At 42.1% G+C, this 72,089-nt stretch overlaps 1 protein-coding gene across 1 annotated transcript; it reads left to right on the top strand.

The window, feature by feature from the left end:
- Positions 1-17,682: 17,682 nt before the first annotated feature.
- LOC308095461 (protein NLRC3-like) lies at positions 17,683-31,687 on the top strand (the record flags this gene model as incomplete). The annotated part of the gene is made up of 11 exons (XM_080442519.1): positions 17,683-17,746; positions 18,763-18,836; positions 21,803-21,848; positions 22,045-22,287; positions 22,518-24,249; positions 24,342-24,515; positions 24,607-24,780; positions 24,872-25,045; positions 25,139-25,312; positions 28,767-28,812; positions 31,625-31,687. 11 exons carry the CDS (start codon positions 17,683-17,685, stop codon positions 31,685-31,687), a joined length of 2,964 nt encoding a protein of 987 aa, XP_080298645.1.
- Between the last annotated feature and the right edge of the window lie 40,402 nt (positions 31,688-72,089).

Genomic DNA, 72,089 nt, shown 5'->3' with positions numbered 1-72,089 from the left:
CTTGTAGATCTGTTAGATCTGGGGGGGGGGGGGCATTTCTGTATCAGCTGTGGAGCTGTGTATCTTTTTTGTGAAACATTGAAGCGTTGATTTAACCATGTATGCAATGTGCTATAGAGTTTAAATAAAATGTACTTGACATGCAGACCAGTGAAGACGAGACAAATGCTTTCCAAGACTGAGCGTTTCAGCATTCATTTTATTTAATTGTTTAATGTAAAAAGGAAGGTTGTTTTCACTTTGTGAAAGGATACAGCATTAGTGGTTCACATCTTAAAAGTGATTTTTATTAACTAGAGCAGGAGTCTTCAACAGGGGGTCCGGGACCCCTAGGGGGTCCTCAAAGCTACTCCGCCAAATCTTTGTGTGATATGATTTTTCTTTTTTACCATAAACACATAAACCCTAGCATCCCTTTTCTGAGGAGAACTTTAGCCAAAAATAGCAGATCTACAAGCTCACAACGCCTCGCGCTGCGAGGCGTTCTGGGCTTGTAGATCGGCTATTTTTGGCAAAGAAGTAGAAGTGTAGAGGGAAAAAAGAGCAGACCAAGTAAAAAAAAAAAGAATTATAATCTGAAACACAATTTTATATAATATAGAGGGGGTCCCTGCTTCATCTCTCTCTCAGCTAGGGGGTCCTTGGCCTGAAAACGTTGAAGACCCCTGAACTAGAGGTTCGGGCCGCTATGCAGCCCTCACATCTAAAGACGCACCGCAGATCCGACTGACATGTCTGAGTAGTGTCGGGGGCTTTGACAGAGTACCCGGCTGTCTTTGTCCCTTTTATGCCCATATATGGAGATCTCTGATGTCATCAGTATATGCCCATATATATTCCTATGTATGTTTGTTTATGGTTATGTCTGAGTCATAGTGATATGCCTATGGGCGTATCAGGTTTGTTTATGGCTATGTCTTAGTCACTGCCTAGACATGGGCGTACCAGGTTTGTTTATGGTTATGTCTGAGTCATACTGCCGTGGCCGTGGTCCGCCCGCCGGGCGGCCCTCCCTCCCATAAGCCAATGTTAGGATAACCCAGTTAATGTAAATGCTGCAGGTGTCATGGATTTGTGATTCGTTAAATCTTAGATGTAATTATAAAATCGATGCAATCAATAAATGCTTTACAGCATTACATCTAAGTTAACCTGAAAACCACAGACAATTTGATAAAAACATGTTTTCCCAGAACAATATGTGGTTAGTAGATAATCATAACAGATATAATTTCTTTCAAAATTTATGAATTTGACATTTTCAACAACAAAAGAGTAGACAATTACAGACCATGATTGAATGTACTGCACTTGTTGAAGACTGTGGTCTGAAAGACACCATTTCATAAGGTTCAACTAACAATTATCTTCTAGTTGTCATGTCAAAGGGCATATCAGAGAGAGAGAGAGAGAGAGAGAGAGAGAGAGAGAGAGAGAGAGAGAGAGAGAGAGAGAGAGAGAGAGAGAGAGAGAGAGAGAGTCTGGGGCACTTGCCAATCAAGAACTTGAGAAATGGGATAAACACCAAATTGAGACTCTGATGCCGAATTCTGCAAATACTCTCTCGGCATCCAACGTATTCGGACGATACCCACTAAATATCCAAATCAAAAAAGAAAACATTGACATTTTAGCCTGCCTGCCTGTTTTAATAATAAAAAAAATTAAATAAAAAAAAGACCATTACTGCATCAAAAGTAATCAACAAACTATACCATAACAACTGGTCAAACATTGGCCAAATAAATAGTCAAATAATATAAGAAAAAAAATTGCAGATCTACAAGCTCACAACGCCTCGCAACGATCTGCTATTTTCACAATTTGTATCTGTGGAACCGAGTCAAACAAAATAATGCCTCAACTCCTGCATTTCCAAGTGCTTGTCAGACTGGGGGGTCCCCAGTTCAAATATGATTATGTTGGGGGGTCAGTGCCTGAAAAAGTTTAGAACCACTGATCTAGAGTAAGATTGATAATTATTTTCTTTTATATATATTTATTTGGATTTAAATACAGCAGTGTTTCAATGTACAATCTAAAAAACAAGCCTCTATCTATTGATATGAGTCTGTCTGTCTGTCTGTCTGTCTGTCTGTCTGTCTGTCTGTCTGTCTGTCTGCCTGCCTGCCTGCCTGCCTGCCTGCCTGCCTGCCTGCCTGCCTGCCTGCCTGCCTGCCTGCCTGCCTGCCTGCCTGCCTGCCTGTCTGCCTGTCTGTCTGTCTGTCTGTCTGTCTGTCTGTCTGTCTGTCTGCCTGTCTGTCTGTCTGTCTGTCTGTCTGTCTGTCTGTCTGTCTGTCTGTCTGTCTGTCTGTCTGTCTGTCTGCCTGTCTGTCTGCCTGTCTGTCCCGCAGGTTGGGTCAAGACACGAAAAAAGAAAGAAAAGAAAAAGCATTCCGGTGCCTTCTCTCTCTCCTATTGTGTGTGTCTCTCTCTCTCCTCCTCTCCCTCTCTCCTCCTCTCCCTCTCTCTCCTCCTCTCCCTCTCTCCTCCTCTCCCTTTCTCCTCCTCCTCTCCCTCTCTCTCCTCCTCTCCCTCTCTCCTCCTCTCCCTCTCTCCTCCTCTCCCTTTCTCCTCCTCTCCCTCTCTCTCCTCCTCTCCCTCTCTCCTCCTCTCCCTCTCTCCTCCTCTCCCTCTCTCCTCCTGGAATCATGAGCTTGTGCTCAATGTGTTGCTTATCTTATCTTACTATCTTACTATCTTAATATCTTACTATCTTACTACTATATAATTGACAAAAGCTCTGAAGTTCAAAAGCGATTCGCAAGCACAGGATCACTCCACATGCCTCCAAGACCCATCACAGACTGTTGATCAGAGTTATGGCTATGTTTTAGGCATCTTTAGGCACCTCCATCAGTGATCGAACTCTCGGTTTGATTGATTCTCTGATTCGCCTATCAGACCCTCAGCCTGATCTGGCAGGTTGCCATAGCAACCAGATACAGGAAGTCTGACCTCTTTTTCACATGACCGAGGTTGGGACGTTGGGAGGAATGTTGACTAGAGGTTAGGGCCGCAAAGCAAAGCGGGGAGGGAGGAGAGGAGAGGAGCCGAGAGGAGAGGAGAGGCCAGATTAGACAATATTGTTTACACTGAACTATTTTAATTAACTTTGAGCCAAGAGGAGGAAATTGACTATTTAGAAGGGATGACAAAGGAAATGTTCGAAGACTATGATGAATTAGAGCGCTGCAATAGTGTCTTGACTTTGAGCCACGCAAATGCCAAGCAGGTAGAAAGAGAAGAATTGGAACAATATAAGGTTGGGGCCTAAATGTGAGGGCCGCGAAGCATCTCCTCACACCAGGCTTTGGCGTTTTGGGTCTCTTGACCTGTATTTGTTAAACTATCTAGTTTGATTAATTATGCACACAGCTGCCTCTAATGATATCCCTGCTGCATGTCAGCTTTATGTTTGAATGTCCCTTTGTAGTTGTAGCCTAATGTTGTAGTAGGCCACTCACTGTATCTAAATGGTAAATGGTGCATTTATATAGCGCTTTTATCCAAAGCGCTTTACATAGATTGTGCATTACATTCACCCATAATAATATCTATCTACGTTATCGTTTAATGTTCTCTCACATAGCCTACACAATTATAAAGGACAGGAATAATATGAATTGTCTATCCTCCTGAGCTAAACCCAACCTGTATGGTACTGAATATACAGTAGGCCTATGGTTCTGTTTGCTCCCGTTTCCTAAATGCCTCAACTGATCCTAAATTCTGTAAACAAAGAGAGACACGAGTTGTAGGCCAGTGAACAGTGGCTTTAAAAGCCTTATTAAATGTAGCCTACATTTATTTGGTTATTTAATAGTTTAGGACAGAGTTAAACTCAAAAGACGGAACGACATGCACAGGTGACGATCCGTTGATCATTTCATTGTAGATGTATAAGCAGCCTATTAGCCTACTATTGACTGTATTACAATAATGGCTTGGCAACAGGTGGCATTGAACATGAACTTGGATTTTGGAGCTGCAATGCCTCCGAAAAGACCGTGGCGTGAGTAACAACGTTAACATTTAAAGTTGTTCCTCACGCCACGGCCTTCTCGGAAGTTTCATCATTCATCATTTAATGATGAATGAAATGCTGCGCTGATGTAAATTGCTGGAAAAACGGCCCATAACACTCCCTCCCTCCCTCTCACTTCCGACCAGTGGTGGAAAAAGTACTCAAATATTTGACTTAAGTATAAGTAAAGAACAGGGAAAACTGTTGCGCCCTTCTTTGTCCTTTGGTTGAGTTTGACTGCAGGTGCGGTGGTCTCAAAAACACATAAAAGGTAAACTGGCAGAAGGAGACTCGCTCACTGCATTAAAGTTAAGGAAAGACTCCTTAGACTCCTTTCTTTATTTTATAATGCTCATTTTGTGCTCAGGTGCTCTAAAAATTAAAAAAGCAAATGTGAAATTAAAAAGCAAACGTTTCAGTCCTCCTGGGACCTTGGTCAGTGCTGTAAGGGTGGCACACAGACAAATACATTGCTTTTATAGGGTACTGGATCAGCTCAGCTCAGGTGCTGAGGATCACTACTCAAAGAACACATCAAAGAACACATTTAAAAGTGCAGTCACTAACAAACTATACACCATCAGACAATTTATCAATTGTAGTTCTTCCAATGTAGTCTACATGATTTCCTGTCAATGTAATCTCCAGTAGCCTTTAAGGATAAGGACCTACAGTATGTAGGCAAAACATCCAGACCAGTCCGCACACGCATTATAGAACACATGAGTGCTATCAGACGCAAGGATATTAAATCTCCTATTGCCAGACACTTTATGGAAGCCGGTTACTCTGTAGCAGATCTGTCATTCATAGTGATAGAACAAGTTAAGAAATCCAGAAGAGGTGGTGATTTAGACACCAAACTCCTACAAACTGAATCCAGATGGATTTTTCACTCAGTCTGTTAACCCGGGTGACATGAATGAAGACCTTTCCCTCCAGTGCTACCTATAGGAACCCTCTATTTATCTTATCTTATTTTGTACTATTTTGTAACATTTCTTTCGAAAAAATCTTCAAAAATGTTTCTCAAATGTTTTTCAAAAATGTTTATTAAGAGAATGCTGACATGACTGTATGTGTGAACTGTTTGTATAGTGAACTTCAGGATTCAAATGTAACACAAACACTGTATAACCCTGGTTTTGTTGTCTGCAATGATCTGGCCACGCCCCACCGTAACCATGGTAATGACTTTGAGTAGTGATCCTCAGCACCTGAGCTGAGGTGATCCAGTACCCTATAAAAGCAGTGTGTTTGTCTGTATGCCACCTTTACAGCATGACCGAGGTCCCAGGAGGCCTGAAACATTTGCTTTTTAATCTCACTTAGAGCACCTGAGCACAAAATGAGCATTATAAAATGAAGAAAAAATACTTTTTTCAAGTCTGTCTAAGGAGTCTTTCCTTAACTTTAATGCAGTGAGCGAGTCTCCTTCTGACAGTTTACCACTTAAGCATAAATATCAATACTGCAATGTAGAAGTACTCTGTTACAAGTAAAATTCTGGTGTTGAACATTTACTTGAGTAAAAGTACAAAAGTATTGGTATCAAAATGTACTTAAAGTACCAAAAGTAGAAGTACTGAAATGTTTGAAAATAGCAGATCTACAAGCTCACAACGCAGCTTGTAGATCGGCTATTTTCAGATAGCCTAGGTATAAAATAGGACTAAAGTGGTTAATGTATGTTTTATAATGTAATAATTTATATCTGCAAAATAACTATCAACTAAAGTTTTCAAATACGAGTAAAAGTACAATATTGCCTCTGAGATGTAGTGGAGTAGAAGTAAAAGTATTGCAAGTGGGAAATACTCCAGTAAAGTAAAAATTCCTCAAAAGTGTACTTAAGTACAGAACTTGAGTAAATGTACTTAGTTACTTTCCACCACTGCTCCTGACCTGTTAAAGGTCAAGGTCAGTAGATGAATGGATCTACTCTAAGTTTCTGGGGGAGGAGCCCCAGACCCCTGTATCTACCTGTTGATATGAAATGAAACTTGTTAGATTCCTTGTCAGTGTTCTGTCTCTTGTGTGCCTGCCTGCCTGCGTGCGTGCGTGCGTGCGTGCGTGCGTGCATGCATGCGTGCGTGTGTGTTATGTGTGTGAATGGCGGCAGGAGGGCATGGACATGAATAAATTGTTAAAACGTGTGTGTGTGTATACTGCTGAGATCAGATGTACATGGTAAATGGTGCATTTATATAGCGCTTTTATCCAAAGCGCTTTACATAGATTGTGCATTACATTCACCCACACATTCATACACAGATGGCGGAGGAAACCATGCAAGGCACCAACCTGCTCATCAGGAGCAATTAGAAGTTAAGCATCTTGCTCAAGGACACTTCAACACTAACTCTGGGGGAGCCCCCCAGCCCGGGATCGAACTGGGAACCTTGCAGTTTCTAATTCGGTCTAATTCGGGTCTAATTCGGGTCTATTTGACCAATATAAATCAACTTTTTTCATTTTTTTTGCTGTAAAAATATTTGTATCAGCGCAGGCGGGGCCCCGGGGGGGGGGGAGAACAGGTCATAACTGAAACTCTTTAGTTTTAGTCTAGTTTCAGTTGGGTAAATATCATACGATTTTAGTCGACTAAATCTACAGTTGATTTAGTTTACAGAAATGTATTTTAGCAGGCCTTGCTGGCGTCATTATGCCGATACAAGCACGTTGCAGACTAGCTACTTTCAGACTGTGACACCTGCACGCAACCAACATAAAACGACTCGTCTTAGTTACTGGATCTCTTCACTCGTCCCTCACTAACATCTTTATTCTAGTTTGTATTTGTTGACAAAATTGTCAATACATTTAGTCACCGTTTTAGTGATCATAGCTTAGTTTGTATTTCGTTTTTGTGTAGTTTTCATCAGTGAAAAAAGGTCGCCGTAAAATAAAATTAACACTGATTTGGAGCAACAGTTTAATTATCAACTCCTAAGAAAAGATTCTGTCAGATCTGACTGTGGTTCATTTGTGTTGTTTCTTTTTTTTAATGATTGATTGATTGATTGATTGAATATTGTACTGACAATTTAAAAGTACAGCAATACGATGCAAATGTGAAATGGATTAATCACAAAACAGGCTGGTTTCCAGTGTGGTCCATGTAATCATTCAACAACATCTATACAGGCAACAATATGACACACGAACGGTACAAAAAAGATACATACTGCATAAAAAAAACTATCATCTGCACATGAGATGGAAAAATACACTGGTCAATTTTACTGTACATAATCATGCATAGGTTATAGGTGAATATACATGCATACTCTCTGGTGATAGATTAGTGCATTAAATGTATATTTATTTATAGCATAATATACATTGTGATAACTCAGTCAGACCATCGGCTGATGGCTAGGATCAGTCTGTCTGTCTGTCTGTCTGTCTGTCTGTCTGTCTGTCTGTCTGTCTGTCTGTCTGTCTGTCTGTCTGTCTGTCTGTCTGTCTGTCTGTCTGTCTGTCTGGTGAATTATGTGTGATATGAACATTCAATTAAAATAGGCAAATATTCAGTGAAAATAGCAGCTATTTGTTGCTTCTGTGAAGAGGGCGGAAAAAGAAGGGGGCCGAGTACAGACCCCTGGGGAACTCCGGTCAAATAAGTACATATGGGGTTTAATTTGTTAAAGCTGATAACAAATCATGTATACAGTATTTGAAATGTTTAATAAGAAAGTGTAGAGGAAATATGTAGATATCAAGTGTGTGTGTGTGTGTGTGTGTGTGTGTGTGTGTGTGTGTGTGTGTGTGTGTGTGTGTGTGTGTGTGTGTGTGTGTGTGTGTGTGTGTGTGTGTGCGTGCGTGCGTGCGTGCGTGCGTGCGTGTGTGTGTGCGTTCATGCGTGTGTTTACAAACTAAAATACTTAATGAGCTAAAACCTCTCTCTCACACAGGTTCACAGTATGCAAAAATCCTTAAGGCTCCAAAAAAAAACAAAGTTTCAGCACCTCAGCTGTGAGTCTCAGTCCGTGAAGCAGACACACTCTGTATATTTAAGACTAGATTAAAAAGCTTTCTTTATGATACAGCCTATAGCTAGATTTATTTTCTCAGTACTCAGTCACCCTATAGTCATCCTCTCTCCCTCTCCACCTCCCCCTTCCCCTCCCCTCTTCCTTTCATCCCCTTCCTCTCTCCTCTCATCCTCTCTCTTCTCCTCCTCCCTTTGGTTGTGTGGGTTCATGTCCCATCGGTGTAATAGTAATTAACACTGTACTGACTCACGCTCCAGTAAGGCCTGCCACTGATTCCACATCCGGGCCGGGACCCGCTCCCCAGAGTTTCTTTTATCTCGCAGTTCCATGGACTGTTATTACGGACCCCCAGCTGTAGATCAAGAGTGTGACTGCAGACCGGGCCTCTCCATGGAGCACGACCGTGGATTGATACTATATTATACTTTACCAATAATACTGCTACTATATTATACTATACCATATACTGTATATTATCTCAACATGCTTATATTATACCAATACTATTTAACATTATTGCTGTACTATATTATAATATTATACTGTCTTACACTATTATATTTGCTATTATTGTTATTGCTACTACTTGTATCTCTCTCTGTCTCTCTCTCTCTCTCTCTCTCTCTCTCTCTCTCTCTCTCTCTCTCTCTCTCTCTCTCTCGTTTCCCCCCGACCTGGTCGAGGCAGAAGGCCCCCACCCTAGAGCCTGGGTCTGCCTGACGTTTCTTCCAGTTAAGAGGGAGTTTTTCGTTGCCACTGTCGTAAAATTGCTTGCTCAGAGTGGGACTGTGGGGTCTCTGCTCTACATGTAAAGTGTCTTGAGACAACTTGTTGTGATTTGACACTTTAATAAAATTGAATTGAATTGAAGGTCAACTCTGAATTTGATAGATCTGCTTTTAGCTTCTGTGGTCCTACCACATGGAATGACCTGCAGACTACATTGAAATGAACCACTCTAGTACCCTTGAGTCGTTTTAGAACTCTGGTGACCAAACAGGTCACCACAATGTGTAAGAATTTGGAAAAAATGTTGTCTTGATTTCTATTTGTAACTTTTATTTTCCAATTCCCAGATGTAATGTGCTTTTAAACAGTGATGTTGTTGAATTGCACCGTATTGTATTACTTGACGACACTGCAAATGTGTTTAATTACTCAGTGTCATTTAGAGAATAAATAAATCTTGAATGAATGAATGAACAAAAACATAATAAACTCACGCACGCACGCACGCACGCACGCACGCACGCACGCACGCACGCACGCACGCACGCACGCACGCACACACACACACACACACACACACACACACACACACACACACACACACACACACACACACACGCCCGAAGGGCACCGGTCTAGTAAGAATGAATTCAACTCAAAGAGTGCACAAATGTAACCACATGGACCCATGAGACATTCTTTGTCCATCTCAGTGGAGGAGCCGGTGTTGGCAGTCATCAGTCGTCTGATTCATGTCATTTATCAAAGTGCAGTTGAGGATTATTGGCCAAAAATCCTGACAGTCCCACAGTTGCTTTGACTGCATGTGTCAAATGGTTGCCAGGCACATTGGTGGAACTACACTTCACTCAGCATTCCAACAAACCGATCAAACAAAAGAACCAGTTCAGTTTGTCTGAAAAGCCACAGTCCAAAGTGGTGAATAACTCAAGATCCTAATCATTGATGGCATTTTTTTTACACAACCTTTCATCCCCTCACAGCATTTAAAATATCATGGAATGTCCTGGCACACCTGGGGTGGAATTTCACTCATTTCTATTTGTGATCGTTTTTCAACCAAGACCCGTTGCTAGTGATAAAGCTGTGCATTCACACCATCAACTGGTTATGTTGCATTGCAGGTCCTCTGTGGGCTCAGCAATTCAAACCTATAATGAACTCATTGAGATAAGATACGGCATCAGAGAAATGATCCACAGTATGCTGAGGCTCTTTCCTGCATTCAAACAGGAGACTGGACAGGCATATGACTTATAAATGCATTTAAACAGGAGACTGGACAGGCATATGACTTATTATAAATGCATTTAAACTGTAAACTGGACAGGCATATGACTTATAAATGCATTTAAACAGGAGACTGGACAGGCATATGACTTATAAATGCATTTAAACTGTAAACTGGACAGCCCACGTTCTATGTTCCCCAGGTTCTATGTTCCCCACTTACCTTAGGGTTAGGGTTACGGTTAGGGGGGCATCATAGAACTTGGGGAACATAGATACGCTCCCGAACAGCTAGCCCATATATGACCTGTGTACGTATTCAAACTGGAAACTGGACAGCCATATGACTTGTAAATGCTGAAGCATGTGGGGAAAACTGACTCAAGATCACAAAACTGGATCACAAGTAAACATGAATGGAATAAATACAAATAAATAATATAATATAAAGCAATACTGGCAAATGTGAAGTTCACAGTCACTAACGACAAGTGACACAGGTGGTCTCCCATCAAAATTAGTTTTTCCCCCTATTTTTTTAATGCATTTTCTAAATTTAGATTAATCTACAAGCTCCCAACACGACGTCATGTATGTCAGCTTGTACATTGGCTCTTTTCACTAAATATGGCTTAAAGTGGTTATAATTCATATCGTATTTGTGTATGTTTGAATGAACCCTTGGGGTCTCTTACTGCTCTGGGCACCAGGTACTTGCCAATTATTATTATTATTATGTTTAAGATATGTTTTGGCTTTAGATAGTACACAGTATTCTGACAGGAAATGAGGAGAGAGAGATGGGGAGTGACACGCAGCAAAGGTCGTCGGGAACGGGATTCGAAGCCGCAACACACTGTCAGTGCCCAGACCGCTACACCAGCCGTCCTGGCCTGTAGCCTACTTGCCAACTTTGCCTGTTAATGCTTGTGTGTGTGTGTGTGTGGGTGTGTGCGACTGAGCGTGCGTGCGTGCGTGTGTGTGAATGAGTGACTGACTGATTGATTACCAGCTGGTGTGAATGGTGAATGAGTGGCGTCTGAATGTGAGTGGTTGGCTACCAGGTGGACCCTGCTGGTGATTGGCTCCTGTGACCAGGCTCACCTATAAAGATGCCTGTCTCAGTAATTCTGATGCCTTCCTCCATGCCAGTCTCCCAACCACCAACCAGTGTGGTGTTTTAAGTGTTTTTAGCCTGGACAGTATTTATAGAAGTTTCAATGTTAACATGGTTAGTCTTGGTAATGTAGGGGTGGGTGTCCTTTCTTTTGTGTTCTTTGTTTGATCATGTGTTTCTTTAGTTTATGTGAGGTAAGATATCTGTGCTTTGTTTTGGGTTTGGTAAAGGTAAGAATAGGGTTTGAGGTAATTGTCTCCGCCAGGCCGAAAGGCATGGCGAAAGAGTATGTCTTACCCCCTGTCCGTCCGTCCGTGTGTGTCCGTGTGTCCGTCCGTCCGTCTGTGAACAGCTAATCTCCTGCACCGTTGGCTTGCTCGCAGCGAAACTGTGCACAATTCAGAACCTCTGCCCCAATTTTTTCACATGGGCCTGTTATAGCGCCACCAGGAGGCCGCTTTTTGCAAATTCTCTAATGAGCCTCATGGTGGCGCTATAACAGGCCGATTTGTGTTTTTACCTATAACTGCACCGATCTGTGTAAAACTTGGTATGTGCACTCCCTATAGGTCAAGGAAAAACCTTTGCCCTGCATTTTTCACATCTGCCTTTTATAGCGCTACCAGGAGGCCGACTTATGTAAAACATATTTCTTTATATTACTCCTTCTGATTGTATCCAAACTTCACGCAAATCGGTACACATGATCTCTATAGTCATGTGATCAAGACGGATCTGTTTCATTTTTCATATTGGCTAAGATTCACATCTAAAGTTTGCAGTAGTGGCTTGTTTCGAACAAAATGCCGCAAATCATGAACGCAGCGTCCGATTGCGGTCAAACTTTGCACGCACATTCACACTATGTTGAGGAACAAATGCCACCCTTTTAACATTGACCTCTTATAGCGCCAACAGCAGGTCTAATTTAGCAAAACAAATTTTTTGAACAAAATGCCTCAAATCATGAGGCCACAATAGCCTACCTGACCTGGCGGAGACCTGTGCTCCGCCTCCGAGGAGCACTTTCTAGTTTTGTAAGTTGTAAAATAAAACTCTGTACTTTGGATTTTTAAACTGGTGTTGGCTGTCTATATTTGGGAACTGGGTTTTTTGTGTGACACCTGGTGACCCCTAGGCCAGGCCAGGTCGTAACAGTTCTCAAAGTGGGGTCCGGGCACCCCCAGGGGTCCTTGGGGGGGTTCTAGGGGGTCCTCTGCAAAATTATGTTAATACAGCATCACAGTTATTTTAACCACTTTACCCATTCATCATATGAATGAATGAATGAATGCTCACAGCGCGGCATGAAGCGCTATTATCTTCCATGTATCTGCTATTTTTAACCTTTTTGGAGAATCTTGAAAATGTTGAATATATATATATATTTTTAACACAAATCGTCTCTTCTGGGGGGGGGGGTCCCTGGCACAGAACATCTTCAGATGGGGGGTCCACGGCCAAATACATATCAATTTGGTGGTCCTTGACACAAATACTGGTGTGGAGTACGTACTGCGTTGCTGCATATATAATGGTGCAGAAAGCAGGTTGGTGGGGTTTGCTTCAATGTAAATTGAGGTGAAACTGGTTATCAGTTTCACCTCAGGGGTTTTTCCAGAGTATTTAGCTGAGTTTGAGGAGGTTTTTGACCACAGTTGAAGTCAGTCACTCTGGATTATCGATGGTGGATCAGCTCAGCAGCGTCTTTCCTTTGACCATCTCCTCTGCAGATGAAGGTAAAATGTCTACTTGATTTATAATCCGGATTAGATTTAATCAAGGATCCCATTGCTATTACACATGGTTGGTGTTGCCGGGCAGAAACCTTTTATCTCCACTATCTCTTGTTTTTTTTAATAAATGAATGCCCTACTTCATCGTACAATAGCGTCAGGCAAATGTAGCAAAAATAGCAGATCTACAAACTTATATTGTGTTGTGATGCGACACAATTTAAGCTTATATATCTGCTATTTTTGACTCACCTCTTCAGATTCCACCTTAGCCCAGCATAGCACTTTCCATATAGCAGCCTTGACGACCTTGCAGGCTTATGCAACGGTTAAAATGTCATTTATGTCATGTAGACAGATGGCAGGTTAATTTGCTGACCTGGCATCAGTTACTGCTTAGACTGATACATTCTTGGTTACTATCTCAATGCATTTGATGTATAACCTCATGTTTACCTTACTTACTGTAAATCGCTCTGGATTAAGAACATCTGCTAAATGCCTAAATTGTAAAATTGTAAACGAACATCCTAATAACCATTACTGAACAGTCAATATGATACTTATAAGTCCTTATTTATATAGTTATATAGTTATTAGCCTTACTATCATAATAGGCTATATAATCATTTATAATATCATTGTTAAAACACTTATTGTTACATTATGAGACCCTAATACGCATTAATTAACAAGGCACTTGTAAAGTGCTTATTTATCATATTATTTGTTAATACGGCTATATAAGTGTTTAAAATAGCGGTGTTAACGCATTTATTGTTATATTATAAGACCATAATAAACATTAATGAATAGTTAATGAGCTAGTAAATGAGCTTATCAAGTCCTTACAAGATGCTTATTGACCTTATTATGTGTTAAAAAGGCTATATAATTCTCAATATTATCATTGTTTATTGTTAGATTATAAGACATTTATAAGCGGTTATAAGACAAGTGTTAACAGTTTAGAGACTGCTTATAGGTACCAAAGGGTTTGAAAGTGAATAGTACTATAGCTCATCTACTTGGTCTAAAGTGGGAACAATGTCTAATTATGGTTAACAAATGTTTTTTTAACAAATCTTTTACTATGCAAGTATTAACCCTTTGCATCCTGGTCTAAAGTGGGGAATAATGCTTTATTTAGGTTAATAAATCCGTTATTAAAATGTGCATTTCCTGAGGTATTTGTACTTTATTTGAGTATTTCCAATTTCCAATACTCTTACTTCTACTCCACTACATCTTGGATCCAAATATTGTACTTTTACTCCACTACAATTATTTGAAAACTTTAGTTACTGGTTAGGCCTACTTTGTAGATTTTGATTATTATTACAAAACAAGTTTTGAAAACATACATTAACCACTTCAGCCCTATATACATTTCAGCCATTTGAAAATAGCAGATCTACAAGCTCACAATAAGTCGCAGATCTGCTATTTAAAAAAAGATTCTTATACATTTTATACATTTCAAAACTTGTGAAACGGGACATTCTGCAAAATGAGTACTTTCTACTTTTGGTACTTTATGTACATTTTTATACCAATACTTTTGTACTTTTACTCAAGTAAATTTTGAATTCCGGACTTTTACTTGTAACAGAGTATTTCTACAGTGCAGTATTGATACTTTTACTTAAGTAAAACATGTGAGTACTTGTTCCACCACTGATAATGATTTATTGTCTTTGCTTTCAGTGATGTCCAGATAGAGACACCAGATAACAACAGATGGTACTGAACGTCATTCCATTGGTGAGTCATACATAAGTCTCAGAGCTGTCTGTTTGGCAGATACACATTTCCTTTAAGAAGTAAACACACCATTTCACCCAGCCTACTTCAACTACAATCCATAATAAGTAAACACATCTCTATCTGTTTTGTATTGCCTTGAAGTGGGTCTTGATGTGGTTAATATGCACCACCTACTGGACTCCTTGTGAAACTACACCACCTGATCTCTGATTTTTCTCAGAACTGGTCAGTCCAGTTCTGAGATGATGAGTCGGTTTAAAACTCTACATCTCTACAAACTCTACTTAGCTAGGTTTGACTCCATTGTTATTTTTTTGGGTGGTCCCTCCCTGCACACGCCGCACATCTTTTGGGGTGGTCCTTGCTGTGTTCTTCACTTTTCACTCTAATTTACAACAGTTATAAACTCACTCAGATTCAGTCAACAGCTTGTTGATGTCACGGTTATTATGATGCATTGGTCAGAACTCTCCACAAAACAGGTTTCTAATGATAAACTATTAAAACTATAATACATCTGCTTACCAATAGGCTCTATGCGCAGCAGCCATATTGGAAATACATTGATCTAATGAAGGCTCTGTTCCATTCTGGTCAAACAGAGTCAGGGTGCTGATATTGTGCATGTTGACTCACTGGAAACACTCTGCTACACCAGTGGGTCTCAAAGTGTGGTCTAGGGACCCTCATGGTTCATTTAGGGGGTTCCAAATGGCCCCTTATGGATGTGTAACTCTGAGAGTGTACAAAATGGTTCATTTAATTTTTTCAATAATTTGCTCCTATTGTTTAGGAGGCGGGGCATGTCGCAAAATGATATCAATGCTGGTCCAGTCAGAAACAGAACTGAAACCATGGGGCTCTTCTATTAGTGCTACATACATTTAATTTGTTCCGTGTATATCCACGGAAAAATCTGCTGATGTTTCTTCAAATCGCAGCATGTGTAAAATACTTATATTACAAACTGGTTGGAGTCATCTGGAGGAAGAGATACAATGTTCTTGGTGGTCTTTGTAACTGGACAGGATGTGAATGTGACAAACTCGAAAAGAGAAAAAATAAGGGGAAAAATATCAATTAGACAGAATATTATGTTGAAAAGCAGCTCACATTCTGAATGTCCATTTCCAGTGATGTTGAGCCACATCCGTAATGAAATGATTGTGATGTATTATGGATGTGTTCAAAGTCTGTAAGGTATAATAATTCTGTACCAATACGTAGTTTTACAGCCTGTTTACTTTAAAGTATAACTTTGAATAGATCAGTCAGCCACACGTCACCACCAAAGCCGTGCCCCTTCTCAGGGAATGATCTCCATTGTAAGCCTATGCTATTAGACAAACATTAGCTTTTATAGTTTAAAAACACTGTCCAATATCCTTTTGATTATATTTCCGACAAGTTGGAAACATTCTGAGCATTTCCACACTATTTGTTTCAATAATTTGTTTGAGCTTATGGGTAACTACTGTATCTGCTCCGACCTGCTGCCGTCACATGAGATTACTTCCACATTCAGCACATCAAATGTATTTGTTGATAGACATACACACTGTGATAGATAGATAGATAGATAGATAGATAGATAGATAGATAGATAGATAGATAGATAGATAGATAGATAGATATCATGAATCAGTCATTAATAACGCTCCACATTCTGAAGATAAATTTCAACTAGATGTGCAAAATGCAGAAGTATATATATATATTTTTTTTAATGATTGCATAGATAGAGTTTGAATTAAAAGAGCTAATCTAGGTCTAATTGTCTTACAATGGAGATCATGCCCCCCAACAAGGGACACGGCTTAGGCGCTGACGCATTTGGAGGTCTGATATATTATTCTTGTGAAACTAATTATGATTTTGTCTTTTCACGTTCGGAGAGTTTTTCATGTTGAATGGAGTTGGTACAATGTATGTTCAGGAGGAAGACAATGAGATTGTTACTAACCTTGCCCCTCACTCTACTCCCATGATCTATTTCCATTCCTAGCTCACTCTCTAGGTTACAAGCTTGATCGATCACCATGGTAACCGAGTCAACTCCTCCCTCGACTTATCCGCCATGGTAACGGATCATAGCTCCACCTTTGCCACTCACAGTGGCACCGATGCCATGGTAACTAATCGCTCTCCACCCTGAACTCCACCCCTTCTACCAATAAGTGAGGGTATTTAAACCTGCCAGGTCCGCCTGCCATTCGTGCATTGTTCTTCGCAACGCAGCACATCGCAAACGTAAAGTAAACTATTGTTAACTTACCTCAATGGATTATTCTATTACCGTCCAAGCCTCCGATGAGGAGGACTTCACTTCCAACACTTCCGCCGCCGTGTCCGACACACCGCTTTCTCGCAGGTTAAGGTCTGTAGGCGAGAGGCATCGGGCAACAGATGTCAGCGGAACACCGGTGGAATTTCACCGCGGTCCAAGGTACACACCTAGGCAACCCTCCGCCTCTCCTGCCCACAGCCGGAGCTCCCGGACCAGCGAGCGGTCCCGGTTGGGCCGCGCTCTTCCCGTTCCACCCCACCATCTTCCTCCTCCTCCTCCTCCACACCAACGCCACCATTCCACCCCCCGACGTCAGGGGGAGAACCCGGTCGCCCAGCACGGGTCGGGTCGTGATCATCCTCCTCATCGTCCTCCTCCTCCACGCCACCATTCCACCCACCGACGCCAGGACGCTTCTCCCTCCCCAGCCCGGTCTCGTCGGGGGAGGTCTCCAGACAGACATCGTGTTGACCATACCATCGCTCAGCACTCTCCCCTCCCCCCTTCTCCTCCTCTATCACTGAATAAAGCGTTAAGAGAGAAGAGCGTCGCATTTTCCAGCACCTCAAACAAAGGACAACTCTTCAAACTCTACACCACAGCAGCGAGAGTTTCCTCTTCTCCAGCGGGTCCTTCACAGGCGCGCTATCATGACGTCACACAGCCGGCACGGGTTCCTTCTAGCAGCAGATACGACAGCAGCAGAGCAGACACTGCAACGCCCGCCCGAAACACACGTTTATCAGGTGAGCCCGTTTTGTCCTCTAATAATGCAAACCATCCACCAGGGCTACCACCTCCGTCAAGTTCTGACCAAGGCCGGATATCCCGCAGGTAATTTCTCCGGCCATTCGTTCCGAATCGGTGCTGCTTCTTCTGCCTCTAGAAGAGGCATCACCGACCACACCGTCCAACTCCTAGGGCGTTGGACATCCCAAGCATCCCAAGCATACCATACTTACATTAGAACCAATGTCGAAGACCTTAAGAACGCCCACATATCCATGGTCCAGTAAATGTTCTAATTAATGACTAATTATGCTTTCTCTTTTTGGGGTCTCGAGTGATGGTGCTTCCTCAGATCACACGCTTATCTCCTCAGACCCTAAGCCAAATACTCAGGTCTCCACCCCCCCTGGAGCCACATGGTTATGCCTCCCCCCTCAGGGCTTCGCGCGCCCTTCCTCCCCCCATCAGGGCTACGCCCTCCCTCCCCCCATCAGGGCTACGCCCTTCCTCCCCCATCAGGGCTACGCCCTTCCTCCCCCTTCAGGGCTTCGCCCTTCCCTCCCCCAGGGCCGCGCCCTCACTGGGCCCCGTCCTTCATCCCTCCCCAGGGCTACGACGCCCTTCGTCCCACACACTCATTTGCGCCCCCTTATCCAGGCTTTGCATGCCCCTTCATCCTCACCTCCCCTTCCTCTGTTCTCACTCCCTTCAGCTCACCTCACACTAGTCATCCTCTCACCATCCTCACACCTTACATCCTTCACTTACCCTCCTCACTAGATAATTCGTACCCCTTGTCTTCACTCCTCCATCCTCACCCCCTTCATCATCACTTCCCTGTCTACACATCATCGCCCCCTTCATCTCCACTCCCACATCCTCACCCCTAAAGCCTCCCTTCCTTCCTCCCTACCCTCCTTCCCTTCCCTTCCTTCCCTCCATCATCTAAACCATGCATAACAAATTTCCTTCCTGACAGGTCCATCTCCTTCTTTTCTAAATAAAGAACGTTAAACAATGTTTGGTTTGAAGGCGTGGTCTGTACTCGTGAAATGTTGTTTTTTGGTTTAGTTTTTCTTCACTAAGAGTTAACTTAACTGTGACATGGTGTTATTGTGCAGGTACTGTGTCATTTGTAAAGCCCAGAATGGAGGACCAGTCACCTTCAGCATCAGTGGCAGCTCCACAGACCCAGGTACAGTACATCTGTTTACTGTTGTCTTCTTTATTCACAGCTTTACTTTATTTGTTTGTTTAGACGGACGCTGTATGAACAGTAATGTAATGTAAATACACCGGACTTATAGCTCATTTTCATCCACAATCCCCACAAAAACACATCAAAACAAGCAACACAAGAGTACATTACATTTCAAAAGGAAAACAGAACAGAAATACACATGAATCGTCACACCTGTAAAATACCAGTTTGTTAAACAATAATCAATGTGCGATAAAAATATACATCACATCAAACAGCTGTAACATAATCTCAAAATTAGCTGCATTTGAGTGCCAATGTTTCCACATGCTATACAATCATGTTCAATTCATTAGATAAAGTGCGGACATCATTGGAAAAAAGGTGTGTGGTTTCTTAGTATGACCTTTCATAACTTTTCGTCAATAGTAGCCTAACATGACAAAATTTGCCTCACTGCAACCTATGGTCAAAGGTCAACCTATAGTCAGCCTATATGTCAATTTCAAAATATGCAATATTAATTTACTTATATGTGAGCGGGTACAGTGCTTTAGGCAGCAAGGGGGCATTTTTCATTTTTCATTTTATTACAGATTGTTGAAGTACAGAATATAAGCTTTCATATGATGTATCATTCATTGAAATTGGAACACATTTGAAGAAGATGTGATCATTTGAATCTTGTCATCTTTAATAGTCTAAACTGAGATAATCCCTTGTAAAGAATTTCCACTTTCTAGCACCTCTCAGCTCCAGGTAATGGGCGTGAACAATGGGTAATTTATTCAACCTAGCCACTCCTCTAACCACTCCCCCATTTTCGGATTTTTACTGTGGAAAGCAACTAAGTACATTTACTCAAGTACTGTACTTAAGTACATTTTTTTAGGTATTTTATACATAGGCTATTTGAAAATAGCCGCTCTACAAGCTCACAATGCGCATTGCAACGTGTTGTGAGCTTGTAGATCAGCTATTTTCAAACATTTGAGTACTTTTACTTTAGGTACTTTAAGTATATTTCGATGCCAATACTTTTGTACTTTTACTTTGCTTGAACGTAACATTTTGAGCACAGGCCTTTTACTTTCTATATTGTGGTGTTGCTACCACCAAGTGCTTCTTCCACCACTAAATTTGACCCACTGGTAGTCGACTATAGTCGAGGTTTACCTACTAATGATAAAGACACGCACAAGCTAGGTCCTGGATTAACTCCAACCTGGTGTTTGCACTCTCCATTTACAACCCGTACATCTACAGAAACGTTCAGATTTCAAATATAAAGTCCTTACCTCATGACAACGGATGTTACCATTCACTTCGGGTGGGTCTAAGTACCCGTATCTTCCATATTGTTCAATAAAAAGCATTTAATCCGATCGGCGGCCATCTTCTCATAGAGTTATAAGGTATCAGGAGTGCAATACCCCCCCCAACCGATACGGCCGCGTAGTTGAAAAAAAAAACGGAGATGGCCATCAATCGGATCAAAATGCTTTTTATTTAACAATACGGAAGATACGGGTACTTATGAGGGCCCGTACATAATTATAACACCCGTGGTCATGAGATAAGATAAGAACTTTATATTTGAAATCTGAACGTTTATGTAGATGTACGAGTTGTAAATGGAGAAATGCAAACACCAGGTGTACGTTCTGCCATGACGCTTGGCGACGAGCTAACAATGCTAAAGCTCCTAGCCTCGTTACTCCACTGTTGTTTTGGCCACATCTTCAGTGAAATACTTCCATACGAACGTCGAGCGGCCTGTTGTTTAGCTGGGGCTGACCTCACCTAGCTGCTGTGTTCGCTACAATCTTATATTGTTTATACAACTAGATTCTGTCCCGAAAAAGTGAGATTATTTTTATTTACTCCACTGCGCCCTCTACAGATCTGGACAATTTGAACTTACCATTAACCAAATCTGTAGAGGGCACTGTGGAGTAAATAAAAATAATTTCCGTCTTGCGGACATTTTCTGCCCAAAAAGTGTATTTTACAGAGTAGCTGGGGTGCTGAGAGGCTTCCCACCTCCGAGAATAGACTTTCAACAACACAAAACAGCCTTTGTTTCAGTGAGTAGCGAAATGGTTTTGTTTATTTTCACTACTCTTGAGTCTTCCAGGGCGTTAGAGGGAACTCACTAACGCTCTGGACTAGGGTCCACCGTGGTGAAGTTAGTTTCAGCCTCAGGTTGAATATTCACCCAGTGGATATTACTCCAGTAAAGTAAAATACCTCAAAATTGTACTTAAGTACAGTACTTGAGTAAATGTACTTAGTAACTTTACACCACCACAGAGAGGAGCGAAACTGATGGGCGGGGATTAGGCTTGTAACCGGAGTACAATGCCTAGCTATGACCAATCGAAACCTCTCGGGTTAGCAACTCTCTACCAAACTCTCCGCCCACAGGACTCACAAACAGGCACACAGACTAGCAGAATAGGAGCCTACTTTACTATACAAATTTAACCATTTAATGACGTTAAAACGGATATCTGTTGGGATTGAAAGCTTGCTCGACATTCGAACTGTGTTAATATGGAAAAAAACGAAAATCAGCCAAAAAAAAAAAAAAGTTATTTTGCTTAGTTTCTACCGTTTCTCATCTCGCGAGTTGATGCCCGAAACACCAGGCCTGCTCACATATGTCTCCAGTCTCCACAAGTTGTCATTCAATTCTACTGAAATATTTGACAATAGTTTTGCATATGTATTACCATTTTGACGTTTGAAACCGGTTGAATGATGTGTTTACAATTTACTGTTTACCCTGAAGTATAAATTAAGCTTAAGGCCTAATGCCCAATGAAATATTGCATTGCATATACCACCCCATTGCATATGTTGATGCAATGGGGTGGTTATTGCTAAGTACAAGACGTAATGTTGAACAATAGCACTCAGGCATGATATGATTAAAATAACATGACCGTGTACAACAGGGTGCTGGTGACGGCTTGACTTCAGAAAAGACGGATGCAGAAAAAGGTGAGCTTTTTCTGGTGCTACCTTCTGTTTACCAGGATGTACATACTCAATACCATATTCCCAAACTATGAATCTACCAGTTATTCCACCACTATTCTTGTGGGTATGTACAGATGCAGAGAGCTTTATTTTGCATTCACTTAATGAACTCTGTGATACATTTATCTCAACCACTCTCTTTTTCTCTTGCAAACAGCACATTTTGTGATCCAGCAGAGGGCACAGTTGATTCAAAATGTCACCACAGTCATGCCTATAGTGGACAGTCTAGGAACCATGATCCATCCTGAGCTTTATGCTGGGATTCAAGCTGAGAAGACAAGCATGAATCAAATGCGTAAACTGTACACAGCGATGCTCGATCAAGGGGGAAGAGCCATCCAAGCAGCATTTTACAATGCCCTTAAACGACACCAACCAGACCTGTCGGAGAGGCCAGGTAGGACCTTATGTACTGCTAAATTAATATTATTAGTAGTATATGTTATACCAACTTCCCCAAAGCATTAACATATTATGAGAAATTAAGCTCCTCAATTGCATCACACAATTTATTAGAGCTCAGCAACAACCATAGAACCAACCATATCATTACAAAGGCCTCTCAATGAGGACCACATTTACCATAATATGCACTCACTGATGTCCTCTGTTCTTTGGTCATTTTAGAAAGTCTTGCTGCTGCCTGTAAACAACAATTGATGTCTAATCTGACACAGAAGTTCCATTGTCTGTTTGAGTGGATCACAAGTCAAGAAAAGAAAACACAACTGAATCAGATCTTCACAGAGGTTTACATCACACAGGGAGGGAGTGGAGAGGTCAACAATGAACATGAAGTCAGACAGATTGAAAAATTGTCCAGGAAACCACCCACGAAAGAAACACAAATCAAATTCACAGACATTTTTCAACCTTTATCTGGAGAAAATGACCCAATCAGAAAAGTGATGATGAAGGGAGTGGCTGGCATCGGAAAAACAGTCCTAACTCAGAAGTACGCTCAGGACTGGGCAAAAGGCACATCCAACCAGGAAATCGACTTCCTGTTTCCATTCACTTTCCGAATGCTGAATTTGGAGATGGAGACGAATTACAGCTTGGTGGGACTTCTTACTACATTTTTTGGTGAAATCAAGGAATCAGTAATCTGCAGCTTCGCCAAGTACAAAGTTGCGTTCATCTTTGATGGCCTTGATGAGTGTCGGATTGCCCTAGACTTCCGCAACACTAAGATCTGCACTGATGTCACAAAGGAAACCTCAGTGGGTGTACTGGTGACAAACCTTATCAATGGAAACCTGCTTCCTACTGCTTGCATCTGGCTAACCACACGACCTGCAGCAGCTGGTCTGATCCCTTCTGATTATTTCGACAGGGTGACAGAGGTGAGAGGGTTCACTGACCCCCAGAAGGAGGAGTTCTTCAAGAAGAGATTCAGTGGTGATGAGAACCAGGCCAGAATCATCTCACACATCCAGACATCACGAAGCCTCCACATCATGTGTCACATCCCAGTCTTCTGTTGGATCACTGCTGACGTTATGGAGGACATGTCGAGAACAGAGGAGAAAGGCCCGCTGCCAAAGACCCAGACTGAGGTGTACATCCACTTCATGGAACTTCATTCCAAACACGATTCAAATCCAGAACAGGCCATTTTGTCTCTGGGGAAACTGGCTTTTAAACAGCTGAAGAAAGGCAACGTGATCTTCTATGAAAAAGACCTGAAAGAGTGTGGCATAGACCGAAATGCTGCACGGTACTCAGGAGTGTTCACACAGATCTTTAAAAAGGACCGCGGGATGCTCGGAGACACAGTGTTCTGCTTTGTCCATCTGAGTGTTCAAGAGTTTCTGGCTGCTCTCCATGTCTATAGCAGATGTGTCAGCCGGGGTGTCAACCTACTGTCAACCTTCAAATTGATGAAGTTTAGAAAGTTGACTCATCTCTACCAGAGTGCTGTACACAAGGCCTTAGAAAGTCCAAATGGACACTGGGACTTGTTCCTTCGTTTCCTGCTGGGCCTCTCAGTGGAGACCAATCAGCCTCGCTTGAAAAGACTGTTGAAGCAGACAGGAAGTAGGTCACAGACCAATGAGGAAACTGTCAAGTACATCAAGAAGATGATCAGGAAGAATCCTTCTGCAGAGAGAAGCATCAATCTGTTCCACTGTCTGAATGAGCTGAATGATCATTCTTTAGAGGAAGAGATCCAGCAATACCTGAGATCAGGAAGTATTTCCAAAGACAAACTCTCTCCTGCTCAGTGGTCAGCTCTGGTCTTCGTGTTGCTGTCATCAGACAAGGAGCTGGAGGTGTTTGACTTGAAGAAATACCAAGCTTCAGAGGAGGCTCTTCTGATGCTGCTGCCAGTGGTCAAAGCCTCAAATAGAGCTCTGTAGGTGAACTGATAACTTGATACATTTAACATAAAAGGTCATCTTTATATTACATGATATTAAATATATGATTTTATAACTTTTTTAAAAGGCTCAGTGGCTGTAACCTATCAGAGAAATGCTGTGAGGCGTTATCATCTGCTATCAGTTCCAAGTCCTCCAGCCTGAGGGAATTGGACCTCAGCAACAACGATCTACAGGATGTGGGAGTCAAAGAGCTCTCTGGTGGACTTGGGAGTCCAGACTGTAAACTGAAGACCGTCAAGTCAGTATTCCTTAACCTTTTCAACCAATTTCAGCTGGTGCACGTGCATATATATATTAAATATATGATTTTATAACTTGTTTCTCTTCAGCCTGAGTGGCTGTAACCTATCAGAGAAATGCTGTGAGGCGTTATCATCTGCTATCAGTTCCAAGTCCTCCAGCCTGAGGGAATTGGACCTCAGCAACAACGATCTACAGGATGTGGGAGTCAAAGAGCTCTCTGGTGGACTTGGGAGTCCAGACTGTAAACTGGAGACCGTCAAGTCAGTATTCCTTAACCTTTTCAACCAATTTCAGCTGGTGCACGTGCATATATATATTAAATATATGATTTTATAACTTGTTTCTCTTCAGCCTGAGTGGCTGTAACCTATCAGAGAAATGCTGTGAGGCGTTATCATCTGCTATCAGTTCCAAGTCCTCCAGCCTGAGGGAATTGGACCTCAGCAACAACGATCTACAGGATGTGGGAGTCAAAGAGCTCTCTGGTGGACTGGGGAGTCCAGACTGTAAACTGGAGACCGTCAAGTCAGTATTCCTTAACCTTTTCAACCAATTTCAGCTGGTGCACGTGCATATATATATATTAAATATATGATTTTATAACTTGTTTCTCTTCAGCCTGAGTGGCTGTAAGCTATCAAAGAAATGCTGTGAGGCGTTATCATCTGCTATCAGTTCCAAGTCCTCCATCCTGAGGGAATTGGACCTCAGCAACAACGATCTACAGGATGTGGGAGTCAAAGAGCTCTCTGGTGGACTGGGGAGTCCAGACTGTAAACTGGAGACCGTCAGGTCAGTATTCCTTAACCTTTTCAACCAATTTCAGCTGGTGCATCTGCATATATATAAGCAACAATGCAAATGAAAACCTATAAATAGGTGACGCACTTGAGCTTCCATCAGCCAAGCTAACATTGGTCAAGTGACACGTGACAATATGTAATATAAATAAGACAGGATTAATCAGGAACAGTACTGGCGGAGACCTGTGCTCCGAGGAGCACATTTTCTAGTTGTTTCTATTATTGAATGGAATATGCAGACATTTACTTTGTATCTCCTCCACCCCCCTAGAGTCGAACATTGTGGCGAGTGCAGGCTGCACCCTTTGCGCCCCGACAAGTGTAAGTGTGAATTATGTTTCATTCATTTAAAAAATCAAGTATCACACATCCATCTATGTAGATGAACAGCTCACATACACAGCAACATTGTGACATTCATTCATTCACTTCCTACTGTGAATGAAGATGATAATCACTATAAGTGTAATGTGTTTTCATTCACAAGAATCCCCTGTAAATGGGTAAGGTTGTAACAGTTTAAACATCCATTTTGGAGTTGCGGTTCGGCCTTTCCGTGGCCCATACATTTGGATTCGGTCCAAATTTTATTAGATGGCTAGAGGTCTTGTATGATAAACCTGAGGCTGCGGTACAGAAGAATGGAATCATCTCCTCATACTTCACACTGGGTAGAGGGACACGCCGGGGTTCCGGACTGTCTCCAGCCCTTTTCTGTCTCGCTCTAGAGCCGTTAGCAGCAGCCTTAGGCCAAAATACTAGTTTTGCTGGGGTTAGGATTGGGGATTATGAACACAAGACCATGTTGTATGCGGACTATATTTTGTTGACAGTGTCCGAGCCTGCCACTTCTATCCCAGCAATATTTAAAACGATTGACTCCTTCTCAAAACTATCGGGCTATAAAGTGAAATGGGCGAAATCGGAGGCCCTGGCGTTGACTTCCTATTGCCCTAGATCTTTATTTCAGGAGGGGTCATTTCAATGGCCTCGAGAGGGGCTGAAGTAGGCATTCTCTTTCCCAGTAAAATGAATGAGATAGTGGAGAGAAATTTCAATCCTCTATTAAAGAAGATTTCCTTGGATACTGATAGGTGGTCCACACTGTTTTTATCCTTGTGGGGCAAAGTTAATGTGTTGAAGATGAACTGTGTGCCTAAGTTAAATTATCTTCTCCAGTCTCTCCCTATCAACATCCCTAGAAGTACTTCAAGCTGTTTGATAGAATCTGTACAAAGTTCTTATGGAATGGGAAACGTGCTAAGATGCTAGGAAACTTTGGGACTTCCCAAATTATTGTTCTATCACTACGCCTTTAGCACAAGACACCTGGCTCATTGTGCTCACCCCCTGAAAGAGCACCGCCCTGGTGTCAGATTGAACAATTGGCTCTTTCCCCTCTTCCACCTCTTACCTGTTTATCCACAAAAAAGTCTCCCCAAGCTCAAGCGCACCCTGTCATTTCCCATTTACAAAACACATGGAAAAAATATGTCAAATTTTCAATACAAACCCATACCTCAACTGAGAATCGAGCATTTGGCGGGGACCACAGCTCTCGCTTTGGGCGTACAGAGATTGATTGGCCCTCAACAAGGTCCCCCTCACCCCATATTCCTGCAGCACCTCCCACAGAACCTCCCGAGGGACCTGTCATATGCTTTCTCCAAATCCACAAATCACATGTAGACCGGATATGCATACTCCCTGGCCCTCTCCAGGATAGGAGAGAAAAGAGTTGGTCAGTTGTTCCACGACCAGGACGGAAACCACATTGCTTCTCTTGAATCTGAGGTTCGACTATCGGCCGGACCCTCCTTTCCAGTACCTTGGCGTAAACTTTCCCAGGGAGGCTGAGTAATGTGATACCTCTGTAATTGGCACACACCCTCTTTTTTTTTTAAGTGGGACCACCACCCCAGTCTGCCACTCCCAAGTTGGCACTGTCCCAGACTTCCACGCCATGTTTAAAAGACGTATCAACCAAGACAGCCCCGCCTTCAGCATTTCTGGACGAATCTCATCAACCCCCGGAGCTTTGCCACTGTGGAGTTGTTTAGCTACCTCAGTGACTTCCTTCCGGGAGATTGATGCCGATCCCCTATCATCCTCAGGCTCTGCTCCTGTCAGGGAGGGTGGGTCTGATGTCATTGGGTTTAGGAGTTCCTCAAAGTGTTCCTTCCACCTCCCTAGGACTTCCTCACTTGCAGTCAGCAGAGCCCCATCCTTGCTGTATACAGCTTGGATGGTTCCCCGCTTTCCCCTCCTGAGGTGCCGTATGGTCTTCCAGAACAACTTTGGTGCCGCCCAATCCAATTGGATTAATAGCTTGCTGGGGGGTCCTGCCCCCGGCCCCTTGGGGTTTCTGACAATGTGGCCCCCTGAACAATGTAATTGAATAGCCCTGGCCTATGTAATCATGGGCGCTACTCTCCCTCTGCCAGCCTAGGGAGAGCCCATAACTGAACTCCTTCAGTGCATGAGGAGTTAGCAAGCCGCTTCTTATCACCTGACAGGGGGGAGTTTCCCCGGTAGGACGTAGCGCGCGGAAGGAACACATTATTCCAACCAGTTCGTTTCCCCTCCATCAGGCGCCCCGGGGAGGCAGTATAGAGAACAGGATTACTGCATGTTTTTTTGTGAGGGTACTTACCCTAGGAGACACGGGGAGAAAATGCAAACTCCACACAGAAAGGCCCCACCTCGCAGTGGTCACTCAGTCTGAGCGGTGGGGCGACTGGACCGAATCATAGGGGAACCAAGTGTCTTTTAATTAAACAGGCGACGGCGCCACAACATTGTTTTCTCACTCAACAGTAAAAAAAAACAACATACAGTATAAATGTATACAGCGTGTCTGCACATTGGACTTTTAAGACCTTTTTTAAACCAAATTGGCCAAATTAACAAATATTACGTAAGAAAGGGGCAAACATTGTGAAAATAGCCGATCTACAAGCTCACAAAGCTTGTAGTTCGGTTATTTGTGGAACCGAGTCAAACTAAATGTAACGCCTCAACTCCTACAATTCCAAGTGCTTCTCAGGGTGGGGGGTCCCCAGTTCAATTATGATTATTTTGGGGGGTCGCAGCCTGAAAGGTTTGGGAACCCTTGGTGTAAGAGAAACTTAATGGAGGCATTTATTGTTTATGTTGGTTTGTTGTCTCATATTGTCACTTTCAGGAAGAACCTTTAAATGTCCTTTATACTTTTTAGTAGTTTTTTGGGGAAATTAATACTTACTTTGTCATACTACAGTTTCACACAAAAGTAGCAGATCAATGTCTGTCTGTCTGTCTGTCTGTCTGTCTGTCTGTCTGTCTGTCTGTCTGTCTGTCTGTCTGTCTGTCTGTCTGTCTGTCTGTCTGTCTGTCTCTCTCTCTCTCTCTCTCTCTCTCTCTCTCTCTCTCACTCTATGTTTCCTGTCTTATTTCCTCATCAGATTTCCATCCTCTCATATTGGACCCAAACACAGCAAACAGAATCCTGTAAGTAGAATGGAGGAATACGCTCTTCTCGTCTCTTCTCGTCTCTTCTCGTCTCTTCTCGTCTCTTCTCTTCTCTTCTCTTCTCTTCTCTCCCCCCCCCCCTCTCTCTCTCTCTCTCTCTCTCTCTCTCTCTCTCTCTCTCTCTCTCTCTCTCTCTCTATGTACAGTTGTCACCAGTTGATTCTGTCTGCCCTGCAGGTTGTCAGGTTGTTATAAGGATTAACAATAGATCCTCATTGGCTACTGTGGTTCATGGATATATAAACGTAGATCCCTCATTGGCTACTGTGGTCCATGGATATATAAACGTAGATCCCTCATTGGCCACTGTGGTTCATGGATATATAAATGTAGATCCCTCATTGGCTACTGTGGCCCATGGATATATAAACGTAGATCCCTCATTGGCTACTGTGGTCATCCTTGCTGTCGCCATATCAGAATCAGAATCAGAATCAGAATCAGAATCAGAATCAGTTTTATTGTCACATCACAGGTTTACAAGGTAAAGAAGTGGGTGAAATTTGTTTTTGTACATCGTTCCCATCGCAACGTTAATTTCCATAGAAAGAAGAGGGGGGGGGGAGAAGAAGAGGGGTGGGGGGCAAGTGGGAAGGAGATCAAAACAAGAGAGCAACAGAAGGCCAGACAAGTTATCTACATATTTACAAAGTACCTGAGATAATAAAAAACTAAGGTGCCTGAGCATAGCAGCAATATGTTGAGTGGAAGTTGTTCCTCCTACTACATGTATGTCCATCTAACTAGTTTTTTGCTGTGTATAATTGGGGGAGGGGGGGGGTTGAATTCTGATCCCGGATGTTTCACCAGTTTGTTTCCACTGATCTGAAATCTCATTTGAACTCTGGTGTGAACCAGGCAACATTCTGGTCCTCCTGAAAGCTGGGGTCGGGTTACGATTCCAAGTGCACCTGAGTTCCTATTAATGTACTATGTAGATGTAAGGTGTATTTCATTACTGTCCTGCTTCCATGTAAGTTGTAGAACTCAGTGTCAGTATGTTTCATCCTAGAACCAGAGACGACAGAGGAACAAGAACCAGAAGACAGACCAGAGACACAAGAACCAAAAGACAGACCAAAGACACAAGAACCAGAAGACAGACCAGAGGAACAAGAACCAAAAGACAGACAAGAGACACAAGAACCAGAAGACGACCAGAGGAACAAGAACCAGAAGACAGACCAGAGACACAAGAACCAGAAGACAGACCAGAGAGACAAGAACCAGAAGACAGACCAGAGACACAAGAACCAGAAGACAGACCAGAGACACAAGAACCAGAAGACAGACCAGAGACACAAGAACCAGAAGACAGACCAGAGACACAAGAACCAGAAGACAGACCAGAGACACAAGAACCAGAAGACAGACCAGAGAGACAAGAACCAGAAGACGGACCAGAGAGACAAGAACCAGAAGACAGACCAGAGAGACAAGAACCAGAAGACAGACCAGAGAGACAAGAACCAGAAGACAGACCAGAGAGACAAGAACCAGAAGACAGACCAGAGAGACAAGAACCAGAAGACAGACCAGAGGAACAAGAGGAAACAAACCTAACAAGGTATTCCTGCTAAACTATGAATGAACCATTCATTGATTGATTGATTGATTGATTGTTTGATTGATTGAATACTTTATTTGACAGAAAATGAAAAACAGCATGAGGTAAAGTCAGACATTTAGTCTCAAAGGATAACACAAAAGAGTCCAGGGAACTTGTTTCCATTGTGGTCCTAGGTATTCAATTAAAAAATAACACAATAAACGTATCATAAACAAATACAAAACATCAGAACACGTGGAACAACCTTTTTAGTTAGGAGGTCTTACCCACCACCACCAAAAATACCTAATCCAAACATTAGGGTCGACATATTCATTAGTAGGACAATATCAATCGTGAGAAGCAGGGATGTATGATTACATTTACATTGAGGGCATTTGCTGAAATTAATATAAATATCTAGATATTGAATCAAGCAACTTGAAAAGGCCTCTTTCATTGTTAGTTTACACCTGATGTAGTTTCATGGCCAGAGTACAACATGCAATTCACCCATCTGAGCACCCATGGGTGTGCTGGTCTTAAAGTGGGGAGTGGTCGGGTACATTGTTGGTGCATTGCTATCTTAGGTGAAGTGAGAACTCAGAAAGAGAAAAGGGCAATGGTGCCGCCCAGAGAAGGGCCACTAATAAGGTGAATAGATATAGAAGCTGTCTGTAAACTATTGATGCTCAATTATATCGGTAACGTATCAAAATTGGACGATATCGGCCGTAAAATGCCGTATCGAACCGATCTCAAAATAAACCCGATTATATTCACCGATATTGAAGACGCAATAATAATGTGACCATCAAGGCTTTTGTACTCGCAAAGCAGCCAGTCTACCTGTCTCTTTAAGAGAGTCAGCTGTGACCGCTCCCTCCCCCTCCTCACACACGCTCTGTATTTTACAGAGTGAGAGCTGTGGTGAGGAGAGATAGACAGAGGAGCCTCACAAACAAGTTAACAAACTTAATGTCCATACCAAGAACAGTCGGAGGATGTACAAGAAACAGAGGGTTTCTTGTACATCTTAAATTAGTTTAGAGTAGTGATACTGCGGAGGATATATTTTATATATAAATGTGTATATTGCCTCGTTATTTAACATCAAAGTAACAAACACTCCTTGTTGGAGAGCAACAAGCCGTATACCACAGAGAATGAGCACAAAACTCTCAGCCGGTAATATTTCTGTTTTGAATGTCCTGTTGTCCTGGAATGTGTTCTGTAATGTAGGAAGCAAATGCTGCTGCCTATAGTGCCAACACTATGAACCAGAGCCAGCTGCTGCCGTGCTAGACAGAGCATGTAAGCCCCTCCCTCTCCTGCTAAACTCACTGCGGATGTTATAGAATGTAAGACAGTGATAAACTAAACAATGATTGTATGTATGGTAATGTTAGTTTGTATATCACACACAGTGGTGGCTCTAGGGAATTGTGATTGGGAGAGCTAAAGTGAAATACATAGTCAACATAAGTATTGTGGGCTGACATTGGGACTGGAGGGGGAGACAGATTCTACACTTTTTGTCCCCTGAATTTTCCTAGAATTTTCTGTCCGTCCGGCTGCGTACTGAATTCAACCTGACGTGCTTTCACTGTACGTTAGCCAGCTAGCCTACATATAGCCTCCCACATAGAAGTGTGAAAGAAATAAGCAACCAGGTCTATGAAAACAAGCCCAAAATAAGTGACTAGGTCACATGAACGCTTGAGCTTGTAGATCTGCTATTTTCAAAAAATCTTGAAATAAAATGTGGAATATTTGGAAGATTCTAAGAACACAAATATGGCACAAAGCATTTTCAGATGGGGGGTTAGGGACAAATACATGACATGAAAATGTCTGAGAACCACTGGTTTAAATAATAATTAGCCCAAATAAGCGACTACTCTTAAAGCTTTCATGACATTCAGTTTTACAACACATTAAAAGTATTTATCATGGTCCTTAAAACGTGTATTAAAATGTTTTAACCGAAAAATCCATTCCAGTGATCCATGGCAGTTTTTTTTCTCTTTGATTTCTAAAGCCTTTTCAACTGCAATGAAAAAAAAAGATCTTTGCAAGCGGGTGTCACTGTTGAGGGATTTTCCCTGTCAATCATCGCCTGCAAAAAAATAATAGCATAATAAGACATACAAACAGAATAGATTGAACTTGAGACAAAGCAGCCCATGCAACTAACATTCCCAACAGCTGAGCAGAGTGCTTGTGGCTAGCATGCAGGGGAGCAATCCAGGGTTAAGAACCTCACTCATGGACACTTCAACCCATGGCCATAGACAGGAATTGAACCCTTGACCTTAGGACTCACAGGCTGCCACACTGCCAATTGAGCGATAGCTTCGTCCAGCCTGATGGTGTCTGTTGAAGATCATAGACTATTGCCTTCTGTCATGAACCAAACCCCTGTTTCACTAAAACTAAGATCAGGTTCAGAAACCATTTAGTGCAGGAACAAACCCTCAAAAAGAGCCTTAGTTTTTGAGATACCCCTCCCCGGAGTAGAACAAAACGGGACATAGTTTTTTCATATCTTTAGGATGTCCCCTTCGTGAAATGGATTGTCCCAAGTTTTACTTTTACTGCAAAAGTCATGAAATTGATCCATGAAGTGACTCACCACATAGGCAAAAAAGCGCCTACCCTGAAAGTGGGAGCTCCAAGTAAATCCTCTGTCATTTTCTACCTGCTGGTTGTTTTTAGATCATACTTGCACAGATGGTCTACAGGTAGTGTCCCTACATCCCAAAACAATCAGAATGCCAATTTGTGGTTCTATTGTGAATCAGCAGCCTTTTATATAAGGTCTTAGATAGGCGGAAATAGCAAAAAGTTGACTTTTCTGAGCAATATGTACTTGTAACTTTTGTCCAGCTCTTTATCAGGGGTAGAACTAGATGTGACATTGTTTTTTCATGTCTTTAAGATGTCCTCTTCCTGAAATGGATGGTCAGAAGTTTTACTTTTACTGCAAAAGTCATGAAATTCATCCACAAAGTGACTCACCACTGCCAAAACACGCCTACCCTGAAAAAGGGAGTTCGAAGTCAATCCTTTCTCATTTTCTACCTGATGTTTTTTGTTTTACATCATACTTGCACAGATGGTCTACAGGTAGGGTCCCTACTCCCTACATCCTAAAGCAATCAGAATGCCAATTTTTGGTTCTATTTTGAATCAGCAGCCTTTTATACAAGGCCTTATTATAGGCGGAAATAGCAAAAAAAGTGGACTTTTCTTAGAAATATTCACATGGAATACTGTTCCTACTCTTCTATCAGGGGTAGAAAAAAACTTCACCTTGTTTTTCCATAACTTTGACTTGTCATCTTCATGAAATGGATGGTCAGAAGTTTTTCTTAGATGTCAAAATTCATGAAATGTATCCATGAACATTTGCAAAAAGAAAAAAACAATGCAGAAAAGTCCCTACCTACCTAAGTTAATCATGCTTCATTGACCACCTACTGGTTAGATTTACATCATATTTGCACAGATTGTCTACGGGTAGGACCCCAACCAGGGGCGCCGATACGTGTCCGGGCTCCTGGGTGTTTAACGCGCGAGCGTGCATGCGCGGCCGGTCCGCGTGCGAGCATAGCGCGCGAACATTTGCGGTTATTTCCCAGGTTTGTTACCTTTTTAGGGGGGTTTTGTTACTTTAATGCGGTTAATTTGGTTAATTTGGTACCAAAAATGTACTCCATGAAGTGAAGATGTCTTTTTTTGTATTAGTTTGTCATGGGTTCTCTTCATTTCCCCTGGGTGCTTTAGCCCCGAACCACCCGCAGTATCGGCGCCCTTGACCCCAGCACCCAAAACAACCAGAAAGATATGTCAAAATATTCTGTATTGTGAATCAGCAGGGTTTTAGGCTCCTAGGCCTTGTTAAATATTATATTATGAAGTTTTTTTTTCAGAGTTACTTCTAATCCTGATCTATTACTGTAAAATGCCTGCAAACAAAATTACTGCTTAATAACAGGACATGTATTCTGATACCATGTTTTTACCCACTTCATATTCATGTGGAATCTAAGGATGTTTCTCAGGCAGGCCAAATATCCTGATGCCTCAAAACAGATGGAATGACAAAATATAGTTCTATAAGCCTTCCATGGTAGCCAGACTTAAAATGCAGTATGGGCTCAGTAGAATGCACTACTCTGTGCCATTCTTAATGAATAATCATCAATCAGCAGCTTATTCTCAATTTCATTTATTTATTTACTTTTTTTTAGCATTGTGGGGGGGGGGGGGGGGGGACTGACTGACTGACGGGGGCCAAACCGTTTTCCATAAGCTGCTGATTGATGATTATTCATTAAGAATGGCACACAAACAGTGTATTCTACAGCATGTACTTATGCCATACTGCATTTAGGTTGTATGGGCTTATAGAAATATATTTTGTAATTCCTGAGGCTTTGAGGTGTAGAGATATTAGGCCTACCTGAGAATCATAGATTCCATATGAATATGAAGTGGCAGGGTAAAACATGGTATCAAATTGTATTCCCTGAAGCAGTCATTTTGTTATATTTGTAGGCATTTTACAGTATTAATAGATCAGGATTAGAAGTAACTCAGATGTTTTTAATGCCTTTAATCAGGCCTAAGAGCCTATAAAACCCTGCAGATTCACAATACAAGCCAATTTTAACATATTTGTTTGGTGGCTTTGGGGTGTAGGGGTCTTACCTGTAGACAATCTGGGCAAATATGATCTCTTTTTCATGCAAGGTGGGGGCAGTTCTGCACTTTCTTGGTGCAGAAACTTTGAAGAATGTCATGACCTTCGCAGTCAATGTAAATAGTTTGATGGTTGATAGTTAGATGACAAGTCAAAGTTATGAAAAAACAAGGTCAGGTTTTGTTCTACCTCTGACCAAAATCACAAGTGAATATTTCTTGAATAAGGCCTTATATTATATAAAGGGCTGCTGGACACTACCTGTAGACCATCTGTGTATAAGTACAATGTGAAAACAACCAGCGTGTAGAAAATGAACTCCCTATTTCAGGGTAGATGTGTTTTTGCAGTGGTGAGTCACTTCATGGATGAATTTCATGACTTTTGCAGTAAAAGTAAAACTTGGGACAATCCATTTCATGAAGAGGACATCTTAAAGATATGGAAAAATCTTTTCATTTTGTTTTACACCTGATAGAAGAGTAGGACCAGTATTACATGTGAATATTCCTCAGAAAAGTCCACTTTTTGCTATTTCCACCCATAATAAAGCCTTATATAAAAGGCTGTAGACCATCTGTGCAAGTATGATGTGAAAACAACCAGCAGGTAGAATGAGAAAGGATTGGTTTGGAACGCCCTATTTCAGGGTAGGCGTTTTTTTTTTGCAGTGGTGAGTCACTAAATGGATGAATTTCATGACTTTTGCAGTAAAGGTAAAACTTCTGACCATACATTTCAGGAAGAGGACATCTTAAAGACATGAAAAAACAATGTCACATCTAGTTCTACCCCTGACAAAGAGTTGGACCAAAGTATATATTGCCCAGAAAAGTCAACCTTTTGCTATTTCCGCCTATTTAAGGCCTTATATAAAAGGCTGCTGATTCACAATAGAACCACATATTGGCATTCTGATTGTTTTGGGATGTAGGGACACTACCTGTAGACCATCTGTGCAAGTATGATCTAAAAACAACCAGCAGGTAGAAAATGACAGAGGATTTACTTGGAGCTCCCACTTTCAGGGTAGGCGCTTTTTTGCCTATGTGGTGAGTCACTTCATGGATCAATTTCATGACTTTTGCAGTAAAAGTAAAACTTGGGACAATCCATTTCACGAAGGGGACATCCTAAAGATATGAAAAAACTATGTCCCGTTTTGTTCTACCCCGGGGAGGGGTATAGTCAACTTTTGGGCTTTTGGTTCCTGCACTAATTTACCAATAGAGAAATTGTATGTCTCCTCGGGACTGAAACTAGTTAAAGTAGCCGATCTACAAGCTCACAAAGCGTTGCTATCCAAAAAGTTGTGAGCTTGTAGATCGGCTATTTTCACAAGGAAATAGGGTATACATTGAAAAGAACTCCTCAAAAAGGCATTTCATGTTATCTTAAAAAATTGCATATGCATTAATTAACAAGGTCATGTTTTGTGCAATGCCCCCCCCCCTCACTAACCCTAACCTCAGTAAAACAACGCTTAAACCTAACCTCAAGGAACACTACGTGTAAACCTAAGAATGCCAAATCATGATCACTTCAACACATTGTCGGGGACAGGGATCGAACCAGCGACCTTTGGACTCAAAGGGTGCCTCTCTTCTCATTGAGCTAAAGCTCGGAGGTCAAAAGTCAGACCGCGAAAGTTGTTTGGCATGAGGAGGTCACACACACACACACACACACACACACACACACACACACACACACACACACACACACACACACACACACACACACACACACACACACACACACACACACACACACACACACACACACACACAGATTATGAGTATTTATCGATAGATTATCTGAATACAACCTTTTGTTTTGTGTCACAGGTTAAAGTTCACCGGGGCGGGGTTGTTCCACTGCAGGGTGACAGGGTTGGCGTTTGTAACGACAGGGGAAGGAGAAGTCCTCTACAGGACTGTTCAGTGGGAGGAAAGATGTCTCCAGTCAACAGGAAGGACTCCTGCAGGTCCTCTGTTTGACCTCCAGTGTCCTCAGAAGTCTGTTTGCCAGCTACACCTGCCACACTGTGAGGTCACACCTGGTGAGGAGCTGCTCTTCACATTGTGGCCCACAGTAAAATAGAATAGAATAGAGATGGAACAGAATAGTTTTTTTGTCACGGTATATTTGTACATGTGAAATTTGTCCTCTGCATTTACTCATCCTATAACTACTAGGAGCAGTGATGTAATTTACCCATCCTATTACTACTAGGAGCAGTGATGTAATTATTTACCATCGTATAACCATAGATATAAAAACCTAGATACCTCGTTGGCCGCTGCAGTTCGTTGGAGCAACCTGTATCGCGGCCGCCATATTAGAGGAGGCACGCTGCCACTCAAAGTGACTACTGGCCAATCACAGAGCGTTGACTACTGGCCAATCACAGCGTGTCTTTTCCGGGACTTGTCAGAATCTATCCGCCCCCGCATGCCTCTGATTCACCTACCGAACGTCCCCTTCTGTGACGCACACGGAAGCTTGCCCCCTCCAATATGGCGCCCGAGATACAGACGCCTCAGAGCCGGAGGAGGCATCTACCTTTATTTGCCTATGCCTATAACTACTAGGAACAGTGATGTCATTTACCCATCCTATAACTACTAGGAGCAGTGATGTAATTTACCCATCCTATAACTACTAAGAGCAGTGATCTAATTGACCCATCCCATAACTACTAGGAGCAGTGATGTAATTGACCCATCCCATAACTACTAGGAGCAGTGATGTCATTTACCCATCCTACATAACTACTAAGAGCAGTGATGTCATTTACCCATCCTATAACTACTAAGAGCAGTGATGTCATTTACCCATCCTATAACTACTAAGAGCAGTGATGTCATTTACCCATCCTATAACTACTAAGAGCAGTGATGTCATTTACCCATCCCATAACTACTAGGAACAGTGATGTCATTTACCCATCCCATAACTACTAGGAGCAGTGATGTCATTTACCCATCCCATAACTACTAGGAGCAGTGATGTCATTTACCCATCCCATAACTACTAGGAGCAGTAATGTCATTTACCCATCCCATAACTACTAGGAGCAGTGATGTCATTTACCCATCCCATAACTACTAGGAGCAGTGATGTCATTTACCCATCCCATAACTACTAGGAGCAGTGATGTCATTTACCCATCCCATAACTACTAGGAGCAGTGATGTCATTTACCCATCCCATAACTACTAGGAGCAGTGATGTCATTTACCCATCCCATAACTAATAGGAGCAGTGATGTCATTTACCCATCCCATAACTACTAGGAGCAATGAGCAGCCATTCGCTCGGGGAGCAATTAGGGTTTAAGAGTCTTGCTCAGGGACACACATCAACATATTGCTGGCCTGGCCTGGAATCGAACCTGTGACAATCAGGGTCTCTGGCTGTCCAGGTGGGCTCACTGACCACTCAGCTATGGCCAGGAGGTCGAGCAACTTGGTATCAAAACGTTCCCTGTTTGATCCCCGGCTCCTCCTGAATTAGTGTCAATTATACTTGAGCAAGACGCTGAACCCCTACCTGCTGCCTATGAGCAGGATAGATAGAGTCTTGGATGGTTTCCATAACTGCTGCCTATGAGCAGGATAGAGTCTTGGATGGTTTCCTCCACCATGGTTTCCTCCACCATGAATAAAATAAAACCCAATCATGTTCAAGTTTCTTGTACAGAGAATAATATATAGAACTCAATTGTGGGAGGTTGTATTTGATCAAAGGCTCTGAAAGAGTCATGGATCCGGTTGAACTGAGAATTGGTTTAGACATTGTGTTAAAGATATAATCTGTTGTGTTTTGTTTACATACAATGGAATCTGTAATATTTTTAAAAAAACTTGTCACAGGTGATGATCTGTCCGTGGCCCACATCACAGATGAGGGGCTGGAACTCTTAGAACCACAGAGAGTGACCCAGACTCATGTGGTTGTAAATGTGAACCATATGTCTCTCTTTGGGCTCCTGGAGAAGATTCGGAGATACTTTAAACCAAAACCAAAACGTGCTCAGGTTCTGCTGTTCCATCGAGGGTCACGGATACAGAGGATACTGAGTGTACTACTGCTTCCAAGAAATGTGGTTTGCAGAGAGGTAAAGTATCTGTTAAGTAGCTCGCATCTCAGCAGTGTTGGTAACTTTACAAAACAAAGTCATATATTACTTGTTATTCTGTTCAAAAGTAATAATATGTACTTCCTGCCAAAAAATAACTAGTTACTACTTCTACTTTCTGTACACACTGCAACATCCTGTTGGAACGGGTCCATTTGGTTACATTTGTACACACATTACTTAACACTAAGGATTTGACTCTGTAGCCTATTCAACATCACACCCAGGTAAGAAATAAATACAATAAATGATTTGCAACCAATCTAGTCCAGACTCTAGACAAGGACAAGTCCCTTTTAGCCCATCGCTGCAACACAGCAAAGTCCCGACAAAATGTAAATAATGACAACAAACACGTCACACTACATGCATTACATCTCCACCCGCAACTCCACCAAGGCTCCTGAAAATTGTAACACATAACGTTTGGGAAAACGTAACTAACAGTATTACTCCACACGTTATAGTAATTGTCTCTACCAGGCCGAAGGCATGGCCGAGCCTATGTATTCGCCCCTGTCCGTCCGTGTGTGTACAGCTAATCTCCGGCACTGCTGGCCCGATCGACATGAAACTATGCACACACATCTCCCTGCATGCCAGAGCAGAACCAGTTGCCCAAATGTTCGGCCTGTTAGCAGGCCGATTTTTGCAAAACACATATTTGGCAATTACTCCTACATATTTTGTCCAAACATCACGCAAATCGGTACACATTATCTCAATAGTCATGTGATCTAGACAGATCTGTCTGATTTTTCATATTCCATCCTGATTGGCTAAGATTGGCTTCCAAAGTTTGCAGGAGTGGTCCGTTTTGAATAAAATGCCTCAAATCATGAATGCAGCGTCCGATTACCCTACATTTTTCAAATCAGCCTCATGGTGGCGCTATAACAGGACTATTCATGTTTTGGCCTGTAACTCTTAAACTTTAGGTCATACAATAAAAATGGTTTTCCTTTGGATATCTTGGATCATTACGGAACTCCCCAATTAAGCCACGCCAATTTCCACCTGACAAGTTTTCCGCCATGTTGCTTTTTCTTTGCATAACACAGTTTTTGCTGCTACTCCTACCGATCTCAACCTCAACCAAATTGGTAAACATTATCATTGTAGTCACGTGCCAAATTTATGAAGGAGAAATGTCAAAATATTCTGGTATTGATGGCAACAAAGACTGGTGAAGTAGCCTGTGTAGCCTGAAAGATCTGCATACATACCAGCCATTATGAATGAACCAGCTGGTCAAATTGTGTTGGTATCATTGTAGGTGGAAATAATTCATAAAAACAAGCAACGCATCGAGGTCGCCTCCAACTGTGTTCTCATCCCAGACCAAAGCTACAGCCTGTCAGTGCTGCAATGTAAAGTACAACCTAAGGTATACATTAAACCTCCTACAACCTCTGTTTATTGTATGGTAAAGCAGTGTGAGTCAAGGAAACTTATTAGAAAAGTTATCCACTACTACCGCAAGAACTACTACTACTACCACCAATATTATTACTACCTCTACAATTACAACGACTAATAGTTGTACTACTACTATACTATAATAACTATAATCACTACTTAGAACTACTAACACAATACAACAGTAATACAGTTTCCTCTGTTTCCAGGCTGCACCTTATGAAGAAGACAATGGACCAAATTACCATGCAACATTCCAGGTGTTTATGGATGTCAATGCAGAACAATTCTCATTGAAATTACTGGGACCTGACTCTGAGTCTGGACCAGTCTGGCAGCAAGACATTGACCTGGAAGGTAAAGGCAGTTATATGCACTTTCATTGAATTATGGTAATTATTAAGGATAGTTTCTGTTCATAATTTGAACACTGTTTTATTTCTTGCAGTTCAATCTACAGGAGCAGCTGCATCCGTACCAGGTGAGTTTAGAGCTTGTAGATCTGCTACTTTTGATGCTTTTGTGTGATGCTGTAGTCACTACAGTGTAGTGTGATCAAGTAGGGCACTAAATTACGGGGCGGAAAAAACACAAGTTAAAATATGGAGATAAGAGGTTTCTGCCCGACAGCAACAATATATTTGAACACTGGAAGAATTGTTGCCTTTTCCAATGATCATGAAACTTGTAGAAACCAATAATTAATTGGCTCCTATATTGCCTACCGTATATCAAATTCCCAAAACTGAGACAGGACACAGATGTCCTAATATTTCAGAAAGGTATGTAAAGGCTTTCCATTTTGAAAGATAGCATGTTTAAACATCACATATTAACAATATTAACATTCACTCACATATTTTCACCAACAACTCAATGTTCATTTCTCTTGGCTTCAGAGAAACACTTTGTCGACCGACGCCGGCGTTTCCTGATTGACAATGTGACCATGGTGGATCCCATCCTGGATCTACTCGTTGAGGAGGATGTCATCACCAAAGAGGGCTACAGTAATGTGAGGTCTAAGGCCACCACTCAGGAGAAGATGAGGGAACTCTATACACTCCTGAACTCCAGCAAAGCCAAAGACATTTTCTGCACAGGTCTAGAGGAACATGAGAAGCTTCTCCTTGATGATCTCCTATGATCTGTGAGTAATTAAATCAATGTTATTATGTATCATTCTCATCAATCGTTCTCTTTCCAAGAGCTCCAAACCTTCATTCCACTGTATTCCTAATTCCTACATGTGTAACCCAAGACAAACATTCGGCCTGATTCACTAAGCTGTTCGTAAATAGTGCCTAAATTAAAGTGAATAAAGGGGTGCGTATTTGCCATAAGCACAATCTTGCGTGCGATTCACCAAACGGTGTGATTTATTATTCATTAGGAATGTATCTCCAATGTCAATAATATTGCTACACATAATGTGGTAATTAACAGAAGCATTGTTCTTTTCCTCTTAGGAAGTAAGTGATACTGTGACAGAGCACGAGTTTTGCTGTCCTGGCTCATGTGCTTCCCTGCTTGTCCACCAGATGTCGTCTCAACTTGTCCTTTTGCCTGTCATCCCTGCATTGTCTTCATCTTCTAGCAGTTAGTACAAGTGGATTTATTGTCTTCATCTTCTAGCAGTTAGTACTACTGGATGTATTGTCTTCATCTTCTAGCAGTACAAGTGGATTTATTGTCTTCATCTTCTAGCAGTTAGTACTATTGGATGTATTGTCTTCCTCTTCTAGCAGCACTAGTGTCTCAGTCTTTGTCCAGTGCTTGTTCTTTGGAAAGCCTGTTTTCTTTTTCCAAATTGATTGTGATCCAGTCTAGACCCCGCCTACTGCAGTCTAGACCCCGCCTACTGCAGTCTAGTCCCGCCTCCTCTAGAGCCCATCTCATTTCTGTACCTGAGTGGGTGGGGCAACAACATAAATGTCTCTCCAGTCATTATTTGAAGAAACTTACTAGATTCAGAAGATTTCAGAGGTTGATCCTACCAACATGTTTGATCATGTAAATATCACAGTACCAGCCTTGTGCCCCTGATGTACATACATACATTCATGATTTGTGATATTTCAAACAAACTGGGAACACTGTATATTTGACCTGTTGTATGTTTGAACATGTACAGTAACTATCACAGTACCAGCCTTGTGCATTTGTATATAAACCTTTATACTTGATTCATATTTTTATAGACCTTTATACTTTGTTTTACTCCCCTCTCTGACTGCTCTCACCATGTTGGTTGACTTGACTTAATTATAGTACAACTGAAGGCAACTTACAGAAGAGGCTATTAGAGTTATCTGCATCTAAGTGTCAACATCCTCCATTAACAGCCCATTCATGAAACGTAATTGTATATCTGATTGTATTAAACGATGATAAACTCCTTAATATTACAGCTGGGTTCTCCTCTTTATCTCTGTCAAGACTTTGTTTCATAAAAATCTACAGTTGTTCATGTTGTTATGATCAACTTTATGTCAATAAACTTTCTGTGCAAACCATGATTTCTTCTGTATTCAAGTTTGGAAGGACTCGTTGTAAATCACTCCATGTCCTGTTTACCTGTTTACAAGTTACACATACTGTATGCAGGATGTGGAGTCATTTAAAACGAGGCGTTGTGAGCTTGTAGCTCAAAATACTCTGAGATGTCTTTACACTGAGAGACTGAGATGTCTTTACGACTTTACTTCCCGAAAAGACCCTCTTGTTTCGCGGGTTGGTCCTCGGAGAGGCGGGAGAGATCTAGCCTCCTTGCTCTCTCCGTGGTGACGAACGCCATGGAACGGCCGATGGCGGTCAGGGCCCCTGCAGTGAGGTGTAGGGACTCGTCGCTCAGACTTCGCAGCTCCTGCATCTGCTCCTGCGTGGGCTTGTCTTTCGCGGCTTTGAAGAGCTGCGTGGTCGATGCCCCCAGGAGCACGGAAGAATTCAGGATGTGCGCTCCCACGCCCAGGACTGTGTAGGCCTTTCTGTTGAGGGCAGAGAAGTCTCTATCCTGTTTGGATGAGGGGTGATAGGAACCATGCTAATGCAGATATTTCCTTGTGTGATGATGAATGTATTATTTTCAACATTTTAAAGATAAATAGCCGCAGTATAAAACAGCCATATGGTTAAAGTGGTTCAACTGATTGTGCGTCTATATTAACACATTTAGCTGGGGACCCCCAGGGACCCCCTGTGCTACTATATTAACACATTTATCTGGGGACCCCCAGGGACCCCCTGTGCTACTATATTAACACATTTATCTGGGGACCTCCAGGGACCCCCTGTGCTACTATATTAACACATGTAGCTGGGGACCCCCAGGGACCCCCTTCCAAGGACCCCTGGATCACTTTGAGAACCACTGCTCTACCATAATGCCCCAGACTGTAGTTAACGTGTTTATCCACAAGGTGGCAGTAAAACCATGTGGTTCAATCTACCATCAGTCATAAGCCTGAGTTCTGCTTACAATATTTAACTTCCTATTTTAACATTTTAAATCTTCATTGTGTGAATTATGGTGAATAAAAGTGTGATTCAACATGTCTTAATGTGTAGATAAAGATAGATTGTTGATACATACATGATATAATCTTCCTTTTGTGAATTCTTATTTATTTATTGTTTACATTTAGAGTAGCCAATTATTTTTTACCCCCTTTTTCTCCCCAATTTAGTCGTTATGCCAGTTAATTCCTCTCCACACACATGTCTGTGTTGTCACTGCTGTCGTATCCTACTGACTCACATGTCAGTGAGGAGCCCCCACCAGGAGGACGTAGAGCCTTCGTCCTACTCCTCCCGCCCAACACTCCCTGCTGACAGGCTCCGCCCCCAGCTTCCCCGCCAATTGTGTTCGTGTAGACGCTCGACAAAGCCGGATGCACCACGGCGGATTCGAACCCACAACCTTTTGTGAATGATGGTGTAAGTCAGGGGTCTTCAACGTGTTTTAGGTGAAGGACCCCTTAGCTGAGAAAGAGATGAAGCAGGGACCCCCATCACATATTTTATACAATTGTGTTTCATATTAAACTTTTTCATAGATGTCTTTGTTTGACAGCACTGTCATCAGTGGACTGATGACAGTGCTGTATGTATTTTCAAACATTTAACCACTTAAACGGTCAATAATTTGTAAACTTTCACTCTGTACTTGATCTGCTCTTTTCCCCTTCTACACCAAACATCTGCCGAAAATAGCAGATTGTGAGCTTGTAGATCTGCTATTTTTGGCTAAAGTTCTCTTCAGAATAGGGATGCTAGGGTTCAAGTGGTTAATGTTAATGATTTTTGAACTGTTTGGTTGCTACTATATATGTCTATGAAATTAATTCAAGGACCCCAACGGAAACAAGTCCACAAGGACTTTTTTGGCCGGACCTTTTAGACAAAAGTATTATAAATGTAACTGTGTTGTTTTACATTATTTTGCCCAATACAATTTTCAATCAATCGATTTCAATCAATCAATGTAAAAATAATATATCCTATCACACAAAGATGTGGCGGCCCCCCTGTAGTAACTCTGAGGATCCCCTAGGGGTCCCGGACCCCTAGGGGTAAGTATAAAACCACCAATGTGTTCTAACATGACATAATGTGTCTATAATGACACATTGATACATAAATAGATCAATGTGTTCTAACATGACATAATGTGTCTATAATGACACATTGATACATAAATATATCAATGTGTTCTAACATGACATAATGTGTCTATAATGACACATTGATACATAAATAGATCAATGTGTTCTAACATGACATAATGTGTCTATAATGACACATTGATACATAAATAGATCAATGTGTTCTAACATGACAATGTATCTATAATGACACATTGATACATAAATAGATCAATGTGTTCTTATAACTGCAATCAGTGGTGGAAACTAAGTAGATTTACTCAAGTAGGCTACTGTATCAAATTACTTTACTTGAGTTTTTCTATTTTTCAATACTTTATAATTCTCTTATTAAATTCCTAGATTTTAGAAATTCATGAAAATAGTTGTTGTTTTGTTTTGTTTGTTTGTTGGTTGTTGTTTTTTTTTTTGTTTTTTTTTGGGGGGGGGGTTATTGGTGTAGCCTGGTAAACCCCCCTCCCTCCGGAAATCTCATTTGCATTTGGTTTCAGCTGTGAAACAAAATGTGTGTCGCAAGCTTCTTCCATTTGACGGAGTGAGGTTATTATTGGTGTTCATTAACTTGTAGACATGGGGACATTATGAAAATATTTTGTGAGTCCATTTTATATACATCATATAACATGGACAATATTTATGGCCTGAAGGCTAATGATATACTTAGATAGTAGATAGAAATAGTTTGAGGGGGGAAAATATTATTAAAATATTATTATTATCATATTACTATGAGAGAAACTTATAAATGTATGTATGGCTGTCTAGATCACTTTGTCCAGGAGCTATTACATTTTAATAAAGTGAAATCATACATTCAGTCATTTATTAGTCTGCCCCAACACTCCTGATTTCGTGTATAGAGGGGCGGGTGTATAGAGCCGGCGAGAGACTGCGCCTGATCCCATTGGTTCACCGATCTGTCCGTCAACCTCCGCCCCGTTAACACAACATTACGAGCGACGCCCACTGCACTCTGGTAGGTTGGGAAATGAAACACTTCCTCATACCCAGTACAGGCTATGGTTGGGCCAGGCTTTTATTTTTTAGCTAAACTAAACAATAAAAGCCTGGAGATCGAGGCTATGGTATCCATAACAACAGTTCAATAGAAATAGATACCGCTATAAACATTCCACACAAAGTCCAACTACAGATGCACTGAAGCTTGACTGAAAAAATGAGACAGAAATGTAAAAAAAAATACATTATGAAAGGTATTAATAATATCTCATCACTGTCGGTGGAAATCTTTTATGTCCCAAACTTTTCAGAAAATGGAAATTTGTGTTCCAATGGTTAATACTTTATACTATCTCACAAGCTTGTAGATTGGCAATTTTTGCTACTTTTGGGGGTGCAGGGGGCATAAAAAATGTTTACAAGATCAATGGTTGTTGCAATTACCTGCACTACAATACTTCACCATATGTTGCGTTGTGCTATAATGACGAAATAAACCCACGGTGAAGGAATGGCGGATTCGGCCAAGTCCCGTATGTGTGTCTCAAAAAGAAAATGTATTAAAGGTCAGTCAGTCAGTCAGTCAGTCAGTCAGTCAGCCGAACTGTCTGTCCGTCTTTTATTCAGTTACATGCCTCCTCCACCAGGCGGCGAAAGGCAACACTGCCTTATCCTTTGCTGCTCATACTTGTAACAAGTTGACCCGGAAGTAAATGCGTGTTGTTGTTTAAGCCATGTCTATGGTTTAAGCTGTTATTTATTTGCAACGCAATGGTGGAATTTGGATCATGAATGTAGGGACCTGGTGAAAAATGTCTCTTAAAGGAGGTAAAATATGTCAAATGGAGTCTGTACGGCTGTCGATAGACGAACACCTGACGTCGGTGGGAGAGGAGATATTGTGTGATTTGGAAAAACAGCGTGGTGTTGATGTTGGTCGTGTGAAGCTTAATGTCAGAGTGTTTGTGTTGGAGCGCCTCAGTGCGGCTGCAGAGTTCATGTGCAACCTGTTCCAGAGAGAGATAGAGACACTAGAAACTCTGCTGGAGAAACAAAACAAACTGCTGGATGTGATTTTACAGCCAAACATCAAACTACACAGAGCAGGTTGGTTCACGCTTCAAAAACACATGTTTACATTACGTTCAACACTGTGGTGCTGATGTAGCCATAGAATGGTTGTGATACATTAGATCACTTATAGACTGTAATAGACCCCAGTTCTCAAACTGGGGTCCTGGGACCCCCTGGGGTCCTTGAAGAGGTTCCAGGGGGTCCCCAATAAAATGAGTTAATATAGCATCACAATCAGTTCAACCACATTAACCCTGTTTTATACTTTAGTTTTTCAGTCCCCGTCATGAGCTTTGTAGAGCTGCATTTTTGCAAATGTTTGGAAAATCTTTTGGAATCATTTAGAATTTCATATTCATCTCTTAGGGGTCCATGGCACATAATATTTTCAGATGGGTGCCTGCGGACCAATATAAATCAATTTGGGGGTCATTGACATGAAAATGTGTGAGAACCACTTCTCTGGTGTGTGCCCCATATACCATACACTGCATGTGCTCACTGTTGGAGATGTGGTCCGTGTGAAACTCGTGGGAAAGTGGAGATATTCTACTAAATACACACTTTATACCAGAACCTTAAAATGTAAATATCTCAATTTGTAGCAATTCATTATTGGGTGAGTACAAACGGAGCTCTCCAACAAGCTCTCCTGTTAATGCCTCCGCGATGACTCAACGACACAGAAGGGAGAGATCTATGGCTGTGTATATGGAATGGAATCCATGAAATGTACTGTATGTAATATCACAGCCCCTCTAGGGCTAGTGCTGATGCTACCTCATCTGTCCTCCTTCTGTCTGTGTGTAAAGAGGTTTCCTCTGAACCACAACCTCCACAACATGAGGAGAGGAGCCCCAGTCTGGTCCAGGAGGAACCACAACCTCCACAGATTAAAGAGGAACAGGATGAGGAGGCTGATGCGTTGACATTACTACATAATAAGACCTGGTGCAACACTCTCTCAGGTAAAAACAAATACAAATAATAACTTTATAAGTACTTATCTAACAAGACTAAAACAATCAGCCCATAGAGGCTGCTAAGTCAGATGGGTGTAGGTTCAGAAACAAAGTCAAGTTACATTTCAAGGTGTTTATTGTATGTATACAGTATGTCCATGCCTGTTTATATAACTGGTACCTAAAGGAGAACTTTAGAACTTGCCCATGTTCTAAATTTGGGTGATTCTTCTGTTTGTATGAACTCTTCTGAACCGTGCACCAGGTAAAGAAGCTACTTGTTGACACTTGAGTTGTGCACACAAGTTCAAGTCGCCTTAGACAATTATTACACCCTGATTGCAGTTATTGTTAGATAATCACAATTATTTTTGAATAATCACCATAAAAAAAGCTATCATCGTTTCAGTGTCGAAAAATGTTAATACTTTTTCAAACATTTACAAAAATACAGGAAATAGCTGATCTACAAGCCCACAAGAGCTTGTAGATTTCCAGTATTTCTAAACATTTTTGAAAGTATAAAATTATTAAAGGTAGGCTTGATATTTTAGTGATTTTTTAAAATAAGAATAAGTGTTAAATTGCTCTATATTCTGGTAGCACTCATTGCTATATAGCATGTTTGTTCAGTAACATGGGTCTCCCTGTATCTCCAGCTCTTTAGTAAACAGAAAATGCATTTTCAAGGCAGGATACAAATTTTATCCTGAAAATGTATTTTATTTATAAGAGCTGGAGAGACCCTTGTTACTGAAAAAACTCTATAGCAATGATTACTATCACAATATATTGGTTGAACCTTTTAACAAAACAAAAACGTTTTCTTTTAACCCAAATCTATCAAATACCCTACCTTTAAGTATGGCCAATTTTGTCCTCAGTAAAAAAAATATATATATTTTGATGCTGGTCATTGTCAGTCATTTTCTAGTTATTTGTTATATCTGCCTTGTGCAATTTTTGCTTATGAAATCTTAAAAATCCAAGATTGTTTTTTGAATTTATACTGTATGTTCCAATGTTCAATGTCAAAAGCATAACTAAAGCGTTAATTGCAATTATTTGTATGACAATTAATCTTCCAACAAAAATATCATGATTGTGACAACTGTAGGCTCGTGGATCTGACATCCCTGTATATCGCACAGTGCTGAAAAGGGAAAAGGTACAGACTATCCGGGTAAAGGACTGGAGGAATGGCGATGCCTGTCTGTCTCTACAGGGTTGTCTGGACTGCACTGATTGGGATATGTTTAAAGAGTCATGTAATGGACATTGATGAACTTACTGATGTTATTTGTAGCTGGATATCCTATTGTGAGAATACGGTGATCCCTGATAATACGGTGATCCCTGTAAAACTGTTAAGAAGTATGGCCATGGGTATCTAAGTCGCTTAAAGGGCACAAAAAGGAAAAGGCATTTAAAGAGGGGGGAACCTTATAGAGATGCGCAATATAGAGAAAGAGAAATTAGGGCTGGAAAAATGAGGTATAAAGACAAAATAGAAAATCTGCTCAGGATGAATAATGTGGGCTCTGCCTGGAGTAGTATGAAAACTATTGTAGGACTTAAAGAAGAGGGTAGGACTAACATACAGCTTAGTGGCTATAATTCAGATCTGCAGTTAGCAGAGGAATTTGATGAGTTCTATCCCAGATTTGATGTGCATGATTTCAAAGAGCAACGTTCTGAGTTTAGGAAGGGGTTGGTGAAGTGCAAGGTTCATGATCTCTCCTTTGATGAACATAGTGTGATCATGTGTTTTAAAAGGTGTAAACCTAAGAAGGGTCCAGGCCCAGACAAAATAGGTGACCGTCTGCTTACTGTCTGTGCAGAACAGCTAGGCCCTATATTTTAATTATTTTTTTAGCTGCAATTTGCATACAGAGCTAAGAGAGGAGTGTCCGATGCTACCATCACCTTATTGAACCTTCTATTTACACACCTGGAAGTTAGCTGCTTGTTAAAGGCTGATGAGAAGTCAACAAACGCTGATTTTTGTTGACTTCTCATCAGCCTTTAACACCATTCAGCCACACATACTAGTTAAAAAATGTGTTAACGACTTTGGCTTAGATTCAGGTATTATTGGTTGGGTTCTTGATTTCCTCACAAACAGAACCCAGAGGGTACGGGTGAATGGGAAATTGTCTTGAGAACTAACATCATCCACCGGCTCACCCAAAGGTTGTGTACTTTCCCCACTCTTGTATATCCTGTATACTAATGATTGTAGGAGTCAACATGACAACAGACTGATTGTCAGTCGTCTGAGTGATAGTGAGGCTAGTCATGGCCCAGTTGTAGATGACTTTGTTTCCTGGTGTGAAGAGGCATTTCAACTTAATGTCACAAAGACTAAAGACATGTGCATTGATTTTAGACGATCGCCACCAGCTCCTCAGAGTAGTGTCATAAATGGCCAGACAGTGAATTTGGTAACCACTTATAAATGTCTCGGCTCCATTATTGAAAATCGCCTGAAATTTGATTTTAATACTGAAATGGTGTTTAAGAAAGGTCAGCAGTGCCTCTATTGTTTAAGGAATCTAGCCAAATTTCAGGTGGATAAGTCATTGATGATTTTGTTCTACAGAGCTTTCATAGAGTCTGTTATTTCCTTTGCTGCCATTTGTTGGTATGGAAACCTTGGCGTTAGAAAAATGCCCTTAACAGGGTTGTCTCTCTCTAGGTCGTCCTCAGACGAGCCCTCCATCGTTGCTTCCAGTCATCCCGACTCTCCATACATCTGGCCAGCTCATTGGTGCTATGGGCTCCTGCATCCTTCTTGAGTGTGTCCACATATGTTGGTGTGGGGCGTCCTCTTGACCGGTGCCCGTGTGTTGGTTCCCACAGCACTAGTTTGCTGGCTGGCAGCTCTCGGTGCCTTTGGCAGTGTCCTGCTAGTCTCATTCTCCTTACAGCAATCTTCTCGCTCACCCTTGGTATTTTTGGTGAGTGTATTCGGTCTGCCACCTCGGGGCGACTGATTGCCTCGTCACTCAAGGGTCCTTCTGGCCGATCCACACGGTCACGACTCTTTTCTGTTCTGGCCCCACAGTGGTGGAATGAACTTCCCACTGATGTTAGGACAGCAGAGTCACTGCCCATATTTCGCCGCAGACTGAAAACCCACCTCTTCAGGAAACACTACCCTTCCTCTCTGCCTGACCTACTTGTTGTTAACTAGTTGTACGAACGCTTGTTTTCTATTGCTGTATTGTTTATTGGATTATTGGATTGTTTATTGGATCTTGTTTAGTCGATACACTTATTTGTTTTAGCTCATGCTCATTTGATTTAGCTATTTTGTCTCATCTGTTTAAGGAAATAGGTAGCTGATATATTGCACTTTTACCTTAGCGCTAGGTATACTCTTGGTTGCTTGTTTTTGCAGAAAATGCACTAAAGACTTCTGGTGATTAGTAGTTTTCGTTCCCTACCTATGTTGAATACACTTATTGTAAGTCGCTTTGGATAAAAGCGTCTGCTAAATGACTGTAATGTAATGTAATGTAATGTATTCCCTCATACAGGATTATGTTGGTAACATGCGCACTCTTGCTGATGTTAAGCACTGCACGCAGCATCCTGGTGTAGCACCCGTCCAGGGACTTCTCAAGGGCTGGTTTCAGGGTCCAGCATTCACTGCCATAGAGAAGAACGGACTCTACTGTCGCGTAGAAGAAGCTGAGTTTGATTTGGCGGGGGAGATTGGAGTTCCATACACTGGTCATGCCATTCCGGGCCCTCCATGCAATTGCCTTCCTCACTTTAAGATCTTGCTCAGTTGAGTTGACCCATGAGCCCAGGTATTTGAAGTCCTCGACTTCTTTCAGCACAATGCCTCCTGCTGTAGTCAGAGGTTGATGTTCTGGTGGAACGTTGTAGGTGAGGACCTCAGTTTTCTTGGCGTTTAGCCTGAGGCCGACCTTGGCGCACTCTAGCTCTACCCTGTTCAGTAGTTCTTGTGCTTGTTCCACGTTGTCAGAGAGCAAACTGATGTCATCCGCATAGTCAAGGTCTGTGAGGACCACTGCGGGGTGTCGCCTCGACTTCCTTGGCGTTAGTGTGAAGCCAAGTTCCTGCTCTCGCCCACTGATTGCTTTCCTGAGCGCATAATCGAGGACTATAATGAAGAGAAAGGGGGCTAGTGTATCCCCTTGCATAACCCCAGCCAGGATGTCAAACTCCTCGCTGTTGCCGTCTGGGGTCACCACCTTGGCCCTTGTTCCTGCGTACATGGACTCTATTGCTCGGAGTAGGTTGGGAGGAATCCGGTATGCCTTCAGGATCTTCACCATCATGCCTCGGTGGATCGTGTCAAATGCCTTTTTGAAGTCTATAAAGCATAGGACTGCAGTCAGGTTGTCCCTCTTTACCTCCTCAATCATTCTCCTAAGTGCCAAGATCTGAGCTGTTGTAGTTCGTCCCTCTCGGAAGCCGTTCTGATTCTCCCTCAGGTGAGGGTCAATTGCTTGCCGGACCCTGTTTAGGATCATGCGGTTGTAAGCTTTAGCAATGATGCATGTCAGACTGATGCCTCGGTAGTTGTCCGTCTTTGAGAGGTCCCCGGATTTGGGCACTGGGATGATGTTTGACAGAGACCACATGTCAGGCCGCCGATGCAACAGGGCAAGGTTACAGAACTCTAGAATGATGTCGTCGAGATCACAGTTCTTCAGGACCTCTGGGGGAATGCCATCTGGACCGGGACTTTTTCCCACTTTCACTGTGGTTTTCGCCCTGGCGAGCTCCCCAGGCGTGAAGGGACCATCATCGATTTCCAGGTCCGGGAGGACTGGCGGCACATCTTCCGCAACTGCTTCTGCCGACTCTCCCAGCAGCCTCTGGAAGTGGCTGAACCAGGTCTTTACCCTCTCCTCAGGGCTGTGTCCCTTGACCTGTCCCTCCTTGGTCCTCTTCCTCCCAGTCATCTCGTTGATGACCCTCCAGGCCTCTCCATATTTCTGGTCACCCTGCGCTTCCTGCACTCTCTGCACTTTCTCCATCAGCTCCTCCCCTTTGATGGTGTCTTATGTGCTGAACAGAAGATGCTTGGCTTCATTCAGCTCCATACGTCTCTCCACAGTTGGCTCCTTCTCAAATATAAGACGGGCTTCCTCCATCTTCCGCCGTGCCGCTACCACCCCTGGGTGCTTGGATCGCAGGGAAGTACGGACTCTCTCCATCATGGGTACACACAGTTTGGTCGCCTCCTCGTTGGCAGCAACGAAACGCATGTATTCGCTGCTGGGATCCGCTCCCATATCCAGCTGCTGGAATCGCTTCCTCACCTCCTCTGTGTACCTGGTTTGGAGGCCAGGGTCGCTGGAGAGCGCTTTCCAGTTATACCGGATCCTGGGGCTTGGTTTGGGGGCCCTGAGGCTCAGACGCACCTTCATTGAGACCACTCGGTGGTCTGAGCCCACAGTACTGAATGTGGAGTATGGTTCTGCATTCATAATGGAGTTCCTCCACTTCTTCCTCACAAGGATGTAATCCAACTGTCTCAGCGTACCAGTGGCTCTATCTCGGAAGGTCCACCTCTTTCCTATCCTCTTCCGGAAGATGGTATTTTCCGCCAGTAGCTCGTGTTCTGTGAAGGCAGTGAGGTAGGCGCCATTGCGGTTAGTAGAGTCGTGGTAAGGGAAGGGTGTGTCCTCTGGTCCAAGCCTTGCGTTGAAGTCCCCAAGGATTGCCAGGAAGTTGTGGGCTGGGACTTCTCGGACCGCTGCTACCAGGTCCTCAAAGAACTCCTCCACGTCCTTAGGTGGTGCCACGTTGGTGGGCGAGTACACGACTATCACTGTTGTTACTGGATTGCCCGAAAACTCTGCGATCAGGATCCTGTTGGTGTGGTAGTGAACCCTACGGAGAGCCTTACGCGCCCGAGAACCCAGCATTAACCCTACACCGCCTGTTGCGGCCTGGGCCTCGTTTCGCCACGCTGATGCAGAGATGAACATGCTTCTCTCCACTCTGCGGTACACGATCCGTCGTCAGTGTGCACTCTCCTGTGTTCCTGGATCCCCAGGATCTCCACTCCCCATTCCTCAGCACAGTGTGCTAGTTCTATCAACCTCGCTTCTTCTCTTGCTGTGCATGCATTGAAGGTTCCCATTACGAATGGTCTCCGACAACGCATGAGTGCATTGGACGGGGTGCTGTGATCGGACAGGTCGTCATGGTGTCCTCCAGAAGGAGGACCAGCACCACCGACCGCCGCGATGCTCCTGCGGACTCCCGCCACTGGAAGTATAGGATTTGGGATGACTTTGTACTCCATGGTTGGCTTTACTATGCTGATAGCGGACTGTGGGGCGCAACTCCTCGCAATCCCGGTTTTAATTCAGAGTTACCTTCTCCTAGACAGGTTGCCATCCAAGGCTATGAGCCCCATCTGCCCATGCATTTTAACCCTTAGCTGGGACAGTGATTGGCAGACGCCAGGGCGTGTCCACACACCGGTGGGCCTGCACGTCGTGCCTCTGGGGTCCACTGCTACTCCGAGATCCCCTACAGATTAGCCTGGGACCTCGCGGAACCCAGTATCCGTGTGTGGCCACGTGGAGGCACTGCAGGAGTCTTGGTGGTGGAGAGGCTGTGTACCGGCAGGAGGAGGCTTACGCACTCGGCTCCTCTTTTCACCCCCGCTAGGAGGCTAGCCGGTGGCAGTAGCTGAAAGCAGAGAGTAGCAAGCAGGAGCAACATGCAACACACAACATGCAACATGCACTGACTACAAGTACTTCTACGCACTACTGCACATGACGCATCACACACACCCTGTGCGCAAGCGCGCACACACTGTGAGGGGGGGCTACTGGGGGTAGAATCCAGCTGTCTGAATCATATATATGACCAGCAGGTGCTTAAGAAAGATCTATGGTTTGTTTACAGAGTAGATTACGCCACCACATCTATGAAACAGAGGTACGGTAACACTTAATGAAAACATTTTAAGTTAAAATATGTCATGGTTGCTTTCATTTGATCTTTTCCCTAGACGTCCAGCACCTCCCTCTGTGTAGAGAGGTTTCCCTTGAAGAGGAGAGGAGCCCCAGTCTAATCCGGGAGGAACCAGAGCCTCCATACATTAAAGAAGAAACAGAGGAGCAACTTCAAAGACCAGAAGAGGTTAATAGGCCAATGCTGACATTACTAGCAGTGAAAAGTGAAAATGATGATGGAGAAAAGAGAGACACAGAGCCTCTAGCCAGCACCTCAACTGAACACATGAAAACACAAGCTGATGTAGAGGACTGTGGAGCATCACTACCAACTAGTGATGATCAGCACCTCTCTTCACACTGTTCTGAATCTGACATCACTGAAGACAGTGATGAATGGGAGACCAGTGTAGATCAGTCACTATTAAATACACTGAAGTCACACAAGACACAACATGTGGAAGGACAGCGATTGTCTTTGAGAAACAAGATGTCCAAGGACCTCAAGTCATCGAAAGAAACTCACTCCATGCAGAGTCACACAGGGAAGAAAAGTTTTAGTTGTACAGTCTGTGACAAACTGTTTAAACTAAAGGGAAATCTGATGACGCATATGAGGACTCATACAGGGGAAAAGCCATTTCTTTGTACAGTTTGTGGATATGTTGGAAAGGGGCAAAACCTAAAATCACACATGATGACTCATACAGGGGAAAGGCCCTTTACATGTAATGTTTGTAGCAAAGGCTTTGGTCGCTCAAATAGTCTAAAAATACACATGAGGACTCATACAGGGGAAAAACCCTTTACATGTAAAGTTTGTAGCAAAGGCTTTGGTCGCTCAAATTGTCTAAAAATACACATGATGACCCATACAGGGGAAAAGCCATTTGCTTGTAAAGTTTGTAGCACATGCTTTGGTGACAGAAATAATCTAAAAACACACATGAGGACTCATACAGGGGAAATCCCCTTTAAGTGTAATGTTTGTAGCATAGGCTTTGTTCACTCAAGTAGTCTAAAAATACATATGAGGACTCATACAGGGGAAAAACCCTATACATGTAAAGTTTGTAGCAAAGGATTTGTTCAGTCAAATAATCTAAAAACACACATGATGACCCATACTGTGGAAAAGCCATTTGCTTGTAAAGTTTGTAGCAAATGCTTTGGTGACAGAAATAATCTAAAAACACACATGAGGACTCATACAGCGGAAAAACCCTTTACATGTAAAGTTTGTAGCAAAGATTTTGTTCAGTCAAATAATCTAAAAACACACATGAGGACTCATACAGGGGAAAAACCCTTTACATGTACAGTTTGTAGCACAAGCTTTGGTGACAGAAGTAATCTAAAAACACACATGAGGACTCATACTACAGGAGGAAAAAACTTTTAGTTGCTGTTTGTGGCAAACATTTTGGTCGACATGCACATATATTCATACGCAGAGAAGCTGTTAGTTGAACGGAAACACATTTTGATAAATGATATCAGACATGTACAGTATGCAGGGATGCAGGACATTATGGCACAACCTGTAGTGCAGGTCAGGGCAGGTTGCATATTCGATAAATAAATAAATAAACACACTGTATACATATGTGTGTTTAAATCAATCATTGTTTCTGCCGTTTTACTCTCACTACTGCTGCTCTGTTGCTGCTCTGACTCCTTCACCTCAGACGATCAATAAAGGGTTAGGGTTCATCTGTATTACCTGAAGCTCCTTGGTGGTTGATTAAGTCAACATATCTGTAGGCTACAACCTGCAAAATTCATGATGCGTCAATTTTAGAGGCAAAGACTGGCGGCCATGGTGTTTGGCGAGGAACTTCTGGGGTGTGTGAACTCCCAGATGTAGGCCTACTCATCTCTCTCTGTGTGTTTTCGTAGTACGTTGTGAAAAGGTAGGTTTTGGATCAGTGCTACAGTACATTGCAACAAGGCTCTGGTCGTGTTACTGAAATAAACTCTAATTTAACTTTAATTTAATTAAAGTTGTACAATGCAGAATCACAAATAACGATTTTTAGCAACCTCTGCTGGTCACTACCGTCACTGCATACAATTTCCGTAGTCCTCGATTACCCAGAATTCCATTCGTTTTCACCGGAAGCCGGAAGCGTTTCAAAAAGCGATCTTTTAATTGTATTATACTATCTACGGATCGTTTCTCTTAGCCAGTGGAGCATTAGTTACCATGAGCTGTGCTTTCTTTTTCTGTTCTTTTTCGATCTTCCAATCCTACATTCTCTTAAAATCAGCGTGAGGTTCCTTTTTGTTATTAGCGCGATAGTTCCTGGCCAAACAGGAAACCGTTGCGGTAGTTCCTGGCCTACGTCATGACGTCGGCCAGGACGTCGGCCACGACGTCATGACGTTGGCCAGGAACGTCATTTTCCCGGGAAAGTCCCCCCCGTCCACGTTCAATAGAAAATATATAAATAAAAGGCTTCCGGGGGTGAAATTCATGGAGTGGGTGTTGTGAAACTTTTGCCACTCACAAAAGATATACAATTTAACTTTAGTTGTGTTGAAAACGTTACCTAGTATGCCTTTAAACAATGCATGAAACAAACCAGTTGCTATGACTCTGGCATTTGAACCGTTTACTTTTCCACTTTTACATGTGTCTCCACTTTGAATAATAAAAGCATCCAACTCTGTTCAGGTTTCATAGTTGTTAGACAGTCATTCATCCAAAACAAATATAGAATGACTGTGCTCACTGCTTAATAGCAATAACACATGGCCTACGTCATGACGTCGGCCAGGACGTCGGCCACGACGTCATGACGTTGGCCAGGAACGTCATTTTCCCGGGAAAGTCCGCCCCGTCCACGTTCAATAGAAAATATATAAATAAAAGGCTTCCGGGGGTGAAATTCATGGAGTGGGTGTTGTGAAACTTTTGCCACTCTGAATAATAAAAGCATCCAACTCTGTTCAGGTTTCATAGTTGTTAGACAGTCATTCATCCAAAACAAATATAGAATGACTGTGCTCACTGCTTGACCATTTTTGCAAAAGAAAGTGTGACCCCACCCCCCATAATTAAGGGATATTCACCCCCCCCATCTCTCTTGTTATGCATCCCATGTCTTAATGCATCATAAACATACTTATAAGGCATTATAATCTGCGTATAACACAGTATGATTATAGCTATGAGAACACATGAATACTAATAGTGCTTAATAGCAATAACACATAAAGCATTTTATAATGGCTTATAAGGTCACTTATTATAATACTTCATAATTGCTGGACACTCACAGACATTTTTCTTTTCAAGGATCATATGGTATTATAATTGCCATAGTATTAATACATAATGATAATGTGGTCATTAGGTGTAAAGTTTGAAGTAATTACATTTCTGAAGGTGTAGGCAGAAACCTTTTGTGTTGTTCTTGCACATATTATGTAATGCTATTTATTCTACTTAAAGCATCCAATGACCAGTGACTTATAATCACACTATAATGCTTTATATTATAACAGTTGTAATGCATTATAATTATTACAATGTATTACAACTATGAGAGTTATTATGAAACAAGATCCTGGCCAACAGAAAAGGTCTGTGAGTGACCTGCAATTATGAAGTAGTATGATACTTGACCTATAAGTCATTATAAAAGGCTTTATAATGTGATATGATTGCATTATGAGTACTTATGAGTCCTCATAACTGTACTTATAAAGTTTTATAAGCCGATTACAATGACCTTATAAGTCATTATAAAATGCATTATAATGTGTTATGATTATTGTTATGAAGCATTATAGAAAAAGAATGCATAGCAAGTGTTACCCATCAAGTGTATCATGACATTATAATACACCAACAGGGATACAAATGGCGTCTAACTTTTCAGCTGAGCGCTGCCGCCAACAGCTCAGCCATTCACTGGTCTGGCATTATGAATATGAAGCACCAACATCTGTGCCATAATTCACATGATTACATTAGTTTTCATAATTAAATAACATTCTCCATTCATAACAAATTCTCTAAGCACTGCTGCTACTAGAGAACTAGAGAAGCTCTTCGCCACAAATAGCAGATCTACAAGCTCACAATGCATCACAAATTCGACGCAGTTATTTTTGGCTAATGTTCCCCCCAGAATAAGGATGCTGGGGTTCAAGTGGTTGAATCAGTTACTGGTTAACAGGCGGTGTGGGGTTAAAGATGCTATTTGTTGTGGCACTGTGGCAGCAACATTTCAAATGGTCATAACTCGGTGACCATTGCTCTGATCAGATTTAATATAAATCTGCAAAGTAACTAGCAATTAAAGCTGACAAAATATGTAAACACGTACATTTGTTTGATAGTTATTGTTTTCATAATTTTACATTTGAATTAAAATATTTTTGGCAAACTGTCCACCACTGTCTAAAACTGAACAGGTTACATCAACATCATCTGTGCTTATTTCTTCACATTTTGCAGTTCTGGGTCATGGAGGTTGAGTCAGACTTCAGCTTCCCTCTTGTGGCCTTGTGGTATCATAATACACATTTATGGACTTATGGAGCCCAATTTGAACACACACACACACACACACACACACACACACACACACACACACACACACACATACATGTGCTGATACTGAGTGGTCTACAGCGCACATTCCAGAGAACCTACAATTGTCCAGTTCAAAGGATGCTTCCCAGAGGGCATCTGACCTTAGCTGACCTCTAGGATCTTGGGGTGTTGTTCTTCTGCACAATGGACACACACACACTCACACCAAACTACTTAAGCACACACACACACACACACACACACACACACACACACACACACACACACACACACACACACACACACACACACACACACACACACACACACACACACACAAGAGATGCAGTAGCACACATACCTAGCTACGTGCACATCCAATGTATGCAAGTATAGACACACATGTGAAGTCTGCTTATAAATACTGTGAGGACAAAGAAACCGGCCCTTGCCTTGTCCTTCTCCTTCTTCTTCTGTCTCTGTTCTGTTCCGGCCACACCATGTAGCAGCAAGGTTGACTCCTGTGCTCTGTACTCTGTTTTTGTCCAATAAATCGACTTGGGGAACATTACTGGTCTGGTCCTTTCTACTTCCTTGTGTGTTGTCACACTTGTGCAAAATACACCACAGCCTCAAGGTGAAACTACATGACTCCTGCTTCACTCTGGTATCCATAACAACAGTTCAATAATAGATACGTCTATAAACATTCCACACAAAGTCCAACTACAGATGCACTGAAGCTGTGAGGATCTCTCAATGTGTCGCAATCCCACGCGCTGTGCAATACCAGCCCTTCTAGTTACACACCTCCTCCACCAGGCGGCGAAAGGCAACACTGCCTTGTCCTTTGTTGCTCATGCTTGTTGACCCGGAAGTAAATGCGTGCAGTTGTTTATTTGCAACGTAATGGTGGACGTTGGATCATCAATGTAGGAACCCGGTGAAAAATGTCGAATTAAGGAGGTATAATATGTGAAATGGAGTCTGTACGGCTGTCGATAAATGATCACCTGACGTCGGTGGGAGAGGAGATATTGTGTGTTTTGGAAAAACAGCGTGGTGTTGATGTTTGTAGTGTGAAGCTTAATGTCAAAGTGTTTGTGTTGGAGCGCCTCAGTGCGGCTGCAGAGTTCATGTGCAACCTCTTCCAGAGAGAGATAGAGACACTAGAAACTCTGCTGGAGAAACAAAACAAACTGCTGGATGTGATTTTACAACCAAACATTAAACTACACAGAGCAGGTTGGTTCACGCTTCAGAAACACATGTTTTCATTAAGTTCAACACTGTGGTGCTGATGTAGCCATAGAATGGCTGTGATATTACATACATTTCATGTATTCCATAATATACACATCACTCATAGACTATAATAGGCCCCAGTTCTCAAACTGGGGTCCGGGGACCCCCTGGGGTCCTTGAAGAGGTTCCTGGGGGTCCCCAGTAAAATTAGTTAATATATAGCATCACAATCAGTTCAACCACATTAACCCTGTTTTATACTTTGGTTTTTCAGTCCCAGTCATGAGCTTTGTAGATCTGGATTTTTGAAAATGTTTGGAAAATCTGGCACATAATACTTCATCAATTTGGGGGTCCTTGACATGAAAATGTGTGAGAACCACTCTGGTGTGTGCCCCATATACCATACACTGTATGTGCTCACTGTTGGAGATGTGGTCCGTGGGAAAGTGGCGATATTCTACTAAATACAAATTTTCTACCAGAACCTTAAAATGTATATATCTCAATTTGTAGCAATTAATTATTGGGTGAGTACAAACGGAGCTCTCCAACAAGCTCTCCTGTTAATGCCTTCGCGATGACTCAACGACACAAAAGGGAGAGATCTATGGCTGTGTATATGGAATGGAATCCATGAAATGTACTGTATGTAATATCACAGCCCCTCTAGGGCTAGTGCTGATGCTACCTCATCTGTCCTCCTTCTGTCTGTGTGTAAAGAGGTTTCCTCTGAACCACAACCTCCACAACATGAGGAGAGGAGCTCCAGTCTGGTCCAGGAGGAACCGCAACCTCCACAGATTAAAGAGGAACAGGAAGAGGAGGCTGACGCGTTGACATTACTACATAATAAGACCTGGTGCAACACTCTCTCAGGTAAAAACAAATTCAACCTTTATTTAAGATTCTCGGAGAGATCAATTGAGGGAGACCCTCATTTACAATGATGCCGAGATTACACACATATAAATAACATAAGAGTAACAAGAAAAACAATAAAGTTGACACAAACCGTTAAAACAATTGCATGTTAACATCAATCAGTTAAAACAGTTGCATATGGGTAAGACACGGTTATTATATAGATTCCTAAAATGGCCAATAGATACTAGGGTATTCAATTTAAGCTCTTGTTGCAAGAGGTTCCAAGACTCAGGTGCACCAAAGCTGAAAGCAGCCTTTCCCTGTTCTGAATTGGCAAAAGGAGCCAACAGGATTAGCCAATCGCTGGAGCGGGTTAGAATGTGATTAGGTTTCAGACGTAGCATGGATGAGATATAAGATGGTAATTTTCCAACCAGGGCTTTATAAATAAAGAGATGCCAATGACTATTGCGTCTCTCAGTCAGAGAAGACCAGCCCACTTTATCATACAAGGCACAATGATGGGTGTTGTAGCTATCACCAGTAATAAATCTCAGAGCTGAGTGATAAACTGTGTCCAGATGTTTGAGTGTGGAGGCGGCTGCATGACGGTAGATTATATCTCCGTAGTCCAGTACCGATAGAAATGTGGCTTCAATAATCCTTTTCCTACAGAGCATGGGGAAGCTGGTTTTATTCCTATATAGGCAGCCAATCTTTTGACGGAGTTTTACAACGAGGTTATTTATGTGATGTTTGAAATTAAGCTTGTCGTCCAGCCATATACCAAGGTATTTGTATTCTGTGACTTTTTCTATTGATGATCCATTGGTGGTGGTGATAAGGAGATTGGAGTGGTCTATGTGTTTGGATTTGGAGAAGACCATGAATTTGGTTTTATTGTCGTTAAGTGTTAGTTTAAGACTGGTAAAGGAGTGTTGTAGGGAGTTAAAGGAGAGTTATAATTTTTCTATGGCCAATACAGGGGAGTCAGCGGTACAGTATAAAATTGTGTCGTCAGCATAGAGATGGATTTGACAGCCACATAGTGAGGAAACAATATCATTAATATATATAGTGAACAGGACAGGGCCTAGAATGGATCCCTGTGGTACGCCGGATTTAACCGGCAGGAAATCAGACTGCCCACCACCCAACTTCACACATTGACGTCTGCCACACAGATAATTTGCGAGGGAGTGGTGTACAGTGTCAAATTCTTTGGCAAGGTCAATAAAAATAGCTGCAGCATGTTTGTTTTTGTCTAAACCAGTAATTAAATGATCCAGGACTAGGGTAACAGCTGATGTAGTGCTATGATTTGCTCTAAAGCCAGATTGATGTGGACTTAAAATTGACTGTTGTGTGAGGAATGGTTTTAGTTGGTTATTTACAATGGATTCCGGGATTTTTGAGAGACAGGGCAGTTTTGAAATTGGCCGATAGTTATTGGGATCATTACGGTCACCACCTTTGTGGAGTGGGACTACATAAGCTGTTTTCCAGACACTGGGCACTATTCCTGATGATATAGATAAATTAAATATAAAAGCAATATGATCCGCAATAAAAGGTGCAGCTAATCTTAAAAAAAAGGGATCCAACTTATCCTCACCAACAGAGGATTTGATGTCAATGGCCTGCAGAGCTTCCAGGACAACATTACTGGAGACAGGGTGAATAGAGAACTGTGACCCAGGGCTAACTGCATGTGTACTGTCATTGTTCGTGGGGACGGTTCCTGTGTGTCTGTCCTCGAAAAGGTGAGCAGTAGCAGCAAAATGTTGATTGAATGCTGTACAGATTTCATTTGGTCCAGAAATCATAGAACCATCAATTTTCACACTTGGGGGGAAAGGGGTGGTGGACTTTTTATTTCCAACAGCCTTCCAGAATTTGGTTGGATCTGAGTAGGAGTCTGTAATTAAGTCCAGGTAGTAACTAGATTTGGCCGCTCTTACTGCAGCTGTACATTTATTTCTTAAGCATCTAAATGTCCAATGTGTCTGGTCCCCAGTACGCCTGGCTAATAACCAGGCTTTATTCCTGTCCTTAAAGAGAGCTGACAGGTCTGGGGAGAACCAAGGGCTTAGCCTATTTTTTATTCTGACCTTTTTTAAGGGTGCATGTTTGTTGACAATGGGGAGAAAGGATTTCAGGAAATGTTCCAGAGCTAATTCAGTGTCTGGGATAGCTGAGGTGTAGTGGATATCACTATAAAATAAATCATTAAAAAATGCTTGTTCATTAAAAGATTTAAAATTTCTCTTGGTGATTATTCGTGACTGTGTTCTTTTTTGTTTAGTGCTCCTGACACATGCTATTGGACAGTGATCGCTGATGCCCTGTTCAAAAACACCAGCAGCAGTGATTTTATCCTCTGTTACAGAGAATCAAATCAATTAAAGTTGATCTGGTGATATCTTTCTTATTTGGTCTTGTACAGTCTTTAATTAATTGTGTAAAGTTAAGGTTATTGCATATATCTTTTAATTTGTCAGATACTGGAGCTTGCCAGTTCCAATTTAGATCACCTAAAACTAGAAGTTCTGTGTTAGAGAATTTAGCCATTAATTGAGCTAATTTATCTATGGCAGAGGGGTCTGCAGAGGGAGGTCTGTACACACCTACTACTGTAATAGAGTCATTAGATCCTATATTTATTTTTAAAGCAAGAGTTTCAAGGCAAGATGGGGTAGCAGTAGTATGTAATACTATGACAGGGAATTGGGTTTTTACATAAATGGCGACTCCACCTGCCCTTCCAGATCTGTCTTTCCTGAATAAGTTGAAACCACTCAGAGCTACCTCAGAGTCATTGGTAGACTTCTTCAACCAGGTTTCAGTTAGCACTAAAATGTCAGGGTCAGCCTGCTGAACTAATATTTTCAGGTGGTCTAACCTATCTGGGCAAAGTAAGCTTCTGATATTTAGGTGAAGAACCCCAAGCCCATTTCTGGATTTAAATGAGTGGGGGTTGTTAATAATATTTGGCATGCGCAGGGAATCAGGATGTTCAATAGGTGTGGGGCATGGGGGGACTGATATGAGATTTAATGATACTACAGAACGTGTGAGGTATTTATTATTCAACCTGGGAGTGATCCTAACTGGAATATGTGTTGGACTTGGTACAGCAATTTGGGAGTGCAATTTTACCCCCGACCAGTGGGGGGTGTTGATGAGCTGAGGTGGAGAGCAGTGGTGAGCTGGTTGGCCTGAGGTGACCGGGGTAGAGCCAGTATGTCAACAGTGGACAGCGTGTTGAATGTTGTCTGCTAGAGCTTGAGAGCCCGAGAGATTGGGATGCAACCCGTCTCTTTTAAAAAAGGGCATGCGGTTCCAGAAGAGATTAAAATTATCGATGTAGCCTAGCTTGTGGACTCTACACACGGATTGTAGCCAGGTGTGGAGGTGGAGAATTCTGCTGAAGCGGCTGCCTGCACCGCGGGGCAGTGGGGGGATGGGGCCAGAGAAGAGGGTTGGGATCCCGGATTGCTTAATGACTTCGAAGAGGGCTTCGAAGTCTTTTTTCGTTCTTTCTGACTCCTGCCGTGATGTTTCATTACAACCAATGTGGACTATCAGACGCTTAATGGTAGATGGGAGAGATGGTAACAACTCTTGGAGTGATTTCTGAACGATATTTACCGTGGCGCCAGGGAGGCAGATGGTGGTTGCATTAAAAAAACGCACATTTCTGATTATGGAATCACAGATTATCAGTGTGGTGGGAGAAAAAAGTGGACGGGGGGGGTGAATGGTTCCAGAGGACGCCGGTGCCGGAGGCACTGCACCAGGACGGGGTAGAAGATGGCTGAGTGAATCCAGTGGGCGTCGGTGCTGCTTTCTCAGCACCAGGCTTGAGGGGAGGGGGACCCCCGGCCTGTCTGTTTACAGCTGATAGCAACATTCTTCGTCGAGCAGAGGGGGGCTGTTCGGAACCGAGTCTGGGGGGCAGAATATGCACCTGAGAGCGGAGATCAGCGACCGGGGCGGACGGGTTGGACATCACTGCGGGGTCGGGGGGTTCATGGGAAGACGAGCCCCCCGATTCTGGCGACGCAGAGGGAATATTGTGCCCAGGGAGTGTGGGAAAGTCCTGTTCGCCCAGAATGGAGTATCTATTAGAGGTGGAGATCAGTGGGAGTGGGACATGATGAGATGTATCGGATATATTGGAGCGATAATAATAATAATAATAAACTTTATTTGTATAGCACCTTTCATGACATGAAATGCAGCTCAAAGTGCTTTACAGAGCAAGAATACAATTACAGTTAGAACCAATTCAACAATAAAGCAAACAAAAATAAAATAAAATAAAATAAAAGCAGTAAAATGCAGTAAAATGCAGTGGCCCTCGCCACTACACAACTACAACACAAATGGATATAACTTAAATGTAGTGACCACTGTCCTCTACAACACAGCTAAAGAAATATCCACACTTCACACAATTGCCAATATTACATGTGTACCTTGTGTACCTTAGTAATATATCTTCACACAATTGTCAATATTACACCTTAGTAATATATTTTCACTTAGTAATATTACACCTTAGTAATATATTTTCACTTATTAATATTACACCTTAGTAATATATTTTCACCATGTTTACCACGTGTGGACTAGCCCAGGGGATCTGCTAACTTATCACATCCAAACCACACACCGTACACCCCTGAGAATGATATCGGGGTTATACAAGATATATAGACTAAACATAGACAAAAGGATCTGCCCTGGAGGGTCCACCACGTGTCGACGTGCCCCAGAGGATAATTCACTAAATCCTCCGGATGGAGTTATCAGACTCTTGTCTTTTAACTACCGTGACTCTCTCTTCCACTCACACAAAACAAAAGCAAAGGCATAAAACAACATTAAAATAGGGAATACAGTGAGGAATTAAAAATCAACCAAAGAATCTGCTAAAAGCAAGAGTGAAGTAATAGGTCTTGAGCTGTGCTTTAAAGCTATCGACTTAGTAATATTACACCTTAGTAATATATTTTCACCATGTTTACCACGTGTGGACTAGCCCAGGGGATCTGCTAACTTATCACATCCAAACCACACACCGTACACCCCTGAGAATGATATCGGGGTTATACAAGATATATAGACTAAACATAGACAAAAGGATCTGCCCTGGAGGGTCCACCACGTGTCGACGTGCCCCAGAGGATAATTCACTAAATCCTCCGGATGGAGTTATCAGACTCTTGTCTTTTAACTACTGTGACTCTCTCTTCCACTCACACACAACAAAAGCAAAGGCATAAAACAACATTAAAATAGGGAATACAGTGAGGAATTAAAAATCAACCAAAGAATCAGCTAAAAGCAAGAGTGAAGTAATAGGTCTTGAGCTGTGCTTTAAAGCTATCGACAGAGGCTGCCTGTCTTAAGTGTAATGGGAGTTTATTCCACACTGTCGGTCCGTAAAAGCAGAATGCTGCTTCACCGTATTTTTTATATGTCATTGTAGGCACCTCGAGCAGGTCAGCACTTGAAGACCTGAGGGCCCGGTTTGGAACATATCTCTCTAGGCAGTCGGAGAGGTAGGAAGGTGCCAGACCATTTAGAGCTTTATAAACTATTAAAAGAATTTTAAAATCAATCCTAAAAACAACCGGGAGCCAGTGTAGTGAAGCTAGAACTGGAGTGATATGTTCTCTCATCCTGGTTTTAGTTAAAATTCTGGCTGCCGCATTTTGAACAAGTTGTAATCTGTCAGTTGTTTTCTTTGGCAGGCCAGAGTAGAGTGCGTTGCAGTAATCAAGCCGAGAGAAAACAAAAGCGTGGATCAGCGTTTTTGCATCGTCTAACGACAGATAGTCTCTAATTCGTGCAATATTTCTAAGATGAAAGAAAGCAATCTTGGTGACATGATTAATGTGTGTATTGAAATTCAATTCAGAATCGATAATCACCCCCAGGTTCTTTACTGTGGTGTTACTTTCTACAGCCAGGTTACCAAGTCTACTTGTTATTGATTCTCTCTGCTCACTGGAGCCAATTATGAGAACTTCTGTTTTATCCTCATTTAGCTTAAGAAAGTTCTCACTCATCCAGCATTTTATACTGGACAGACAGGTCAACAATGGGTCTAGAGCGCAGGGGTCGTCTGGAGCTACTGAAAGATACAGCTGGGTATCATCAGCATAGAAATGGAAGTTCACTCCGTGATCGGCGATGAGTTCTCCCAGCGGTAGTATATACAGGGAGAACAATAAGGGACCCAGAATTGAGCCCTGTGGAATACCAGAACAGATGTTGTGTTTGTCTGAGTCAAAGTTAGCTAGACTGACAAAATAGCTTCTGCCTGTTAGGTAAGAGTGAAACCAAGACAGGGCTGTGCCTGACAAACCAATCCAGTACTCCAAACGTTGTAGTAGAATTGTGTGATCAATCGTATCAAAAGCAGCGGTTAAGTCAAGGAGTAGGAGAACAGATACATTTTTGTCGTCAGCGGACACCCTAAGATCATTAATTACTTTTACAAGTGCTGTTTCTGTACTATGACCTTTCCTGAAGCCAGATTGGAATTTATTATGAACCTTATTGTTCTGTAGGAACACATCCAGTTGATGAAAGATAGTTTTTTCTAAGACCTTGCCCAAAAATGGCAGATTTGAGATTGGTCTATAATTACCCAGCACCAATGGATCAAGGTTGTGTTTCTTGAGTAGCGGCCTGACTACAGCCGTTTTCAGTGAGTCTGGAAAGACGCCTGAAAGTAGAGAGCTGTTTACAATTCTTAGGATATCTCCAATAACACTGTCTAAAACCTCTTTGAGAAACGGGGTGGGTATTACATCCAGTGAGCAAGATGATGATGTCATCTGTGATATAGTTTTACGGAGTTCCTCTTCATTAATTGCGCAGAATGATATTAGGCTTCCTCTGGAGGGATCTACATTTTTGCACCATGCACCATTTGCCGCATTTGCAGTGCTAGCAGCAGCATTCATAATACCAGCTCGAATGCTAAAAATGTTGTTTTCAAAAAAGGATGCGAACTCATCACACTTAGCTTTAGAAGCAGGGAGCGACTCCTTGTAAGCCTGGGGGGGGTTTAAGAGATGTTCAATGGTAGAGAATAAGACTCTGGCATTTTGCTTGTTGTCATTGATAATGCGTGAGAAATATGCCTGCCTTGCCAAGCGCAGTGCTTTGTTATAGGCCACTGTTGACTTCTTAAAGATCTCTAGGTGGACAGTGAGTTTGTTTTTTCTCCAAATTCGCTCAGCTTTACGACATTCTTTCTTGAGTGAGCGCATGTGCTCGTCAATCCAAGGTGTTACTCTAGAGTTAAGTTTCTTAACTCTGCTACCATCACCTTATTGAACCTTCTATTTACACACCTGGAAGTTAGCAAGAAAAATGCTAGGCTGCTTTTTGTTGACTTCTCATCAGCCTTTAAAACCATTCAGCCACACCTACTAGTTGGAAAATGAGTTAACAACTTTGGCTTAGATTCAGGTATTATTGGTTGAGTTCTTGATTTCCTCACAAACAGAACCCAGAGGGAATGGGTGAATGGGAAATTGTCTTGAGAACAAACATCATCCACCGGCTCACCCCAAGGTTGTGTACTTTCCCCACTCTTGTATATCCTGTATACTAATGATTGTAGGAGTCAACATGACAACAGACTGATTGTCAGTCGTCTGAGTGATAGTGAGGCCCAGTTGTAGATGACTTTGTTTCCTGGTGACTTAATGTCACAAAGACTAAAGACATGTGCATTGATTTTAGACGATCGCCACCAGCTCCTCAGAGTAGTGTCATAAATGGCCAGACAGTGAATTTGGTAACCACTTATAAATATCTCGGCTCCATTATTGACAATCGTCTGAAATTTGATTTTAATACTGAAATGGTGTGTAAGAAAGGTCAGCAGTGCCTCTTCTGTTTAAGGAAGCTAGCCAAATTTCAGGTGGATAAGTCATTGATGATTTTGTTCTACAGAGCTCTCATAGAGTCTGTTATTTCCTTTGCTGCCATTTGTTGGTATGGAAACCTTGGCGTTAGAAAAATGCCCTTAACAGGGTTGTGAGGGGGGGCTAGCAAGATTGTGGGGGTAGAATTCAGCTGTCTGAATCATATATATGACCAGCAGGTGTTTAAGAAAGATCTATGGTTTGTTTACGGTGTAGATTACTCCACCACACCTATGAAACAGAGGTACGGTAACACTTAATGAAAACATTTAAAGGTAAAATATGTCATGGTTGCTTTCATTTGATCTTTTCCCTAGACGTCCAGCACCTCCCTATGTGTAGAGAGGTTTCCCTTGAAGAGGAGAGGAGCCCCAGTCTGATCCGGGAGGAACCAGAGCCTCCATACATTAAAGAAGAAACAGAGGAGCAACTTCAAAGACCAGAAGAGGTTAATAGGCCAATGCTGACATTACTAGCAGTGAAAAGTGAAAATGATGATGGTGAAAAGAGAGACACAGAGCCTCTAGCCAGCACCTCAACGGAACACATGAAAACACAAGCTGATGTAGAGAACTGTGGAGCATCACTACCAACTAGTGATGATCAGCACCTCTCTTCACACTGTTCTGAATCTGACATCACTGAAGACAGTGATGAATGGGAGACCAGTGTAGATCAGTCACTATTAAATACACTGAAGTCACACAAGACACAACATGTGGAAGGACAGCGATTGTCTTTGAGAAACAAGATGTCCAAGGACCTCAAATCATCGAAAGAAACTCACTCCATGCAGAGTCGCACAGGGAAGAAAAGTTTTAGTTGTACAGTCTGTGACAAACTGTTTACACTAAAGGGAAATCTCATGACGCATATGAGGACTCATACAGGGGAAAAGCCATTTCTTTGTACAGTTTGTGGCCAAGGATATGTTGGAAAGGGAGACCTAAAATCACACATGAGGGCTCATACAGGTGAAAACCCCTTTAATTGTAAAGTTTGTAGAAAAAGCTTTGGTCATAGAAATAATCTAAAAACACACATGATGACTCATACAGGGGAAAAGCCATTTGCTTGTAAAGTTTGTAGCAAATGCTTTGGTCATAGAAAAAAATTAAAAACACACATGAGGACTCATACAGGGGAAAAACCCTTTACATGTAAAGTTTGTAGCAAAGGATTTGTTCAGTCAAATAATCTAAATACACACTTGAGGACTCATACAGGGGAAAAACCCTTTACATGTAAAGTTTGTAGCAAATGCTTTGGTCATAGACATACTCTAAAAACACACATGAGGACTCATACAGGGGAAAAACCCTTTACATGTAAAGTTTGTAGCAAAGGATTTGTTCAGTCAAATAGTCTAAAAAGACACATGAGGACTCATACAGGGGAAAAACCCTTTACATGTAAAGTTTGTAGCAAAGGATTTGTTCAGTCAAATTATCTAAAAACACACATGAGGACTCATACAGGGGAAAAACCCTTTACATGTAAAGTTTGTAGCAAATGCTTTGGTCATAGACATACTCTAAAAACGCACATGAGAACTCATACAGGGGAAAAACCCTTTACATGTACAGTTTGTAATAAAGGATTTGTTCAGTCAAATAATCTAAATACACACTTGAGGACTCATACAGGGGAAAAACCCTTTACATGTAAAGTTTGTAGCAAAGGATTTGTTCAGTCAAATAGTCTAAAAATACACATGATGACCCATACAGGGGAAAAGCCATTTCTTTGTACAGTTTGTAGCCAAGGATATGTTCAAAAGGGACACCTAAAAACACACATGATTACTCATACAGGGGAAAGACCCTTTACATGTAATGTTTGTAGCAAAGGCTTTGTTCACGTAAATAATCTAAAAACACACATGAGGACTCACACAGGGGAAAAACCCTTTACATGTAAAGTTTGTAGCAAAGGATTTTTTCAGTCAAATAGTCTAAAAACACACATGATGACCCATACAGGGGAAAAGCCATTTGCTTGTAAAGTTTTAGCACAAGCTTTGGTGACAGAAATAATCTAAGAAGACACATGAGGACTCATACAGCGGAAAAACCCTTTACATGTAATGTTTGTAGCAAAGGCTTTGTTCACTCAAATAGTCTAAAAATATACATGATGACTCATATAGGTGAAAAGCCATTTGCTTGTAAAGTTTGTAGCAAAAGCTTTGGTGACAGAAATAA

Source organism: Gymnoscopelus braueri (assembly GCF_963280865.1).
Source record: "Gymnoscopelus braueri genome assembly, chromosome: 11".
NCBI lineage: Eukaryota > Metazoa > Chordata > Actinopteri > Myctophiformes > Myctophidae > Gymnoscopelus > Gymnoscopelus braueri.
Note: the sequence above shows the minus strand (reverse complement) of the source record. Positions and strands in the feature narration are given on the sequence as shown.